Source organism: Arachis ipaensis, chromosome B2 (genome assembly GCF_059453495.1).
Source record: "Arachis ipaensis isolate K30076 ecotype BB chromosome B2, ASM5945349v1, whole genome shotgun sequence".
Taxonomy (NCBI): Eukaryota; Viridiplantae; Streptophyta; class Magnoliopsida; order Fabales; family Fabaceae; genus Arachis; species Arachis ipaensis.
In genome coordinates, this window is record NC_142437.1 from 29,560,164 (window position 1) to 29,632,252 (window position 72,089).

At 38.8% G+C, this 72,089-nt stretch overlaps 2 protein-coding genes and 1 non-coding gene across 3 annotated transcripts; 1 reads left to right on the forward strand and 2 right to left on the reverse strand.

The window, feature by feature from the left end:
* The first annotated feature begins 4,608 nt into the window (after nucleotides 1-4,608).
* On the forward strand, nucleotides 4,609-9,006 carry LOC107625177 (5-oxoprolinase 1). Its single transcript, XM_016327752.3, has 2 exons — nucleotides 4,609-4,782; nucleotides 5,115-9,006. Exon 2 carries the CDS (start codon nucleotides 5,130-5,132, stop codon nucleotides 8,928-8,930), a length of 3,801 nt encoding a protein of 1,266 aa, XP_016183238.1. The 5' UTR covers nucleotides 4,609-4,782; nucleotides 5,115-5,129; the 3' UTR covers nucleotides 8,931-9,006.
* Nucleotides 9,007-10,681: 1,675 nt separating this feature from the next.
* On the reverse strand, nucleotides 10,682-11,255 carry LOC107625178 (histone H4). The gene has a single exon (XM_016327753.3). The coding sequence runs from the start codon at nucleotides 11,161-11,163 to the stop codon at nucleotides 10,852-10,854; it is 312 nt and encodes a 103-aa protein (XP_016183239.1). The 5' UTR covers nucleotides 11,164-11,255; the 3' UTR covers nucleotides 10,682-10,851.
* Nucleotides 11,256-25,111: 13,856 nt separating this feature from the next.
* Nucleotides 25,112-25,219, reverse strand: LOC148573451 (small nucleolar RNA R71). The gene has a single exon (XR_015906651.1). It is a non-coding gene; the product is annotated as a small nucleolar RNA R71 (small nucleolar RNA).
* Nucleotides 25,220-72,089: the final 46,870 nt, after the last annotated feature.

Consider the following 72,089-nt stretch of genomic DNA (forward strand, 5'->3'; position numbering starts at 1 on the left):
GCTGGGACCATGATTGGTTGAGTCAGTGGTAAGTTTGATGAAATTACTTCTTTGGTACATGTAGTGAAAAGTTACGAGATATTGTGTTTAATTGGAATTTCTGTAAGTTTAAAATATGAATCTGGATTTTGGTAATTAACTTATGGTTTTTTTTTAAAAAGTTTGGTTTTTGGATGACTAATAGTTTGTTTTCAAAAAGATTCATAAGACGAGCGATGATCATTGCAATCGAAAAACAGTTTTGTTTTAAATATCCTCTTACGACAATTCTTAAAAATCCTCTACTGAGAACCAGCGAGGACGATGTTTGTACCCTCTACAGATTTTTCCTTTCAAGACGAACGAAGAATTTAAGGAGTTTTTTTCGAGCATCTGATTGTATTCTATGTTATTGTATGTACAGTTATAGGTTTTCTTCGCCTTTATTATTATATTTGTAAGAGGGATAGGAGTTGTAATGATATGTATATATATATATTGGTAAGTTACTTGTATAAGAAATTTTGTAGGTATATATATATCTTATGAAATTGTGATATGAAATGGATTATATATGCATGTTTAATTGAAATAAAAAGTATTTCTGGCAAAACTAACCATGAAAGATTCGAACACTGACAAAACTGACTATGAAAAATAGAAACTAAAGTTATACCCATATAAGATAAGTTTTGTTCGACAAAAATGACTAATTATTAAATTTTTGTTCATATTCCATAAATATCCCTTGCCTTTTATTTTTCTTTATCTCCAAACCCAATCCCTAACCCTAACAATTTAACTACCGCTCCCTCCTTCTTTGCCTCTATCCTCCATCCTTCTCTGCCATCACAATCGTCTTTCACCACCACCATCCCCTCCATCCCCCTCACCCTCCCTTCTCCTTCGATCATCACCAACTCCAACACCACCGCCGCTCCATTTTCCTCCCCACCCTTCCCTCAACCACCTCCTTCACCATTGAGGCCATGGAAACTGAACATCGCCACCACCGGCGATGGTTGGATCCCTACCTTAGTCCCTTCAAAATCTATCTTCACGGTTGGTTTAGCGTCAATAAAGAGATACTTCTTCATGGTGTTGCTGGCTTTCTCACTTGCCGCCGTTGTCAAAAGTAGGTGCGCGTCAACCACAAGCTCTTTACTGTTGGCAACAGTGTTAGCAAGCACCCCAATCCTCTCGCAGCCTTCACCACAGCACCTATTTTAACCCTAGCGCTAACTCCTCTTTCACACAATACGATTTTTTGACGACTTTCTCGAGCGATAGTGTTTCCATCATGCACAAGTTTCTATTTGTTGCGTTGCTTGCATTGTCAACGTAAACAAACAGTAATGGAGAATTAGGTAAAGCATTGCCTTGATACAAGGAAACACCTGAGAAGTTGAGCCTGATACCAAGGCTGACGTACGTTGGAAGATCACGATCAAGTATACTCACGCTAGCGTTTCCAGCAGAACAATAAAGGGAGGGTGAGAGGATGGAGGGGATGATGGTGGTGGAAGGGAGTTGCGATGGCGGAGAAGGGTGGAAGGTAGAGACAGAAGAGGAGGGAGCGGGGTTAAATTGTTAAGGTTAGGGATTAGGTTTGGAGATGAAAGGTTAGGGGTATTTACGAAATTATGAACAAAAATTTAGTAATTGGTCACTTTTGTCGAACAAAACTTATCTTATATAGGTATAACTTTAGTTTTAATTTTTCATGGTCAATTTTGTCAACATCCAAATCTTTCATGGTTAGAAATGACTATTTTCTCTTAGTTTTATTAAGAATAATGGATAGATCAATCTATTTAATGAAAATAATTGTCAACAACTTTTAAAGTTAAAAAAAAAAAACATTAATTGGGGAAGGAAATTCCTTTGAAATTAATTTGAGTATTTTATTCTTTTAAGAGTAACTACCCAAGTCAGTTCTTGAAATTTTTAAAATCGAATACTTTAGTCCCTCAAGTTTTAAGATACACAAAATAGTTCCTATTGTTTTTCCATCAGTTTCGTTAGTCACTAATGGTGACTACTAACGTAGAATGTTGACTCGTTCACTTGGCCGTCAATGTGTGTGATCTGAACAAATCAGTGTTTAGGGTGAAGTACATAGCAGTCACCAAAAAATTTAAAAAATCTCAAAATAGTCCCTAAAAAATTCAAAAATTTTTAAAATAGTCTATTTGAATTATTTATATATTTATCTCAAATTTAATTATTTATATATACAAAAATTTTTTATATATTTTAAAATCTTATATTATAAATAAATTTTAAAAAAGCACTATTTTTCAAAAATAATAAAATAAATGAACTTATATTTATTTTTGACCATACAAGATATTAATTTAATTAAATTTAATAATAAATAAACGTATATTTATTTTTTATCATGCAATATATTAATTTAATTTAATTTATAAATTCTATGATCATTATTTAATGATGAATAAGAGAGATGGAAGAACTTTTATTTAATATAAAATCTTTTACATAAACAATTGATAATATTTCTACGAACGTTTATAAAGGTAAGATTTTGAAACTTGCATGTAATGCAAATCAAGTTACCTATGAAGTTAAATTTATAAATTTTGGTCAATATCTTAAAAGTTTTAGTATATAAATAATGACTTTTAGAATTTAATGACTTCTTAAATTTAGTAATTATTATTATGCTTTCTAGTTTCTACATCACATCTATATAGGTACCAAAGATTAATAATTAAATAATATTATCTTTTATGATATTTTAAAATTAATAAATAAAATTATTTTTAGTATATATTTTTATTATTTTTTATATTCTTTATTTATTATATATTTTTAGTAATATTTTATTTTTTTGATTAATAAAAATATTATAATAGTTAATTTTTGAAAAAGATAAAAAAAATTATTCGAAATGAATGTTTCAAAATTTTTAATGATTGTTTTGAGATTTTTTAAATTTTTTAGAGACTGTTTTGGGATTGATTTGTTCAGTTTGTACACGTAAATACTTAATGGCTGCGTGTGCGAGTTAACGTACTAATTTTATTTTTTATTATTAAATTATCCCTCGGTAAAAAATTATAAAATAAAATAAATATAAAATAAATAAAAAAAGAAAGAAATGAATTCAGAAGGGAAGTGGGGAGAGAGAGAAGGGGGGCGTGAGAAAAAGGGGGAGGAGGGGGGAGAGAAGGGAGACCGCCGCACCACCGCACCTCTGCGCTGCCGCCTGTCGCCTGTCGCACCGCACCGCACCGCACCACCATCACCACCACCTTCTTCTTCTTCGTCGCCCTGTTGCACCGCACTGCACCACCACCAGCTTCTTCTTCTTCTTCTTCAAATTGGATTTTTTGTGAAATTTGTTGTGAAATATTGTTGTTGCTAAAATTTGAATTTGGAATATTGTTGTTGCTGAATTTGTTGATTATTGTGATGGTACAAATTTGTTGATTATTTTTTTTTTATAATGATGATGGTGAGGCCATGATGATAATGGTGGTGGTGGTAGGTTCTTGATTATTTTGGAGAAAGTTATAATGAAGATGATGATGACCATGATGATACTGATGGTGGTGGTGGTGGTTCTGGTTGGGCGTAGGCTTCTGTTCTGGTGGTGGTGGTGGTGGTGGTGGTGGTTGATTTTGGGGTGAAGGGAGAAGAGTATTTTTGTTCGAAGGACGATTTTAAAACAAATCAAAACTTTGGGGGACATTTTGTAGCAAAAAAAAAGTTGGGGACGATTCCGATTTTCGACCTCTACGTTGGGAACCAAAATCATACTTAACCCTAAAAAAAATAAACGGGTCACCCATTTAGTCCACGGGTTAGCCTGTTTAACCTAAAATTTAAACGGGCTTAATTTTAGAGGCAAAATCCATCCATTTAAATGGATAAATGGGTTAGTCTGATGGGTTTGGCCCATTTTAATGGCCCTAGACTTATAGAATTTAGAAAAAAAAAATCAGATAGATCTCCAAAAAAATTAATTCCGTGATATACTTTTAAATTTGTTAAAAATAATATTAAATAAATAGAAAAGTCTAGGAGGCCAGTAATTTTATTAAATTTTGGTCAGTATGTAACTAGTAAAAGTATGTAACTAGTAAAAGAAAAGTGAATAATCTTACACCGTTGGATTAAATCTCACACCATTAAAAACATCATTGATGACTACAAATCACAAAAGTTGCTGCCCCTAACACTCCTCTAAATAAATTTCGAAAAAACTAAAATTATAAATTTATAAATAGATAATGTCATTTTTAGTTAGCCTTCTACTCCAATTTGACAAAGTCCGCTAAGTCTACAGCAATCTTCAAAGACTTATGTTTTCCCCTTCAAAATTATAAATTAATTACAAAAGTTTCTAGGGTATTTACTTAATATATTTTTTGTTTAATTAAGAACGTACAATTATATCGTAAAATTGGAGAGTGATCCCCTCCAATGAAAAAAAATTGGATAATATTCAATGTTCAATCTAATTATTTATTATTTTTTTTTATTTATTTTTTATCCCACTCATAAAATCAAAAATAAAAAATAACACTGTATTCTATCCATTGTTAAAAAAATTGGAGAGGATGTTTTCCTTAAAATTGTTCAACTAGTTGTACTAATATTACTCAAAAACATGTATCGCAAGTTCGCAACTTTAGAAAGGGAATTCCTCACCAACCACCCGCAACGCATCCTTCTTGAATCTGAGTATCTGCCTTTATTTAAGTACTCTGAGACTGTACCTCACTCCGATTTCAGTATCACTCTCATCACTCCCCTTCCCATTTCAGTTTTCAGGTTTCTGTTCTTTCTATCTTATCCAATTTGTGATTATCAACCATATGCGGGGTTTTTATTTTTCATTGAGATTGAGAAATAGAAAATTATATTTAAGACTGGATTCTTTTCTTTATGCGGTGCAGCTAGCTAGTTCTTTTCTTTCTATCTTTTTCAATAGTTGAATACTGAATCCATTAGTGTAGTAGTAATTTTCTACTTGACTTTAATAAATGGAATATGATATGATTATCCTTTGCCTGTTCAGTGAAATGCATTTTCCTTATTATTGTTTCGTAGTTTACTTCATTTGATCACTGAATTGCGACTTTGCAATCGGTATGAATTTACAGGTGCTTTTTAAGAGGATGGGTAGTGCTTCTGAAGGGAAATTAAGGTTTTGTATAGACAGAGGGGGCACTTTCACTGATGTTTATGCAGAGATCCCCGGCGGGCTCGATGGTCGGGTTATGAAGCTTCTCTCTGTTGACCCTTCAAACTATGATGATGCCCCCGTGGAAGGGATTCGGAGGATCTTGGAAGAGTTCACTGGAGAGAAAATTCCACGCAGCTCAAAGATACCAACTGAGAAGATTGAGTGGATAAGGATGGGTACAACGGTGGCGACAAATGCACTTCTAGAGCGAAAGGGAGAGCGGATTGCTGTGTGTGTGACGCAAGGATTTCGAGATTTACTCCAGATTGGTAACCAGGCTCGCCCCAGCATATTTGACCTTACTGTATCGAAGCCGTCGAATCTCTATGAAGAGGTTGTAGAGGTGGAGGAGAGGGTTCAGCTTGTTCAGGGCAAGGAGGAAGAGGAAGAAAAACAGGGCGATACTTTATCGGTTGTTGAAGGAATTTCTGGGGAGCTTCTTAGGATTGTAAAGCCTCTTAATGAAGAAGCATTAAAGCCTGTACTTAAAAAGTTGTTGGCCAAAGGAATTAGTTGCTTGGCTGTTGTTTTGATGCACTCATACACTTATCCACAACATGAACAACGGGTTGAGAAGCTAGCTTTGAGTCTGGGGTTCAGACATGTCTCTATATCATCTGCTTTGACTCCCATGGTCCGTGCTGTTCCTCGTGGTTTAACAGCCAGTGTTGATGCTTATCTAACGCCTGTTATTAAAGAGTACCTGTCAGGCTTCATCTCAAGATTTGATGAGGGACTGGGGAAGTTGAATGTTTTATTTATGCAGTCGGATGGAGGACTTGCACCTGAGAGTAGTTTCTCAGGGCACAAAGCAATTTTGTCTGGCCCTGCTGGTGGAGTTGTCGGTTACTCGCAAACCCTTTTCGATCTTGAAACGGATAAGCCATTAATTGGCTTTGATATGGGAGGTACATCTACAGATGTTAGTCGATATGCAGGGAGCTATGAGCAAGTTCTGGAAACCCAGATTGCTGGTGCCATAATACAAGCACCTCAGCTTGACATAAACACAGTGGCTGCTGGTGGTGGTTCAAAGTTGAAGTTCCAATTTGGAGCTTTTAAAGTTGGACCAGAATCGGTTGGAGCACACCCAGGTCCTGTATGTTACCGGAAGGGTGGAGAGTTGGCAATTACAGATGCTAACCTTATTCTAGGATATGTTATTCCTGATTATTTCCCATCCATATTTGGGCCAAATGAAGACCAGCCTCTTGATGTCAAGTCTACAAGAAAAGAGTTTGAGAAACTTGCCGAGCAAATAAATGCTCACAGAAAGAACCAGGATCCAACGGCTAAAGACATGGCAGTGGAAGAGATTGCCCTTGGTTTTGTGGATGTTGCTAATGAGACAATGTGTCGACCAATAAGGCAGTTGACTGAAATGAAGGGCCATGAGACCAAGAATCATGCGCTTGCTTGCTTTGGAGGTGCTGGACCTCAGCATGCATGTGCCATAGCTAGGTCACTAGGTATGAAGGAAGTGCTCATTCACAAATTTTGTGGGATCTTAAGTGCTTATGGCATGGGATTGGCAAATGTTGTGGAAGAGGCACAAGAGCCTTATTCTGCAGTGTATGGAGCCGAATCTACACTTGAGGCTTCACAACGTGAAGCTGTATTAGTGGCACAGGTAAAGCAGAAGTTGCAAAAGCAAGGATTTAAAGAGGAAAGCATTTCAACAGAGACATATTTAAATCTGAGATATGAGGGTACAGACACTGCAATCATGGTCAAAAGACATACAACTGAGGATGGAAAATTGTGTGACTATGCTACCGAATTTGTAAGATTGTTTCAGCAGGAATATGGATTTAAACTCCAGAACAGAAAGATTGTAATTTGTGATGTTAGAGTTCGTGGTATAGGAGTTACTAATATATTGAGGCCACGGGCCATAGGATCTGCATCCACAAGTCCTATAGAAGGCAAATATAAGGTTTACTTTGGAAATGGTTGGCAGGAAACACCCCTCTATAAGCTTGAGAAGCTGGGTTCTGGGCATGTGATCTTAGGGCCTGCGATTATCATGAATGGAAATAGCACTGTGATTGTAGAACCCAACTGTAGAGCCACTATAACCAAATACGGAAACATCAAGATAGAAATTGATTCCCCGTTGAGCAGTGTTAAAATATCTGATAAAGTTGCGGATGTTGTGCAGCTCTCCATCTTCAATCACAGATTTATGGGTATAGCTGAGCAGATGGGAAGGACTTTACAAAGAACTTCTATTTCTACAAATATCAAAGAACGGCTAGATTTTTCTTGTGCACTGTTTGATCCTAGTGGGGGCCTGGTTGCAAATGCCCCTCATGTTCCAGTCCATCTAGGAGCTATGTCTACTACAGTTCGGTGGCAGCTCAATTACTGGGGTAACAATTTGAACGAAGGAGATGTATTGGTCACTAATCATCCTTCAGCTGGAGGTAGCCATCTTCCTGATATTACTGTCGTCACACCTGTATTCTTCAATGGAAAGTTGGTATTCTTTGTGGCAAACAGAGGGCATCATGCGGAAATTGGGGGTATTACTCCTGGAAGCATGCCTCCATTTTCAAAGTCCATATTGGAGGAAGGTTCTGCTATTAAAACATTTAAGCTTGTGGATAAAGGTGTCTTCCAAGAAGAAGGAATTATAAATCTTCTCCAGTGCCCAGGAACTGATAAGCAGGGAAATAAGGTACCAGGAACTCGTAGGATTCAGGATAACTTATCAGATCTTCATGCACAAGTAGCAGCAAATCAGAGAGGAATTTCTCTTGTCCAAGAGCTCATTGAGCAGTATGGTCTGGAAACAGTTCAGGCTTACATGAACTATGTACAGAAGAATGCAGAAGCAGCAGTAAGAGAGATGCTGAAGTCAGTTGGTCTTAGAATTTCCTCTGAATCAAATGAAAACGGAGCGACTATTGAAGAAGAGGACTACATGGACGATGGATCTGTTATCCATTTGAAATTGAGCATTGATTCAAACAAAGCAGAAGCAGTTTTTGATTTTGGTGGGACGAGCGCTGAGGTCTATGGTAACTGGAACGCACCCGAAGCTGTAACGGCTGCAGCTGTCATATACTGTGTCCGCTGTCTGGTGAATATCGATATTCCTCTGAATCAAGGCTGTTTGGATCCAGTCAAGATTCTTATTCCGGAAGGCTCGTTTCTGTCTCCTGGTGATACTGCTGCTGTAGTAGGAGGTAATGTCCTCACCTCTCAGAGGATAACCGACGTCATATTTACTGCATTTCAGGCCTGTGCTTGTTCACAGGGTTGTATGAATAATCTCACATTTGGAGACAACACATTTGGTTACTACGAAACAATTGGCGGCGGGAGTGGGGCTGGTCCTTCATGGGATGGGACCAGCGGTGTACAGTGCCACATGACGAACACACGCATGACTGATCCGGAAATATTTGAGCAAAGATATCCAGTTATTCTTCACAAGTTCGGACTTCGAGAAAACAGTGGGGGAGATGGAGTTCACAGAGGTGGTGATGGGCTTCTCAGAGAAATAGAGTTCAGGCGCCCTGTAATTGTTAGCATTCTCTCTGAGAGACGTGTTCATGCACCAAGAGGGCTCAAGGGTGGGAAAAATGGCGCCCGTGGTGCTAACTACCTGATAAAGAAAGATAAAAGAAAGATTTATCTCGGTGGTAAGAATTCAGTTGAGGTGCTTCCAGGAGAAATTCTTCAAATTTTGACTCCTGGTGGCGGGGGTTGGGGTTCTCCATTGTAGAATTATGAGCTTCATACTTCATGTTATGATACACACTTTGATGCACATCAATAAAATTTAAATAATTCTGTTTCTATTTTATGTCTTCAATGAGTTTGCAGAACCCCTTTTGTTTTAGTAGACAATTTTTTGTTTCAAGTTCTTTAATCTTCAATATAACTTTTATTTAGAAAAAAGTAGTGGATCTTTAGGTAATAAACTTACCCTTGAGGTAATAAACTAATAATATTTAGAAATCAGCATAGTAATAGTATTGATTATAATCTTATTCTTTGATCTCAGGTTTATTTCTTGATGAATGACATGCTTAAAATGTTTCCCACTTATATTGACAACTTAAGATACAGGTTAAATAACTAGTTTCTCATACAAAATATCAAAGAGTACAAGGAGAAAAAAAAGTCCCCTTTTACATCTCTTTTATCAGCAATAGCATTACTGAAAAGATTTGCAATATCAAAAAGCTACATCAGAGGCACATTCAGTTCTCCCTGCGAGTCTAAAGCCAAATCCACATTTGAGTAGTTTCTTTATCAAACACCTTGAAGAGTGTTTAGACTTTTGAGGGGATTGATCTCATCTGTTATTGTGGTAGACCAGAGCTCCCTCCTTGTTTAGCAACAGCACCAGGTGCAGGGAAGCATGATCCCTTTACGGATCGATCGTTACTGCAGAAGTCGCTTGAGTGCGATTTTGTCATTTTGATACTAACATCTTAGCTCCTCCTAAAGAACAAGGTTTCTTATCTGAAGAAAATCCTTTCGTTTCCCAATTAAGGACACCGGAATGGCCGAACTGCTAATTTGATACTTTTCATCATGTAATTCCTGCATAAAGCTTCCTGTCATGTTATTTTTCATGTCTTTGGCTACTGCACATTTATTGAATTCTTTTGATCAAGTTGTGACTTTATGTACTATCGTTACAGCTTTCTGCAGTGTACTTAATTTATCAAATATTCTTTACTATGTATGTCTATCATGTTATTTCATCGTCTTTGGGTGGTTATGTTGTATATTGTTTTTATAGGGAAATCAGCTTTGGGTCTGCATATGCAGATTCGTGTGGCAGAAAAATATTCTTGTGATATAAATGAGTCCTTTTCTTCCTTTCAAGAAGTGCGGCAGAAAAAGATGCTTGCTCCTGAAGATTGAGAAAAGGCATCTAAACAGAATCCAAGATCTATATCTGGTGATACCTTCTCTCTAAATGAAGAAAATATGATCAGAAGTTGTGGATTCTTTACATGCCAAAAGAGATGTTGAAGGAACAGTCTAAAGTTTGACATACCTTATATAATTGAAGCTCTCAAGAACATTGAAGAATTATATCCTTGGCTGAATAATTGCTCTAGATCTGATGCCATCCTAGTTATCAACCGCATTCGCAAAAGCAATCCAATCACACTTCATCGGTTGAGTAAATGCAGCTCCTGATTATATTCTATGTTATGCTTTTTACTGGTTACTTGCATTATTGTAGGAATTCTTAATCCTTCCAATATTTAATTTTGTTCTTGAAAGCTATGAAGCAAGTTTGAGATCAAAATTAAATTCATTCGACAAAATCACTCAATACTCAACAAAACTCTAAATTATTGAATTATCAACTCCACCGTTATCCAACTTCTAAACCCAGGTAACCCAGATAAACCAATTCTACTCATTGAACTTCAAATTCGAACTAATAACATAATGCGAACGAATTAACATTAAAAATAAAAAAATAAAAATTAAAGCACCAACACAGAATGAAATTGCTAACTTCTTCACGTTAATATTTCATATAGAATTATAACATCAACTTCCAAAACAAAAGAAGTAATCAGTTCCATTTCCTCTAGATCCAAACTACACCTCATCAAGCTCAATAATCCATGAAACATTTACAAACAGGAGCAAATACTAAACCCTAGAACGAATCAACCACCGAAACCGTAGAGAGTCCTTCCCTGCCTCTTGAGGGCATAAACTACATCCATGGCAGTAACGGTTTTGCGGCGAGCGTGCTCGGTGTAGGTAACAGCATCGCGAATGACGTTCTCCAAGAAGATCTTGAGGACGCCACGTGTCTCCTCATAGATGAGGCCACTGATTCTCTTGACGCCTCCCCTGCGAGCCAAACGGCGAATGGCGGGTTTCGTGATTCCCTGAATGTTATCACGAAGCACCTTTCTGTGCCTCTTCGCTCCTCCCTTTCCCAATCCCTTTCCTCCCTTTCCACGACCCGACATCTTCAAACACTAGATAAAAGATTTTTCTTTTTTAGAAAGAATTTATTTGAACGTTGTTGGAGTTTCGATGGCGCTGTTTCTTGAATTGTTGATGTTGTTACTTGTTATATATACAGAGGAGGTGAGTCACAAGTAGGATTTGTGTTTCGACTTTCGAGTCTCGAAATAGAAAGAGAGGTTTCTTGGCCGTTGGATGTGGGAAAAATGGACGCTTCGAGATTGTAATCCTTGTCCTGTGGTTGCGGAAATTACTGATTGTTGATTTGTTTTATCAACGGTGAATACACTTTCCGGGTAGATGTTATGGATAGTTTTTTTTTTGGGGATCAGTGACGTGGCGACGTACTTTAAGCTGGCTGCAGCCTGCAGCTAGGGTAGCAAGTACATCAGTTAATCTAATTCCTTGAATTTATTACAGAGATTAATTTAAGACGAAAAAAAATGGTGTTACTCAGTAATATTGTATTATGGCGTTACGTAGAAATGGGATTTTTTTTAAAATAAATAATTTATATGGTATTTATTAATTTACATTATATTTATTTATCTCGTCTAAAACGATTACATTGTAAAATTATCTCGTTTACAATGTAAACAATATATATATATATATAAATATAATTTTTGAAAATAATAAAAAATATTAATAATTTAAATTGGACCAAATTCTTAAAAATATAAATAATAGAGAAGATGATAATTTTAAATGACGTGGACTGTAAGTGACACGTGTCACTTCATGATTTGACCACGTGTAATGGTATGATGAGGTGGTGACCAGTGACACGTGGCATGCTTACGTGGATGGTTGTGCCACGTATCACAATAGAATAAATACTCAATCCGGTCCCTAACCATTTGAACGAAGGACAAAGCGCCCCTTGAAGATATAAAATTGACCAACCGGACCCCAACCACACATGAAACCACTCACAGCGGACCCTGCAACCGGATGGGAGAAGGTGGAACGATGACATGTCAGTTTCTCCGCCACGTAGATATTGTCTTCCTCTAAATTGAGACCCATTGACCCCTCCTAATTTCAGAAACGGCGTCGTGAAGGCTGGATTGTATCTTCTCCAAATTAGGGTTTGGATCTTTGTTGGAGCTACATTTGGGGATTAGTATATGCAAGTCATGACTGGAAAAAATGGTGGTTGCTACTCACGAAGTAAAACCGAGACGGGTGCCGATGCAGAAAGCGAGGGTTCAAGTGCGATGCTGGGCTCGACCAGTAGGTTTCGAAAAGGTGCGAATAGTAGGAAGAAAAAATTTACAGCACCTATATGTAACTGCGGAACATATGCCATACTGTTTGAATCAAGCACCATAGACAATCCAAACAGACTCTTCTTCGGGTGCGCCTATTTTAAGGTAAACACATATTGAAGTGGGACATTCTTTAGTTTCACATTCATTCGTTCTTTCTTTCTTTCTTTCTTTCTTTCTTTCTTTCTTTTTTTTTTCTTTCTTGTCTTAGCAAATTCATGTGTTGTTGCAGACCAGAACTCCTCACTGTAAATTCTTTGCTTGGCTGGATGAATATGTGACATCTTTCCATGCGAAAGATGTTAGTTCTAATGAATTGGTGGACCAAGTTAAGAGATTGGAAGAGAAATTGGAATCCATGAAGTTGTTGATGGCAAAGGATAGAACAGGAACAAAAGCTAAGAGTACTAAATGCAAGACTATTCCGACATTGTTGGTTGGAATTGCAATGGCACTGTTATTTTGGGTCTTATTCAGCGGACTATATGGTTGAAAAATTTGATTCTTAGTTTATAAGAACTAGGTTAGGATATCAAAACAGGGTTGTATGATGGATATTTTTTGTTGACAAATGTGTGAGTTTGAACTTAAATATGTATGTTTTGTAACCTTGAGAATGAAAGTAAGTTGTTATTTTTTTTTCTATATTCACTGCATAAATACTAGCAACTTCATTATGATAGGTAATCTAAGTTGACAAAAGGAATAAAAAGAATAGAGTATTTGTAACCAAATTAGTAATAGATAAGTGCATTTAAGGTACTCAAAATACATAAAATGAGTCAACCAAAATGCATAACCAGAATAATCACAACAGAGGCGATGTCTGAGCCAATTCAGTATTGTTGTACAATATAAGTAAACTAAATCAAAATACAAAAGAGCATTAAGTCTAATAGCAATTAAGCCAAAACAAAAGATGAGATCCCATGTACTATAAGTAAACCTTTCAAAAAGAGTATGTCATGGTGAAAAGGTTCATTAATCCTTCTTTGATAGATTTATGCCTGGGGTTGGAATGAACTTATACAGTCTTGATGAGGTTTGGTTGCCAGCTGCTGCTATTGTCTCCACTGAAATAGCTTCACCACTGATGTTAGGTTGTACATGAGGAGATCTTGGGCCTTGAGTAGGGTTTGCATTAGGTTGAGGTTGTGGGATGGTGGTATTTGCATGTTGTTGTGTTGCTGGTGGGACTGGGGGCCTAAATATCTTCTGCTTTGGTCTAAACCTTATGCCAGTATTTGCCATTGCAATGTTAGGAGTTTCAGGTTGAACCACAGTGGGCTGTTAACAATAAGACAACTAGTATAGATAAGTACACAATAGACTTCAAATACACAAAAATAAAAATAGCTGTTGTTACCTTTGATTGTGGGGCAGATTGTGAGACATTAATTTCATCTGCCTCACCTATGGGCCTCTTTGGCATCTTTTTTTTGTTCTTCCTAGCCTTTTCCTATATTAATGCAAAAGTGAAATTCAATACTAATCTCGATAACATACACAACACGTTATGTACTTGCAAACTAAAAGGATCCATTACCACTGAGCTGACCAAAGGTTCATTAGTGACGTCTGCAGTGCCTATGTTAGTTTGACCTAAGCCTCCAACCTGAGTACAATTAAAAGACCATGAATGTCTATCCCTTATCTTTCAAGATAGAAAACACCCTAACCAATTTAAGTTCAGTACAGATAAATACCTAACCATTATAAGTATAGTACAATTTGGTCCCTGAAATCACAAATATGTACCTGTTCTGTTTGTTCATTTGCATTCTGCATCCCTGTAACTTGCTGGTCTGCCTCATCTCCATTATGTACGGCCAATTGTAGATTAGAAACCTTTGATTTTTTTTCTCTTTGGTTGCCAGTCAGGTCTTGAAGGTGCTCCCTTGCAAGTCTTGTAATAATGCCCCTTTTCTCCGCACTTGCTGCACGTGACTTGAAAAGTCCTCCTAACCTTATCACCATTAGGTTGTGGTAGTGGGGGAGCTGCATCCGACCTTCGCTTTTTCGGACGTCCAGTCGGTCTTGTTATTCTAGGTGGGCCAGGCTTTGGTTGACTTGCTTCTTCCTAAAACTCTTCACTGTTCACTGGTTTCACACACACATTATAAGTGGCTCTAACAGCATCCATTGTTAGCAGTGGACTAACAAAATCCTCAGCAGCTCTGACCCTAAGTTTAGATATGGCAGCAACAGCATGCACACATGGTATACCTGGACAGAACAATAACAATACATTAATTTCTCTTACTCCAAATACATTCAATTATTCTAAGTGTCCACTAATAAATTTTGTATTATTAAAACATATACAACTCTTACCTGAAAGTTGCCATATGTTGCAGGTGCAAGTATGTTGTTGTAGATTCACTCCTAATTTGTGTTTTCCTCTTGTGATTTCAAATAAGACTCTATCATTATCTCCAGACTACTGAGCCGTCCATTTGTGACTTCCAGGCTTGATAAACTTGTCTAGCCTCTTCTGCTGAGCTGGTGCCAATTTTCTAGTATATGAACTTAAGATCCGTTTATGGTTAGCCATCTTTTTCATGATTGTGCATCTAATCTCCTCTAACATTGTTAATATTGGCTTCTCTCTGGTAGCAACTACCATTGCATTCCATACTTCACACATGTTATTTGTGTTGCTATCATTTTTTGAAAAGTGACTAAAAAAAGCCCTGCACCATGCACCAGGATCAATGCCATTCATATATTCCCATGTACCAAGGTTTACACTCTTTAATTTCTCCATGGCATCCTTGAACTGACTATGTGTTGTGCACCTTGAGGCCTGCCACACAAGTCCCTCCGTCTGCTTATCCTTAAATCTTTGTCTGAAATTCTTCCAAATATGCAGCACACAATGTCGATGGTGTGCATTTGGCATCACCTCTTTCATAGCACGAACAAGACCCTACCAGTAATACATAAATTTACAATTAATCACATTTAACATATTGGTTCACAATATGTTCTATTTAATTTATAAGTTTTTATATAGCCTAACAAATATACCAACAGTATTTATAGATCAAATCACATTCAACATGTTGGTTAATAATATTTTTTATTAAATGAAAACACCATATGTACTCTATATGTATTCTTTATGTACTCCCATTATATTTAATTACAAAAATGAAACTTACATGTACTATTAATAAATAATAATCTCAATAACAGAAAGCAACTTAAAAAAAATTGCAAAAAGCAGCTTAACAATTCAATTTAAGAATATTCAACTTAAGAAAATATACTAATATTTTCTAACCTTTTGTTGATCGGACATAAAGTTCCATCCATATGTCTTGTGATCACCTAAATCTTCTTCCAAGAGAGTGAGAAATCACATCCAATTTTCTGTATTTTCAGCTCTGGCCACTGCGTATGCAATCACAAAAGAGTGATTATTGGCGTCTTGTGCAACTGCACACAGGAGCTGAACACCATAATAACCTTTCAAGAAACAACCATCTAGTCCTATCAGTGGCCTACAACCAGCTTTGAACCCAGTCTTACATGCCTCTAGACATATATAAATCCTCTCAAATAAGGGTGGAGAATGTGAAAGGGGAACAACTTCCATATTGGTAGTGCTCCCAGGATTACTCCGATGCAGCTCTAGCATATAATCCCTCAACTTTCCATACTGGGCCTTCTCATTAACAAGTACAGTCTCCCTGGCAGCCTTAAGAGCCCTAGTTATCATCTTAGGATGCACCTAAACATTCAAATCTTGCTTCAGATGTTCCATGGCCTCTCTTGGAGTCAAACTGGGTTGAGTTGCTAGGCGTTTAACCAACTTGTCAGTCACCCACACCCTATCAGCCAAATTACTCCCATAATCCCTCCCACAAGTATGCTCGTCATGGAATGTCTTAACCTCAAACGACAATGTAGCAGAATTTTTAGCTACATATATCAACCAAGGACATGTTTCTTCCGCACATCTAGCTCTGACCCTCTCTTTTTCATTCTTGATGTACATGCAGTCCCTGCCTTTCCACACAAAAACATCCTTCAAAGCTACTTTAAACCTCTCCATTGTTGCGAATTGCATTCCCAGCTCAAACCTGACATTGCCATATTCATTGTCCTCATTGAAATCAGGACCTGCAACAACCTTTTCGTCCTCTGATGAGACAGGGGTATGAAACTCTTCAGAAGCATAATCATAAATAATTTCCTCTTCAGATTCACTTCCAACGTTTGGATCTCTGACACCTGCTCCAACTTGACCATTATTTAAGCCCATATCCTCACCAGCCACCACTGGTTCATGAGGCCCAAATCTTGCATTGGGTCCTGAACCATTATTTCCTGAATTCTTTGCAACTGACCCACTTGTCCCTGCTCTACTCTCCATACCCTTCCTTAAAACATGTCCCTTTCTCCTCTTTCCAGCATATTTCTTTGAAGATTTTTGAGATGGCTTCTTTGGTGTAATAACTTTTTTTCCTTTTTCTAGTCTCTCTTGATAATTCTGAATCACTGCTCTCACTCTCATAACCAGGTGGAGGTGGCTTGTATACTTCATCTTCTGCACTTTCATAACTATCGTGTGAAGAAGAAGAAGACTCTGTCTCTACAATCACATGTTCTACAATCACAGGTTCTTCACTAACAGAATGCTCAAAAAACACATAAAACTCCTTTGGGTGATCATTGTTAAGGATGCAGTCACACATGTCGTTAATCTCTTTGTCACCCTTCAGAATGTGCAATCCAAGTTCTATGTTAGAGCAATTACAGTCCAACCAATACATTGTTTTGTACTCCAAATACCCTAAACTCTTAAGCAGTTCTTCCAAGTCTTTCTTATTCACAAGATCTACATCCATGGGAGGAAATCTTGTTACCTTCCCATCTCTGTAACGTAAAATTCCACTTCCATCTCTAATAAATTTGCCACCATGATAAAACACAGGCACAACAAAAATAGACATCTGCATCACATTAAAAAATGACATTATATATACTTCAAAACATCGACTAACATAAATTTTGGAACTTCAACCCACAAAATTTAAACACAATAAGGATAAAAAATTGTGATTTTTCTAATCAAATATACTTTACTAAAACAATTTTAAACTTTGAACATGCCCTACTTTGCCCTAATTTGCAGATAAATAATTACAGAAAATTTAACCCTAACGAAATCAATTTTTCAACTAGTACAAATTTTTCATCATAGCTTCCTATTACAGAGTACGACCTATCTGATGTTCTTCACTCACGCTAAGTAAAACATGAAGAAAAAGGAAGAAGAACAGAAATGCCACTCACCGTGCCTGACTACTCTTGCAATGCAGTACCGTCGTCGCAAACTCGTTGTCCCTGAAAGCTTATGAGTACATGCCTTAACTCGCAGGTCGTCTACGTCTGGTATAGTTTTTGGAGGGAATGAAGATGAAGGGTTTGTCTGGGTTAGAGTAAAGCGTAAATGACAAAGGAGAATGAGGGGTTTTATGGAAATTCAAAACAGCCTTCACGATGCCGTTTCTGAAATTAGGAGGGGTCAATGGGTCTCAATTTAGAGGAAGACAATATCTACGTGGCGGAGAAACTGATATGTCATCGTTCCACCTTCTCCCATCCGGTTGCAGGGTCCGCTGTGAGTGGTTTCATGTGTGGTTGGGGTCCGGTTGGTCAATTTTATATTTTCAAGGGGCGCTTTGTCCTTCGTTCAAATGGTTAGGGACCGGATTGAGCATTTACTCATCACAATATTATTTGGCCACGTGTCGCAACAGTATTCGTCCACGTGTCATCCACTATGTCATCGTTGTATATGCACCAAATTAGTCCCTCACTTTGCATTAAGTGACTCATTTTAGTCCCTAAAATTGAATGTCGTGCACCAAACTAGTCCCTTCACCAGTCTTTTCTCATTTTTTCTATAAATTCAAAATTCTCAATATTTTTGAATGCATTAATTTCAATTCTATTTTTTCACATGTTCTTCAAATAAAGGCTTTTTATAAAATATTTTTTCTCTTGCGAATACCCTAACCGCCAACTTGGAGTTGACGTGAAGGCTTTTCAAGCACCTTCACTACCATTTCCGACTTTTTTTAGTACTTTTATAAAATATTTTTTTCTTGCGGATACCCCTAATAACTGCCGTCTTGGAGTTGACATGAAAGCATTTCAAGCTTCCCTCATTACCATCTCCGACCTCTTTTGTCTAGACTGCAGAGGTCAAAGATGGTAGTGAGGGTGCTTGAAGTGCCTTCAATCTAGCTCATTTACACATAACGAATACGTGTATTTCATAAGAAAAAAAATATTTATTTTAATTATTAATTTCTTGTTAAAAATATTTTTTTTTATGAAAAAAATATGTTTAATCAATTATATCATTATTTTTTTATAATAACATACTTATATATTACAAATTTTACCAATGTTAAATTATATGATTAAAACACTTGTATTTAAACGATATATGAAAAAAATAGAATTGAAATTAGTGTATCCAAGATATTAAAATTTTAAATTTAAAAAAATGAGAAAAAATTGGTGATGGGCTAGTTTGGTGCACGACATTCAATTTTAGGGACTAAAATGAGTCACTTAATGCAAAGTGAAGGACTAATTTGGTGCATATACAACGATGACATAATGGATGACACGTGGACGAATACTGTTGCGACGCGTGGCACAAACGGACACGTGCCAATAACATTGTGACACGTGGCACAACCATCCACGTCAGCATGCCACGTGTCACTAGTCACTACATCATCATACCATTACACGTGGCCAAATCATGAAATGACACGTGTCACTTACAGTCTACGTCATCATGCCATGTCATCACGTCGTTAATGGAAAATGGGTCTGGGACTAATATGGTGCACTTTTTTCAATCTCAGGGACGTAATTGGTGCAATTAGAATCTCAGAGACGATTTTAGTGCACGACGCCAATCTCAGGGACCATTTTAGGGTTTAACTCTCTTCCACTCACTCATTTCCATCGACAGATGGTTTTTTATTAGGATTTATATTAAATCAATTCAAATAATATTTCAAATTTTTAATTGACAAAATTTTTAAATTTTTTATATACTCTCTTGAGTATTAATTTTTAAATTAAATTATATATATTTTAAATTTTGTTTGTTGCATAGGAGTACATAAAAATTTAAAATATAATTTAAATATACGTGATCTATTTGATGACTCAGTTAATGGATGTCACGACTCTATTGGCATAGAATATAGAATCTTTTCTACTTAAGTTAGTTATACAAAGTTTGTTGCAATGTGATTCGGGTATATAAGGTACTGTTTGTTTGCAGAGATTGGAAATGAGACGGGGAGACAGAGACTCAATATTATGTTTGTTGAGCCAAAGACTGGTACTTAAATGTATGTCTCTGTCTTCAAAATTTCAGTATTTCAGTATCTCCAAAAAGTAGGGACACTAAAGACTGAAAATTTTAAAGACGGAGATTGAAACTTTAACAACATTTTGTACCTAAAATACCCACAATTAAAACTTAAAAATCCAACTCTACCCATTTGGCTTCTCCTTTCTCTACTCACTCAACCAACTCTCTCCTCCCACCACTCGTCCCTGCGTTGCCGCCGCTCGTCCTTATGCCGTCACCGCCGATCATCCCTGTGCATTAGCCACGCCCGTCCCTGCGCATTCGCCACACGCCCGTCACTGCTTGTGGACCAATGACCAATATGGTGGCTTCAAAAAATTTCCAGGAGAATAGCGGAGGTAAACGCTAATGAAAGGAAGAAGATTCTTAGCTAATAAAATGACCAATCTGCTTTAGGGAGTGTTGCAGATGAAAGTTGGATTATATTGGTCCTTGCTGTGATAATATTTTTTATCATGTATGTTTGGAATTATGGAAGCAAGCACAAGTATAAAACTGAAGTCAAACAAAATCTATCAATGGTTTTGATGCGAGAATTAGGTAGCAATCTAGGCACAATATGAACTCCTGGAATTGGTCTTCTCTATAGTGAATTAGTTAAAGGAAGTGGGGATTAGGGATTTCAGGTTTTATGATTTGGGGATTTTGTGTTGCTTTAATTTTAAAATAGGGGTAATTTGGTCATTAGTCTCATTTGTCTTTGTATTTATTTCAAATCAAATAGGATATTGAGACATAATTCAGTCATGTACCCTTTTACATCAAATACAATACTGAGATTTATTTTCGTCTCTGAGACTGAGAGACAGAGACGAAAATAAATCTCAGTATTGTATTTGGTATAAAAAGGTTCAGGACTGAATTATGTCTCAGTATCCTGTTTGATTTGAAATAAATACAGAGACTAAAATGAGGCTAATGACCAAATTACCCCTATTTTAAAATTAAAGTATCACAAAATTCCCATATCATAAAACCTGAAATCCCTAATCCCCATTTCCTTTTATTAATTCATTATAGAGAAGACCAATTCTAGGAGTTCATATTGTGCGTAGATTGCTACCTAATTCTCGCATCAAAACCATTGATAGCTTTTGTTTGACTTCAGTTTCATACTTGCGCTTGCTTCCATAATTCCAAACATACATTATAAAAAATATTATCACAGTGATGAGCGGATAATTTATACATTTTTTGGCATTGTTTTTACATAGTTTTCAGTATTATTTAGTTAGTTTTCAGTATATTTTTATTAGTTTTTAAATAAAATCACATTTCTGGACTTTACTATGAGTTTGTGTATTTTTCTGTAATTTCAGGTAATTTCTGACTGAAATTGAGGGACTTGAGCAAAAATCAGATTCAGAGGTTGAAGAAGGACTGCAGATGCTGTTGGATTCTGACCTCCCTGCACTCAAAGTAAATTTTCTAGAGCTACAGAACTCCAAATGATGCGCTCTCAATTGCTTTGGAAAGTAGACATCCAGGGCTTTCCAGCAATATATAATAGTTCATACTTTGCCCGAGTTTAGACGACGCAAACTGGCGTTTAACGCCAGTTCTATGTTGCATTCTGGAGTTAAACGCCAGAAACAGGTTACAAAGTGGAGTTAAACGCCAGAAACAGGTTACAAACTGGCGTTCAACTCCAAGAGAAGCCTCTACACGTGTAAAGCTCAATGCTCAGCCCAAGCACATACCAAGTGGGCCCCGGAAGTGGATTTCTGCATCATTTACTCATTTCTGTAACCCTAGTAACTAGTTTAGTATAAATAGAACTTTTTATCATTGTATTCGAAGTTTTGGTTACTCCGGTTCCCTTCTGGGGCCGAAACCAATGAACTCCATTATCACTTATGTATTTTCAACGGTAGAGTTTCTACACACCATAGATTAAGGTGTGGAGCTCTACTGTTCCTCATGAATTAATACAAAGTACTATCGTTTTTCTATTCAATTCAATCTTATTCCGATTCTAAGATATTCATTCGCACCTAAATATGAATGTGATGATCGTGACAGTCATCATCATTCCCAACCTATGAACGCGTGCCTGACAACCACTTCCGTTCTACCTTAGATTGAATGAGTATCTCTGGGATTCCTTAATCAGAATCTTTGTGGTATAAGTTAGAATCCATGGACGGCCATTCTTGAGATCCAGAAAGTCTAAACCTTGTCTGTGGTATTCCGAGTAGGATCTGTAAAGGGATGGCTGCGACAAGCTTCAAACTCGCGAGTGCTGAGCGTAGTGACAGACGCAAAAGGATCAATGGATCCTATTCAAGTATGATCGAGAACCGACAGATGATTAGCCATGCAGTGACAGCGCATTGGACCATTTTTACTGAGAGGACAGGATGTAGCCATTGACAACGGTGATGCCTAACATACAGCTTGCCATAGAAAGGAGTATGAATGATTGGATGAAGACAATAGGAAAGCAGAGGTTCAGGAGGAACGAACGCATCTCTATACGCTTATCTGAAATTCTCACCAATGAATTACATAAGTATCACTATCTTTATTTTATATTTTATTTATCTTTTAATTACTAAATCTCCATAATCAATTGAATCCGCCTGACTGAGATTTACAAGGTGACCATAGCTTGCTTCAAGCCGACAATCTCTGGGATCGACCCTTACTCACGTAAGGTTTATTACTTGGACGACCCAGTGCACTTGCTGGTTAGTTGTGCGAAGTTGTGACAAAGAACTAAGATCATGAACGTGCGAATTGAGTTTTTTAGTGCCGTTACCAAGGAATGGAACCGTCACGATTTCTGTGCACCAAGTTTTTGGCGCCGTTGCCGGGAATTGTTCGAGTTTGGACAACTGACGGTTCATCTGGTTGCTCAGATTAGGTAATTTTATTTTAATTTTAACCTTTTTGTTTTTATTATTCTTATTTTCGAAAAAAAAATTATTTTCAAAAATATATTTTTATTCAGAATTTTTAAGAATGAATTCTAGTGTTTCATGATGATCTGTTGAATCCTGGCTGGCTGTAAGCCATGTCTAATCTTTTGGACCGGGGTTTCAACTTATCATCACAAGAGCTTGTTGATCTTCACCCATTTGGCAGTTGCACACATAGTTGTTGTATACATGGGAGGTATCAATATCTGCTGAAGCTTGGCTGGCCATTGGCCATGTCTAGTGTTTTGGACCGGAGCTTTCACTGAAAGCTTGGCTGGCTAGTAAGCCATGTCTAATTTCTGGACTGGAGCTTTAGACTAACATTGCAAGATTCCTGGAATTCTCATTAAAATTTTTGAAATCCTTATTTTCTTTTTCCAAATAATTTTCGAAAAATCCAAAAAAAAAATTTAATAAAATCATAAAACCAAAAATAATTTGATGTTTCTTGTTTGAGTCTTGTGTCAGTTTTTAAGTTTGGTGTCAATTGCATGTTTATCTCTTTCTTGCATTTTTCGAAAATTCATGCATTGCATTCTTCATGATCTTCAAGTTGTTCTTGGTAAGTCTTCTTGTTTGAGCTTCATATTTTCTTGTTTTGTGTCTTTTCTTGTTTTTCATATGCATTTTTAATTTGTTAGTGTCTAAAGTTTGAAAATTTCTAAGTTTGGTGTCTTGCATGTTTTTCTTTTCTTGAAAATTTTCAAAAATAAGTTCTTGGTGTTCATCTTGACATTCAAAGTGTTCTTGGTATTCATCTTTGCATTCAAAGTGTTCTTGCATGTTTCCTTTGTTTTGATCCAAAACTTTTATGTCTTGAGTCTTTTTTATGTTTTTCTCTTTCCTTATTAAAATTAAAAAAAAATCAAAAAAATATCTTTTCCTTATTCTCTCATAAATTTTCGAAAATTTGAGTTGACTTTTTTAAAACTTTTTAAAATTTAGTTGTTTCTTATGAGTCAAATCAAATTTTCAATTTAAAAATTCTATCTTTTTCAAATCTTTTTTAAAAATCAAATCTTTTTCAATCTTTTTTTATGATTTTCGAAAAATTTCAAAAATTATTTTCAAAATATTTTTCTTATTTTTATGTCATATTTTCGAAATTAATGCTAACAATTAATGTGATTGATTCAAAATTTTTAAGTTTGTAACTTGCCTAGTAAGAAGGTTCAATCTTTAAACTCTAGACTCATATCTTTTTAGTTTCTTGTTAGTCAAGTAATCAACTTTAATTTCAAAATCAAATCTTTTTAAATTTCTTTTTCAAATCTTTTTCAAAATAAGTTTCAATCACATCTTTTCAAAATCAATTTCAAAATCTTTTCTAACCTCTTATCTTTTCAAAAATTAAGATTCAAATCTTTTTCAATCAATCTTATCTTTTTGTTTGATTCTTATCTTTTTTCAAAACTACCTAACTAATTCTATCTCTAATTTTCGAAAATCACCTTCATCTTTTTCAAAATTTCTTTTTAAATTAACTAATTGTTTTAAATTTAATTTAATTTGATTTATTTTCCTTGCTTAATTTTCGAATTTTTTATTTTAATTTTTAATTTTTAATTTAAAAACAAAAATGCTTTTATTTTATTTTATCTAATTTTCGAAAATTCTTCTCCCTCACCTCCTTCTATTTATTTATTCATCTACTAACATCCCTTTTTCACCCAAGAATTCGAACCTACTCCTCACCCTTGTGTTTGGATTCTCCTTCTTCTATTCATATCTTCTAATACTCACATAAATGAATCTCTATACTATGACATAGAGGATTTCATATTTTCTTTTCTGTTTTCTTCTTTTTCATATGAGCAGGAACAAGGATAAGAACATTCTTGTTGAAGCTGATCCTGAACCTGAAAGGACTCTGAAGAGGAAGCTAAGGAAAGCTAAAGCACAACTCTCTGGAGAAAATCTGATTGAAAATTTCGAAAAAGAAGGAGACATGGCCGAAAATAATAACAATGCAAGGAAGATGCTTGGTGACTTTACTGCACCTAATTCCAATTTACATGGAAGAAGCATCTCAATCCCTACCATTGGAGCAAACAACTTTGAGCTGAAACCTCAATTAGTTTCTCTGATGCAACAGAACTGCAAGTTTTATGGACTTCCATCAGAAGATCCTTTTCAGTTCTTAACTGAATTCTTGCAGATCTGTGATACTGTTAAGACCAATGGGGTTGATCCCGAGGTCTACAGGCTCATGCTTTTCCCGTTTGCTGTAAAAGACAGAGCTAGAATATGGTTGGACTCTCAACCTAAGGATAGCCTGAACTCTTGGGATAAGCTGGTCACGGCTTTCTTAGCCAAGTTCTTTCCTCCTCAAAAGCTTAGTAAGCTTAGAGTGGATGTTCAAACCTTCAGACAAAAGGAAGGTGAATCCCTCTATGAAGCTTGGGAGAGATACAAGGAACTGACCAAAAAGTGTCCTTCTGACATGCTTTCAGAATGGACCATCCTAGATATATTCTATGATGGTCTATCTGAGTTATCAAAGATGTCATTGGATCATTCTGCAGGTGGATCCATTCACCTAAAGAAAACGCCTGCAGAAGCTCAAGAACTCATTGACATGGTTGCAAATAACCAGTTCATGTACACTTCTGAAAGGAATCCTGTGAGTAATGGGATGCCTTAGAGAAAAGGAGTTCTTGAAATTGATACTCTGAATGCGATATTGGCTCAGAATAAAATATTGACTCAGCAAGTCAATATGATCTCTCAGAGTTTGAATGGATTGAAGGAATCATCCAACAGTACTAAAGAGGCATCTTCTGAAGAAGAAGCTTATGATCCTGAGAACCCTGCAATAGCAGAGGTGAATTACATGGGTGAACCCTATGGAAACACCTATAATCCCTCATGGAGAAATCATCCAAATTTCTCATGGAAGGATCAACAAAAGCCTCAACAAGGCTTTAATAATGGTGGAAGAAACATGTTTAGCAATAGCAAGCCTTTTTCATCATCCACTCAGCAACAGACAGAGAATTTTGAGCAGAATCCATCTAGCTTAACAAATATAGTCTCTGATCTATCTAAGGCCACTGTAAATTTCATGAATGAAACAAGGTCCTCCATTAGAAATTTGGAGGCACAAGTGGGCCAGCTGAATAAAAGAGTCACTGAAACTCCTCCTAGTACTCTCCCAAGCAATACAGAAGAAAATCCAAAGAGAGAGTGCAATGCCATTGATTTAACCATCATGGCCGAACCCAAAGAGAAGGAGGAGAACGTAAATCCTAGTGAGGAAGACCTCCTGAGACGTTCAGTGACCAATAAGGAGTATCCCTTTGAGGAACCAAAGGAATCTGAGGCTCATCTAGAGACCATAGAGATTCCATTGAACCCCCTTCTGCCCTTCATAAGCTCTGATGAGTATTCTTCCTCTGAAGAGGATGAAGACATTACTAAAGAGCAAGTTGCTAAGTACCTTGGTGCAATCATGAAGCTGAATGCCAAATTATTTGGTAATGAGACTTGGGAAGATGAACCTCCCTTGCTCACCAATGAACTAAATACATTGGATAGGCAGAAATTACCTCAAAAAAATAAGATCCTGGTAAATTCCTAATTCCCTGTAACATAGGCACCATGACCTTTGAGAAGGCTCTGTGTGACCTAGGTTCAGGAATAAACTTAATGCTACTCTCTGTAATGGAGAAACTTGAGATCTTTGAGGTGCAAGCTGCCAGAATCTCATTAGAGATGGCAGACAACTCAAGAAAATAGGCTTATGGACAAGTAGAGGACGTGTTAGTAAAGGTTGAAGGCCTTTACATCCCTGCTGATTTCATAATTCTAGACACTGGGAAGGAAGAGGATGAATCCATCATCCTTGGAAGACCCTTCCTAGCTACAGCAAGAGCTGTGATTGATGTGGATAGAGAAGAGTTGGTCCTCCAACTGAATGAGGACAACCTTGTATCTAAAACTCAAGGATCTCCTTCTGTAATCATGGAGAGGAAGCATGAAAAGCTTCTCTCACTGCAGAGTCAACCAAAGCCCCTACAATCAAACTCTAAGTTTGGTGTTGGGAGGCCACAACCAAACTCTAAGTTTAGTGTTGAACCCCCACATTCAAACTCTAAGTTTGGTGTTGGGAGGTCCCAACAATGCTATGAACATCTGTGAGGCTCCATGAGAGCTCACTGTCAAGCTATTGACGTTAAAGAAGCGCTTATTGGGAGGCAACCCAATGTTATTTAATCATATCTATTTTATTTTCTTTTTGTTATTTCGTGTTTTATTAGGTTGATGATCATGTGAAGTCACAAAAACTACTGAAAAATCAAAAACAGAATGAAAAATAGCATTGAAAACAGCACACCCTGGAGGAAGAGCAGTCTGGCATTTAACGCCAGAAACAAGCATCTGCCTGGCGTTAAACGCCAGAAACAGGCTACATTTGGGCATTTAACGCCAGAAACAAGCAGCAATCTGGCATTAAACACCAGGATTGCACAGCAAGGGCATTTTACACGCCTAATTGGAGTAGGGATGTTAAGTCCTTGACCCCACTTGATCTGTGGATCCCACAGGATCCCCTTAGGATCTGTGGTCCACACAGGATCCCCACATCTTCTTCTCTCCTCTTCACACCTTTTCATAACTCTCTTCCCCAAATACCCTTCACCATTCACCTCAATCACTCTTTCCCATCACTTCTTCACCACTCACATCCATCCTCTCTTCCCCATAAACCCCACCTACCTTCAAAATTCAAACTAATTTCCCTCCCAAACCCAACCCTAATGGCCGAACCCTACACCCCCCTCACTCCTATATAAACCCCTCACTCCTTCTTCATTTTCACACAACACAACCCTCTCTTCTTCTCCTTGGTCGAATACATCTTCTTCCCCCATCTCCTCTATTTTCTTCTTCTTCCACTACTTTCTTTCTTCTCTTGCTCAGAGACGAGCAAACATTTTAAGTTTGGTGTGGTAAAAGCATAGCTTTTTGTTTTTCCATAACCATTTATGGCACCTAAGGCCAGAGAAACCTCTAGAAAGAGGAAAGGAAAGGCAATTGCTTCCACCTCTGAGTCATGGAAGATGGAGAGATTCATCTCAAAGGTCCATCAAGACCACTTCTATGAAGTTGTGGCCAAGAAGAAAGTGATCCCTGAGGTTCCTTTCAAGCTCAAAAAGAATGAGTATCCGGAGATCCGACTTGAGATCCAAAGAAGAGGTTGGGAAGTTCTCACCAACCCCATTCAACAAGTCGGGATCCTAATGGTTCAAGAGTTCTATGCAAATGCATGGATCACTAGGAACCATGATCAAAGTGTGAACCCGAATCCAAAGCATTGGCTTACTATGGTTTGGGGGAAATACTTAGATTTCATTCCGAAAAATGTAAGGCTGACGTTCAACTTGCCAATGATGGAAGAGAACGCACGCCCCTACACAAGAAGGGTCAACTTTGATCAAAGATTGGACCAAGTCCTCATAGACATATGTGAGGAAGGAGCTCAATGGAAAATTGACTCAAGAGGCAAGCCGGTCCAACTAAGAAGGCATGACCTCAAACCAGTGGCTAGGGGATGGTTAGAGTTTATTCAACGCTCAATCATTCCTACTAGTAACCAGTCTGAAGTTACTATAGACCGGGCCATCATGATCCATAGTATCATGATTGGAGAGGAGGTGGAAGTTCATGAGATTATACCTCAAGAACTTTACAAGGTGGCTGACAAGTCCTCCACTTGGGCAAGGTTAGCCTTTCCTCACCTCATATGCCACCTCTGCAATTCGGCTGGAATTGACATAGAGAGAGACATCCTCATTGAAGAGGACAAGCCCATCACTAAGAAAAGGATGGAGCAAACAAGAGATCATGGACCTCAACAAGAGCATGAGGAAATTTTCCACCATGAAATCCCTGAGATGCCTCAAGGGATGCTCCTTCCTCCACAAAACTATTGGGAGTAAATCAACACCTCCCTAGGAGAATTAAGTTCCAATATGGGACAACTAAGGGTGGAGCATCAAGAGCACTCCATCATCCTTCATGAGATTAGAGAAGATCAAAGAGCTATGAGGGAGGAGCAACAAAGACAAGGAAGAGACATAGAGGAGCTCAAAAGCACCATTGGTTCTTCAAGAAGAGGAAGACGCCACCCTCACTAAGGTGGACTCATTCCTTAATCTCTTTGTCTATTTATTTTCTGTTTTCGGTTTCCATGCTTCATGTTTAATTATGTTTGTGTCTTTACTAGATGATCATTAGTGTTTAAGTGTCTATGTCTTAAAGCTATGAATGTCCTATGACTCTATCACCTCTCTTAAATGAAAACTGTTTTGAAAACAAAAGAACAAGAAGTACATGGTTTCGAATTCATCCTTGAAATTAGTTTAATTATTTTGATGTGGTGACAATACTTTTTGTTTTTTGAATGAATACTTGAACAGTGCATATGTCTTTTGAAGTTGATGTTTATGAATGTTAAATATGTTGGCTCTTGAAAGAATGATGAAAAGGAAAAATATTATTTGATAATCTGAAAAATCATAAAAATGATTCTTGAAGCAAGAAAAAGCAGTGAATACAAAAGCTTGCAAAAAAAAATTAGAAAATAAAAAAATAGCGAAAAAAAGAAGAAAATAGAAAAAGAAAAAGCAAGCAGAAAAAGCCAAAAGCTCTTTAAACCAAAAGGCAAGAGCAAAAAGCCAATAGCCCTTAAAACCAAAAGGCAAGGGTAATAAAAAGGATCCAAGGCTTTGAGCATCAGTGGATAGGAGGGCATAAAGGAATAAAATCCTGGCCTAAGCGGCTAAACCAAGCTGTCCCTAACCATGTGCTTGTGGCGTGAAGGTGTCAAGTGAAAACTTGAGACTGAGCGGTTAAAGTCAAGGTCCAAAGCAAAAATAGAGTGTGCTTAAGAACCCTGGACACCTCTAATTGGGGACTTTAGCAAAGCTGAGTCACAATCTGAAAAGGTTCACCCAGTTATGTGTCTGTGAAATTTATGTATCTGGTGGTAATACTGGAAAACAAAGTGCTTAGGGCCACGGCCAAGACTCATAAAGTAGCTGTGTTCAAGAATCAACATACTGAACTAGAATAATCAATAACACTATCTGAATTCTAAGTTCCTATAGATGCCAATCATTCTGAACTTCAATGGATAAAGTGAGATGTCAAAACTATTCAAGAGGCAAAAAGCTACAAGTCCCACTCATCTGATTGGAGCTAAGTTTCATTGATATTTTGGAATTTATAGTATATTCTCTTCTTTTTATCCTATTTGATTTTCAGTTGCTTGGGGACAAGCAACAATTTAAGTTTGGTGTTGTGATGAGCGGATAATTTATACGCTTTTTGGCATTGTTTTTACATAGTTTTTAGTATGATTTAGTTAGTTTTTAGAATATTTTTATTAGTTTTTAAATAAAAATCACATTTCTGGACTTTACTATGAGTTTGTGTGTTTTTCTGTGATTTCAGGTAATTTCTGGCTGAAATTGAGGGACTTGAGCAAAAATCAGATTCAGAGGTTGAAGAAGGACTGCAAATGTTGTTGGATTCTGACCTCCCTGCACTCAAAGTGGATTTTCTGGAGTTACAGAACTCCAAATGGCGCGCTCTCAATTGCGTTAGAAAGTAGACATCCAGGGCTTTCCAGAAATATATAATAGTCTATACTTTGCCCGAGTTTAGATGACGCAAACTGGTGTTCAACGCCAGTTCCATGTTGCATTCTAGAGTTAAACGCCAGAAACAGGTTGCAAAGTGGAGTTAAACGCCAGAAACATGTTATAAACTGGCGTTCAACTCCAAGAGAAGCCTCTACACGTGTAAAGCTCAATGCTCAGCCCAAGCACATACCAAGTGGGCCCCGGAAGTGAATTTCTGCATCATTTACTCATTTCTGTAACCCTAGTAACTAGTTTAGTATAAATAGAACTTTTTATCATTGTATTCGAAGTCTTGGTTACTCCGGTTCCCCTCTGGGGCCGAAACCAATGAAATCCATTATCACTTATGTATTTTCAACGGTAGAGTTTCTACACACCATAGATTAAGGTGTGGAGCTCTGCTGTTCCTCATGAATTAATAGAAAGTACTATCGTTTTTCTATTCAATTCAATCTTATTCCGATTCTAAGATATTCATTCGCACCTCAATATGAATGTGATGATCATGACAATCATCATCATTCCCAACCTATGAACACGTGCCTGACAACCACTTCTGTTCTACCTTAGATTGAATGAGTATCTCTGGGATTCCTTAATCAGAATCTTCGTGGTATAAGTTAGAATCCATGGACGGCCATTCTTGAGATCTGAAAAGTCTAAACCTTGTCTGTGGTATTCCGAGTAGGATCTGGGAAGGGATGGCTACGACGAGCTTCAAACTCGCGAGTGCTGGGCGTAGTGACAGACGCAAAAGGATCAATGGATCCTATTCAAGTATGATCGAGAACCGACAGATGATTAGCCATGCAGTGACAGCGCATTGGACCATTTTCACTGAGAGGACAGGATGTAGCCATTGACAACGGTGATGCCTAACATACAGCTTGCCATAGAAAGGAGTATGAATGATTGGATGAAGACAATAGGAAAGCAGAGGTTCAGGAGGAACGAACGCATCTCTATACGCTTATCTGAAATTCTCACCAATGAATTACATAAGTATCACTATCTTTATTTTATATTTTATTTATCTTTTAATTACTAAATCTCCATAATCAATTGAATCCGCCTGACTGAGATTTACAAGGTGAACATAGCTTGCTTCAAGCCAACAATCTCCGTGGGATCGACCCTTACTCACGTAAGATTTATTACTTGGACGATCCAGTGCACTTGCTGGTTAGTTGTGCAAAGTTGTGACAAAGAACTAAGATCATGAACGTGTGAATTGAGTTTTTTAGCGCCGTTATCAAGGAATGGAACCGTCACGATTTCTGCGCACCACACAGCAAGGACCAATATAATCCAACTTTCATCTGCAACACTCCCTAAAATAGATTGGTCATTTCATTAGCTAAGAACCTTCTTTATTTCATTAGTGTTTACCTCCGCTATTCTCCTGGAAATTTTTTGAAGCCACGATATTGGTCATTGGTCTACCAGATTGGTCATTTCATTAGCTAAGAACCTTCTTTCTTTCATTAGTGTTTACGTCCGCTATTCTCCTAGAAATTTTTTGAAGCCACCATATTGGTCATTGGTCCACAAGCAATGACGGGCGTGCGGTGAATGCGCAGGGATGGGCATGGCTAATGCACAGGGATGATCGGCGGCGATGGTGCAAGGACGAGCAACGACGGCAATGCAGGGACGAGCGATGGGAGGAGAGAGTTGGTTGAGTGTGCAGAGAAAGGAGAAGCCAAATGGGTAGAGTTGGATTTTTAAGTTTTAATTGGGGGTATTTTAGGTACAAAATGTTATTAGAGTTTCAGTCCCCGTCTTTAAAATTTTCTGTCTTCAGTGTCCCTACTTTTTGGAAATACTAAAATACTGAAATTTTGAAGACAGAGATAGAAATTTAAGTACCAGTCTCTGGCTCAACAAACATAATACTGAGTCTTTGTCTCCTAGTCTTAGTTCTGGTCTCTGTAAACAAACATTACCAGTGTGCTCTGCAAGGTAGAGAAAGCCAACTAGGTTCTTTCGATCGAATAGGGATGGACTCTTATTCATTAATGAGAATCATCCAACCGATCAATCCATCTCCATCGAGTTCTTTTTGGGATAAGGTTATTTAAATTATATTTCAAATTTTTATGTACTCCCATGCAACAAATGAAATTTCAATGTACTCCCATACAACAAACAAAATTTCAAATTTTTATAAAAATCCTACAAAACAACCATCAATCGATGGAAGTAAGTGAATGGAAGAAGCAATCGTATTAATAATTGGTGGTTAGAAAAAAAATAATCGTGTTAATAGTGGGCAGCTTAACAATACACTTATCTGCTTTCACTTATTTCAACCGTTAGAAAAAGTAAACATGTTAATGTGTTTATTTTAAATGAACAGTCCATCTTCCCTATTATTTATAATGGACTGTATATCTTCCCTATTATTTAAAATCGTTCATTGTAAAACCCGTAAAATTAGTAGATAATTAGCTAATAAATTAGTTGTTTATAAAAGAAATTAGAACAATTAAATTTTATAGTTTAATGAGATAAAGTTAATTAAAATAAAAATTTTGACACTAATTTTAAAGAATTTGGACCAATATTGAGCCAAACGGGCCAAATCAGACGAACCGGGTCCGTATTGGGCCCAAGACCCAACCCAATTAATTAAACAAAAGAGCTTCAGCTCTCTCTCTCTCTCTCTCTCTCTCTCTCTCTCTCTCTCTCTCTCTCTCTCTCTCTCTCTCTCTCTCTCTCTCTCTCTCATTTCATACACACATGCTGGAAACTTGTGGAGGAGGAGAGGAAGAACATGCAAATCCTTGGCTTGATTTCAATCTCAAATAACTTTTGATCCAAAACTCCGATTACCGCACCGTTTGTGGCCACGCATTTACCGCGACGAGCTCTACAAGATCCATCCAAAAATTTTATAGGTAAGCCTCATTCTCACTCCATACAGATCAGTCCTTAATTTAAAAAATTAATTGGGTTTAGTGTTGAGAAATTGTGTAATTTCGGTGTTTAGGACCGAATCAGTTTCGTGGACTTGCTTAGTCTTTTTCCAATTTTACGTTGGTAAGGTGAGACAACTATAACCCTTGTCAAATTAATGAATTTGTGAATCCTAAGGTAATTCTAGTGTTGCTATATGAAAATTTAGATTGAATTGTGTACTTGGAAACAATTTGGTGATATTGGAGGCAAATTGGCAAAGTTGGGAGCTTGAACTTGAGCTTGAACTTGGGGGGTATGGATATTTGTTAACGGTGGATACTTGAGATGTTTCGAGCTTAGGGAGGAATCGGCCAAGGTATGGTTTCAGTTTCTCGTAACTAAAATGTAATATGTCGTGAAAACTTAGGTTAGCTAACCGTAGGGCAGGATTGAACTATTTATATTATTGACGATTAGATTTGGTGGACATGTATGCAGGTTGGAAATGTTAAAATTGTGATTGAGACTTTTATGTTATGATATGTGATATTGTATGTGAATATTTGGAATGGAAATGTTGATGTTGTTTACGATGTTGGCATAAAGTTGTTTGAGAATTTGGATTATTGATTGAAATGGTAATATAATGGTAAGTTGGTGTGTATGAGGAAGTTGTGAGATGAACAGGGAAGATTGAAATATGAATTGGAAGGGTTCATTGCTATGTTGGTAAGCTTTGGTTTTGATTTTAAAAAGTTTGACATTTATTGCTTTGAAAGTTGAGTTTTGGAAGTTTTGAGAAAAATCTTGATTTTTGGCCAAGTTTGGTGGAGCATAACTTGGCTTTCAGACCTCCGAACTTTATCAAACTGGTCTTGGAAGAAAATTTGGTCCGAGAGATTTTCACCATTTGAATAATGGAGGAAAAATATTTTAAAACGAGAAAGTTATGCGCGATCAAAGATTGGTGTAAAAAACAGAAATTCTGGACTTAGCAGCTTTTTGCGATTTCTGCTAAGCATGCGTATGCGAGGAACACACGCGACGCAAATAGTCCATTCAGGTTGGAATACTCACGTATGCGAGCAAGGGGGTTGCGTACGCGACCACCCATTTTTAGTCGTGTGCGTACGCACAGTAGGGGTGTGCATACGCACATCCCCTATTTTTCTAAAATATGAATTTTTGTGGTTTTAAACCATTCCTCTAGCTTTCAAAGCCTTTATAACTCTCATTTAAAGCCTGGTAGATAGATTTTTGGGTAGCGAAGTATGGTTAGGACTGTTGGGGAAGATATCTTGTTGGTGAAGAAAGAGGTAAAAGTGAATGATGAGGGTGGCGGAAGTACTATTTATGTAATAGGCCTGAGGGCTACGTTAAATTATGATTTATGGCTGATAATGATTATGTTTGAGATATACGTGACTGAGTAAGACGTAGTGGTGTTATCCACTTACTCCGGGTATGAATTAAGAATGAATAGATGAATGAGAATGAATTTTTATGATAATGAAATGTGTTTCTGAATGTAACTCCGGGTAAGATACAGTGGTGTTATCCACTTGCTCCGGGTAAGAGTCAATAAGTCGGGTAAGATGCAGTGGTGTTATCCAGTTGTTTCGGGAGAGTTCAAGACTTCGGGTAAGATGCAAGGGCTGTGTTCTATCGCCGCTTGCTCCAGGTCGAGAACTGTAACACCGCCTGAGTAAGAGGCAGAGTGAAGTTGTCCCCTGCTCCGGGTACGCGGGTAAGATGCAAGGGTTGCGGCGTTGTCCCACTTGTTCTGTGTTTGGTGTTATGTCTATGGTTAGCTACCAGGACATGTCGGGCTGGCTATGTAACCGACAGTTGATATCAACAGCCAGTAGAAAAGGCATGCATCATATGCATCTGTTTGTCTTGTTTGAGTTTGCATTATTTGGGATTGCCTTTGTGAAATTACTATGCTTACTTGCTACATGATTTTCTTGTTGTACCTGTATACTACTTGTGTTTGCCTCGTCTGTTTTGTTTGTCTGTGTGGTTCTACTGGTGTTCGGAGAATTGGAGGAAAGGAGATAATTTTAGGGATTAAGTTAGAATTGAGATAGAATCAAGAATCTTTAGATAATCTACCCTATTTATGGTCTTAAATTTACAAACTTTAAGACTTGAATCTGAGTGTCGGAGTTCTAAGATCGCCTTTGGCTTTTCCGGGATATTATATGTTAGAGATGTAGGCAAAGTTACTATACTGAGAACCTTTGGTTCTCATCCCATACATATTTTGTGGTTTTCATATACAGGATGTGAGGCACCTCGCTGAGGCATGCTAAAAGCTTTTGATAGCGAAGATCTTTGTGTTCTTGGGGCTTTACTTTTGGCTATATATATATATGTATATATGTAGATACTTATTATCTCTACTACTTATGTATATGATGTATTATTCCTCTTAAAGGTTATTTTGGAGAAACAGGTTCTGTAATTGTATTTTTGGTGTCTTTTGGGTTCTCCTATATATATATGTATATATACTTATGTGCTCTGGCCGATTTATCTTTCCAAGTCGAGTCATGAGCTTTGTTATTCGTATATTGGAACTCTTTTGTTTATAACCATGTTTAGCTTACTCTTATCTTGCTTCATTTGCGTTATAGCTTCGTGAGTATTGCGCTTCTCGTTTTAACACTTTTGTTTTAACTTTTCTTCAAAAGCTCCTAGTTATAAATATTTCTTTCAACTATATTATGTGTATAAATCTTACTTTTAGAGGTCATAATAACTCACCACCTCTATCTTATGACTTAAGCATAAGGCTTTGTGTGGTAGGGTGTTACATTCATCTTCCTTATTATTTGAAACGTTCTATTTTTAAGAGTTTGGTCCAATTTAAATTATTAATATTTTTTATTATTTTCAAAAATTATATTTAATTATTTATAAATACATATATCTCGTTTACTCGTTTACACTGTAAACGAGACACATTAAAAATTATCTCATTTACAGTGTAAACGAGATAAATAAATGTAATGTAAATTAGTAAATATGTTACAAATTATTTATTTTAGTAATTAAAATAATTAAATTATTTATTTAAAAAATCCGTAGAAATGGAACTGCAATGCAAATAAACAGGAATGCAAAACGCAACATAAGTTTGATCATGAAAAAAAAATTTGCAAAACACAACCTATACTTGACATTTAAAAAAAGAAAAAGAAAAAAATAGATGCAAAATACAAACTGTGTTTGGCATATGGGTGGTTTTTTTCCTAGAAAAAAGCAAGTTACAAGCTACGTTTAGTAGGTGCGAAAAATAAGATGTAACCTATGTTTTACAGGTGCATTACTCCATAAGTAAATGTATATGTGATACGTGTTTTTGGATTGAATGATTTTTTTTTTCTTGATTTGGCCTTTATATTATTGATGAAGCTGCGTTTTGAAGTTAAACAAAAAAGAGAATGAAGTTTCATGAGTAAGAGGTTGAAGAACCGTGTTCATCAACTTCAACTACATTCAATTTTATTTATTTTTTTTGAGTGAATACTCTATCTGATCCCTGACAATTATCTCGAAAGGATAACGAGATCCCTAAAAAAAACACACACAATCCGGTCTCTGATATTTTTTTTGGGACTGATTAGCCCCTGTGCCAAAAAAATAACATTGATTTTTTTTTGCACAGGAGCCTCGTTGTCCTTTCGAGGTAATTGTCAGGGGCTATTTTAGGTTTTTCTCTATTTTTTTTAGTTTAGTTAAAATAGTTTGTAATTTTATATTAGTTGTAGAGTATGTTATTGAACATTTGAAAAAATCTAAATATATAAATTTTTTATTTTTTAATTTTTTATTAATATATTAAGCTATTTTTTGTTAATGTTATTATTATTACGGTTATTATTATTATAATTGTTGTTAATATTCTTACTGGTGTTATTATTACTGTTATTATTATTAGTGTTATTAGTATTATTATTACCATTCTGCTAGGGAGACAATGAAAAATCTAAACAATGTGAACAATGGACTCCGAATTTGACCCAATACAAGAGAAAAAAAAGTAAGAAAAAACTCTCCAAATTATCTAAGCCAAAAAACCCAAACAGTTATTCCAAAAAATTAATCATCCCAACCCAAATACTAAAGGAATTCACCCAAACACTCTCTTCCCCCTAAACCGTCTGCCACCCCTCACCCTCATCAATCACCCCACCTCTCCGACATTAGAATCTCCCTCATCGGCCATCATCGTCCACCCTTGTAGTCCCTCCTCCATCACCGTCGCGGGATCGTCATCAAACAATCATCCACGTAGTTATTAAAATAATCATCTAGCTACCTAGTGAAATGACCATCCAACATTTGTTAATTGTATATACTTAAACTGAATCAAACAAAATACCATCCAATTAAGAATTAAAATAACCATCTACATACCTAGTGCATGAACATGAGACATTACAAAACGGTTTAACCAAATCGGACTCCATTTAAGTGCATGTGAAGGGTGATGCACGTATGAAATTAAAATGTAGCCACGTCTGTCCCTGTATATTGATCGGATCTGTCGCGGATGGTGACGCTGGGACGGTGAACGCAGTAGGCTGCGAGAGAGGCTGCACGGCCGGTGGCGAGTAGGCAACACAAAGGAGGTTGTCTGGGGCTGGTGCGGTGCAATCGGATGTTCATGGAGAAGCTAGGCGGCATTGGCTGAAGGCTGGGCGGCGACGGGTGGGCAGCGTGAAGAAGACTGTCCGGGCCTAGTGCGGTGCAATCGGACGTTCACAGGTTTGTCCCTGTATGTTGATCGGATCTGTCGCGGATGGTGATGCTGGGACGGTGAACGCAGTGGACTGTGAGGGAGGTTGCACGGCCGACAGCAGGTGGGCAACACGAAGCAGGCTGTCTGGGGCTGGTGCGGCGCATTGGACGTTCGAGGAGAGGCCGAGTGGCGTTGGCTAAAGGTTAGGCGGCGGCGGGTGGCAGCGCGAAGAAGGCTGTCTGGGGCTGGTGCGGCCCGATCGGACGTTCACGAAGAGGCTGGGCGGCGTCAACTGAAGGTTGGGCGGCGGCGGCTGGAGTCTGGGCAGCGTCGGATCGGAGAGCGGGGAAGTAAAGCGGCAGCTAGGTTACTCTGCAGGCCAGAATTTGCGATTGAAGAAGAGAGGTTAGCGTGATATTAATGTAATTGCACTGTTTGTGATTTGGTTTAATTTGATATCTTTATTTTTTAAATCTCAAAATCTAAAATTATTAATAATTAATTAATCATTTGATTTATGATTTTAATTTTTTTTACGCTATTGTTCACTTATTTACTATTCTCATTGTCTTTCTATACTTTTTTTTATTCTTAATATTGTTAGCACTGTTTATTATTATTATTATTATTATTATTATTATTATTGTTATTATTACGTGTAGTACACGGCTGCTATATTATTATTACTGTTAATATTATTAGTACTACTAGTATTATTATTATTATTATATTATTATTATTACTACAATTAATGTCGCTATTAATATTAGTAGTCCTAAAAGATTTCATTCTCTTCGATATTCACTGCATTTGTTATAAGTTTTTGTTGGGCAACAACCGCTGCTATTATCAACCAAAGTTACTCAATAAAGTAAAAAATTAAATTAGGATTATTCCTTAAATCCTAACAGAGCAAAGCAAAAAGAAATCCTAGTAACAGAGTAGTTTTTTCTTTCAATTTGCTGATGAGGATATACAAAAAAATTTGAAAAAATGCTCCAAAAGTCTTGTTGAAAGACTTTTGGCATATCGAAAATTTAGTGCGAGAACGCTAAAAGCTACACTATTTTCAATTTGGAGACAACCATATACTTTTAGAGTTATGGATTATGGGAGAAACCTATTTCAGTTCTTTTTCAACAATGATGTTGATTTGTTGAGGGTGGAAAAGGGTGGTCTTTAAATTTTCAAAAATTACATCTTATATGTGAAGCAGTAGAACCACAATAATCCTATAATGAGTTTTAATTTACTCATGTTCCAATGTGAATACAATTGTAGGGACTTCTAGAACACTGTAAAACAAAAGTTTGGGCAGGAGAATTGGAGGGATGATGGGAGAGGTGATGGACGTTGATATGTTCATAATGAGAAAAAAGGAGGAACGTATCATCAAAGTTCAGGTGCCGCTTGATATCACCAAACCGCTAAGGAGAATTATGAAGATTTCTGGTAGTAATAACAAAATTATTGAAGTTCAATTAAAATATGAAAGAATTGGCAATTTTTGCCATTACTGTGGTGTAATTGGTTATGAGATTAGAGCCTGTAACAACTTTCTAGAGGACGTGGCGGCTGTGAATAAAAGAGAAGAGGGGCGGGATGCTTGGTTACGAGCAGATTAGTTGGGGAGAAGAGTGGAAGAGAGACAACAAGAAAATCACAACCCTAATCATGCTTCGAGACCTGAGGTGGGAGATTACCGATCAAAAATACCAACACCGGTGAATCTAATCCAATGTTTTGCGAGGTGATCCGTTCAAGACCGTAATTCACAGGTTAGAGAGGAGGAGGATGAAATTCAGAGCGTAAATAGGAAATTAATAATGGAAGGCAGTAAGAAGAATATAGACAAAGGTAAGGATGTGATAGAGGCAATAAGGGGGGAGAGGAATAATAATTTAGAACAACCTCACACTAATATTCATGCAGGTGAGGGGGACTGAGGTATTGAGGAGAAGAGAAGACAGAATCTGAAAAAATTAGCATGAAAAGGGAACTCTACTAACACAGTAGTAGGGCTGAAAAGGAGAACAGGTATGGCTGGAGATAATACAGCAGCGAAAAAATAGTGTATTGAAGAGCACGAGATAGCTAACAAGGGGAAGGATGCCACCCAACAATTGGCACCCAAGGAGGTATGAAGATGCTATCGTGAAACTGCCGAAATTTGAAAAAACCCCTGACAGTTCACAACATACAAAGGATTAATTAATCCCATTTTCCCGTAGTATTATTTCTTAGTGAGACTAAAAATAATACTTTGAATGTGAAAGGTATTCTGAAGAGGGTTGGTTTTAATTCAGTCTTTACAGTGGAACCAAACGGCTAGTCAAGAGGATTGGCAGTAGCGTGAAAAGAGGGGGTGAAGGTGCATATCCTACATCATGAGAGTTTTGTAGTTTATTTTATAGTGAAAATACAACAACAACAACTAAGATAGGATGTATTAGCTAGTGGAGTGGCAGAAGAATTCGACCTCTAATTCTAAAATAAAAATTCTAGAAATTAAGAGCCGAATTACAGAGGAGATAGTGAAAGGTGAACAAGCTAATAGGCCTTTTATTTGAGTATGGGAAGCTGAACTAGAGGAGGCACTGGAGCAAGAAGAAAGGTATTAGCGAGAAAAGTCATGGGTCCAATGGTTGCATTAGGGAGACTGAAATACGAAGTTCTTTCATTCCAAGTTTCAATCTCGGAATAGGAAGAATAATATCCGGGAGTTGGAGGATGGGGAAGGTAACATTGTTACAGAACCTAAGGGTATTGCTGCTGCTGCCAATGCTACTTTGAAACACTTTTCACTAGCAGCAACCCTAGAGACACAAATTTGGAGCTAGAAGGAATCCCCACAAAGGTTAATGCTTTCACAAACAGATCTTTAATAAGACCGGTGTTAGAAAGAGAGGTAAAAGCTGCAGTTTTCTCAATCAACCCCTTCTCTGCCTCGGGAGATGATGATTTTACTACAAAATTCTATCAGTTTTTCTGGCAAACAATCAAAGGAGGCATCACTCAAGCAGTCAGGAGTTTTTTTCTGGAGCTAAAATTTTAAAAGTATTTAGGGCCCATTTGGAAAGTTTCAAAAGCTATTTTTTTTTTTACTTTTGACTTATGAAAAGTCATATTAATAGTATTTAGTACAATTTTTTAGATATGCTTTTAAATTCCCGAAAAGTAAAATAATTTGACTTTTCTTCTTCTCAAAAGCTATTTTATCACTCCTATTTATTACATAACTTTAAAACAAGTATTTCTATGATAACTTTCTAAACACAAAATAACTTATTTATAAGCTGCTTTTAATATAAGTGCTTATGTTTTAAGCTCTTTTTTCAAAAGAACTTAATTGCAGGGGTGTGGGTGGCAGATTATTTCCGTCCTTAATTCGCGACATCAGAAGAGAATATGATTCAAATTTTATCATTATTATGGAAACTCACATTAGTGGAACAAGGAGTGAATATGTAAGAAGCAAATTCGGGTTGGACAGCTCCTTTGTGGTCGAAGCGGCTGGTCACTCGGGTGGAATTTGGTGCTTATGGGACTCCTCTACTTGGAAGGTTGATGTTCTTGAACATACGAATCAGATTGCACACCTCAAGATGTCTAGTATTAACTCTTATCCCTGGTTAATTTTGGCAGTGTATTAGCCCCCAGCGCTTAACTAGGAGGCATCTTTGGAATAGTATTCACAGTCTTTTTGATAATATCAATATCCCTTGGTGTATTCTCAGAGACTTTAATGCTATGTTACATGATTATGAAAGGAGTGGCGATTCTAACAGGGTTGAGAGAGGAGCCTGCTCTGAGTTTCAAAGTTGTGTGTCTGATTGCGGGCTTGTTGACATTGGCTATACGGGTTGGCCCTTTACATGGAGAAGAGGAAATCTTGTTGAAAGATTAGATAGAGGTTTGACCAATTTGAATTGGCAGATTGCTTTTCCAGAAGCTGTTATTAAACATCTGCCCATGTTTAAATCAGACCATGGTCCTCTCTGTCTTCAACTTACTAACTCTGTTCTGAATAATAGGTAAAGAAGACCGTTTCGCTTTACTGCTGCTTGGCTCTCTCATCCAGTCTTTAAAAATTTGGTAAATAGTTCCTGGGATATACAAAACTCTTGGTCTGAAGGCATCAACAACTTCAATGATTCTTTGAAGGAATGGAACACAAATATTTTTTTAGGGATATACTTAAAAGGAAAAAGACCCTTCTCAAAAGACTTCAGGGCATTGCCTCTAGCCTCTCTCAGGATAGGAATGATTTTTTGGAGAAACTTCGCACTGATCTCTGGAAAGAATATGAGAATATTCTTGCTCAGGAAGAATTATTGTGGTACCAAAAGTCAAAATGCAAATGGATCGAGTTTGGTGACTCCAACACTAAATACTTCCATGGTTCCACCATGATCAAAAGAAGAAAAAATAAGGTGACCTCGCTCCTTGACTCTAATGGGACTCCGGTAACTGATATTAACACTTTAAGTAATATGGCCTTTTCCTTTTTGCTGATTTATATCATGATTCTATGCCTGATGTTCCCTTTGTCCTTAATAATTCTTTTCCTCATCTTAGTACAATCGAGTTAAATTTAATTGGCAAGGAATTTTAGGTTCCTTAGATTGAAGAAGCTGTGTTTCGTATGGGCAGCCTCAAATACTCGGGTAGGGGATGGGCTTCAAGCTATCTTTTTTCAAACCCAATGGGATAAAGTGGGGATTGATCTATGTTCTCTTGTCCATCAAATTTTTTTATCATCCTGAAAGAGTTGAAGAGATTAACGAGACCTTATTAACTCTTATCCCGAAGACTGAGGTGGTAACTAGCCTTCGACAATTGCATTCGATAAGCCTGTGCAATGTTACATACAAAGTGGTCACGAAGATCTTAGCCAATCGCCTAAGAAGGCTTATGGACAAGCTAGTGGTGCCAACACAATGTAGTTTTGTACCTGGAAGGCAGAGCACAGATAACATTTCTATTTTTCAAGAAATCATACACTCCATGCGGAATAAGAAGGGCCCGAAAGGTTGGATGGCTATCAAGATCGATCTTGAGAAAGCATACGATAGGATTAAATGGAGTTTCATTAAGGATACTCTTATGGATATCGGCCTTCCGACTCATATTATTAACCTTATTCTATCATGCATTTCTACTGCAAAAATGAAAATTTTATAGAATGGTTAGGAGCTTGACGAGTTCTCTCCTACTTGAGGGATTCGGCAGGGTGATCCCATATCACCATACATTTTTGTTGTGTATTGAATGCTTGTCTCAACTTATTAATGTGGCTGTTCACCATGGCTTTTTGGAATCCCATTCGCATCAAGCGAGAATTTCCCGATATCTCTCACCTCTACTTTGCTGACGATCTTATTCTGTTTGTAGAGACCAACCTTGATCAAGGGATATGATTAATAAATAACTCAATACTTTCTGTGAAAGTTCCAATAAAAAAGTTAGCTATGACAAGACTAGAGTTTTCTTCTCTAAGAATGTTGGCCATAATGTGAGAAGCGGTATAAGCAAGTCCTTAGAATTCTCCAGAATCGAGGATCTTGGTAAATATCTGGGTGTTCCTACTCTTGATTCCAGAGTCTCTAAACATATATACCAAGAGATCATTAACAAGATTAATACCAGACTTAACTCTTGGAAGGCTTCCTTTTTTTTCCTTGCAGGGAGATGTAGTCTGGTGAAATCTGTTCTCTCTACTATTCCTTATTATACTATGCAATCCGCTCTTTTACCTTCCTCTACTTGTAATACTATTGATCGTAAATGCAGGGGCTTCCTTTGGGGCAATACTGAGCGGTCAAAGAAAATCTATCTTCTAAGCTGGAATAAATTTTGTGCACCTAAGAACACAGGAGGATTGGGTATTCGTCATATGAGTACTGTGAACCATGCCTTTATGATAAAGGCGGGTTGGGGCCTTATTGAAAGAAAAGACTCTTTGTGGGCCAAAGTTCTCCGATCCAAGTACGGGGGTGGAAATGATATTATCCCTAAGGTTGAGAGGAGGAGGAACGAGTCCAACCTTTGGAAAGGAATATGCAAAGTGTGGCTTGACGTCTAAAAAACTACATTTGGCAGATAGGAGACGAGTCTAAGATTAACTTCTGGAACCATAATTGGGTCCCAGACGTTGGCTGTCTTAGTCAATATGCGAACCAGGTTAGTGTTCAAATTAACACGAATAATACTCTGATGGACTTTCTTACTGTTTAAGGAAACTGGGATGAAGGGAAGTTGGCTACCTGGCTGCCGGAGGAGCTGATAAAAAAAATTGTTGCTGTTTTTCCCCCTTCACCTTGGAAGAATGTGGATATTATAGCGTGGAGCCTTTCCTCGAACGGGACCTTCGAGATGAAGTTGGCTTACCAGAAACTGAGCAGTGAACTAACAAATTCGGACAGACTGCCCAACCTTATATGGAAGTGGAAGGGTTCGAATGCATTCGAACTTTCCTTTGGTTGGTCTCGCACCATGCCATTCTCACTAACGTCAAAAGAAGAAGATGCTCTCTGCAAGAGGAAACTATTCTACATGTTCTTAGGGATTGTGGGTACGCTGCTAGTATCTGGCTCTCCCTCATGAGAGATGATAGTCCAAAGAACTTCTTTGATCTTAATCTGAATGATTAGCTGATCCATAACCCTACTGCCAAAGGGAATTGGCCCTGTCTATTCGGGGTTACGGTCTCTTCTATTTGGTACTTCAGGAACAGACTTATCTTTGAAAGAGATATCACTACTTTCCGCCCTAGAGTAGAGCAGGTAAATGCATGATTTGCTGAGATCCTCAAAGTTATCAAAGCCCCTATTTTTCCTCGGCAAGACCAAAGGGATCAAGAGCAAGCTATTAAATGGAGTACCCCAGTGGAGGGGCCTATCAAGCTTAACATTGATGGTTCCTTTCTGTCCCAAGCTAATAGTGTTGCATGCGAATGGGTGTTCTGTAATCACCTTGGCCACTTTGTTAAAGGTTTCACCTGTAACTTGGGTAGTTGCTCTATTACGCATGTGAAACTTTGGGGGATAATCTGTGGGCTTCAAATTGCCTTAGCAAACAACTTCACTAATTTAATGGTTGAGTCTGACTCTTCAGCAGCTATCAATTTTATTAAGAAAGGCTGCCTTACTACACACCCATGAGCCCCGTTGTTGCTGACAATGGCATCCTTGCTATTCATAATGTCAAATGATCGCATACCATACGTGAAGCTAACTCTGTGGCTGACAATCTCGCAAAAAAGGGCATAACCTCCCCTTTGGACTTCATGTTCTTGAAGCTACACCTCCTGATGTAGTTAATCTTCTTATGTTAGATGCTGCAAGTGTTCCCCTCCCAAGATGGTTCTTTTAATTTTTATTTTTGGGGTCTTTGACCCTCCTCTCTCACAAAAAAAAAGTTGTTTATCCAAACTGATCCTTAATCACACCCATATTTGTCTTATTCCTAAAGTTTCAAATGCTAGAACCATGAAAGATATTCAACCTATAAGCTTGAACAGTGTTTTCTACAAAATTTTATCTAAAATTCTGGTTCACAGAGCTCAGTTTGTAATGAACAAAATAATCAGTGACAACCAGAGCACTTTCATAAAAGGTCACTTGATTAGTGATAATGTACTGATCGCCCATGAATTTATGCACTTCTTAAAGAATAAAAAATATGGTGATTTTGATTTGGCTCTGAAATTAGATATGAGCAAGGCGTATGACATGGTGAAGTGGAAGTTTGTTTGGGCTATTATGCGAAAGTGGAGCTTTTGTAACAAATGGATGAACTGGATTCAGGAACTCGTGACAACAGTCTCTTACTCTGTTACTGTGGATAGTTAACCTCATGATTTTTTGAAACCATGTGGAGGATTATGCCAAGATGATCCTCTTTCACCCTACCTTTTCTATTTTGTGTAGAAGGGCTTTCTCACTTGTTCCACAGAAGAGAACAGAGCTTGGAAATTTCAGGATTGAGACTTAACCACAGATGTCTGAAAGTCAATCACCAATTTTTTGCTGATGACTTAACCACAAGGTTTTGTAGTATTATATATATAATTATTAATACACATATCCTATATGTATTTAATCTATACTTTTAATATTATATATATATATATATATTAATATCTTAATTATTTAAATTTTATATTTATTTTTTATATATAATTTTGATGTAAGATATAAATAAAAATTTATAATTTATTGATAGATAGACAATATATAAAATTGATCTTTTTAAATATTTTGTAAAATATATAAGTTATAATTTATTGATATAAAATCATAGATTATGTTCCTATTATTTGAGCCAGCTCGTGAGCTTTTGGTGAGCCGAGGTTGTGCTTAAGAAATAGGCTCGATTGTTAATGAGTCGAATCGTGAGCCAAGCTCAATTTTTGTGAGCCGAGCTTGAGTTTGAGCTTGGTCTAACTCGGCTCAGCTCGCTCACTTCCAGCCCTAATGAGCACTATATACCAAGAGAAAAGAACAATTAAAATTATTCTTTAGTAAGACCCCTTTTACAGATACCTCTCTCCTTTATAGCAATTACTCATTTTAAACATCATATCATCCTATATTAACAGCAACCCACCAGATGTGCCATCAGAACCTACATATTCCCACCCTGCACAATCGCTCTCCCAATTTTTGCTAGTCAAATTTCATCACTACTTGCCTTTTAGTCTCAATCAAACCTAACATGCTCAATCTATGCTTTTTCTTAAGGTCCTTCACCATTCTTAACTTTCCATCACCCCTTAACCCCCTAACATTCTAAGAACTAAAAATCATTTTAAATTATTCTTACATACCTTTTGTGGTTTTTGGGTTGGCATTATCTTACTTTCGCCTTCTGTTTTGCCAATCTCCTTTTCTGAGTAATGTCTTTAGTCTGTCCTTGGAGATTAGTCATTATGTCATCTTCTTCATTGTATAGCATTGCTCCTAACTCCATCGCAAAATTTCCGGTCCTTTTGTTTTCTATCCTTTGCTCATCAAATCTTGAACACTCATTGCCACTGGCCTCAGCATCATTGTCATACCCTTCTTCACCCATAGCGTCTTTTCTATCTCCATCATGCACTGAGCCCTTTCTACCTCCATTCGATCCAATTCTTATATCTCCATCAACAACATCTTCATTATCCCAGCCTCTGTTTTCATATTCAATATCATTATCATCACTATTTTCGTCATCATCCCCATCATCCTCATCATCATCTCATGAAACTCATCCTCCAAGTCTTTAGTATTGTCGGCCCTCTCATTATGAGCACCTCTGATCACGGAATCCTCCACCACCAATGGTTGGCCGCTGCTTCCATCATCCCCAGCTGTCACAACAGCAACCGCATTCTTTGTAGCAACAATGGACTATGACTCGGCTTAAATGTGGTGCAACAGGTACCCCAATTCTCCTCCCACATCATGGGCGTCTCAGACTCCTCCACTACGATAGTCTCCTGCACCCTGAGTTGAGCCAATGCCACCCCCTCCACTTTGACTCCCTAGAAACGGTGCACTATTGTCGAGCCCTCTCTTTCTCTCAACAGGATGTTGTCGACCCGATCCATTAGTAGCAGACGCTCGTGGCCTATTTTCCCTCCTTTATTATTTTTTTTCTTGCTAGCCCATTTATTGGTCAACCATGGTTTTTTGCAATTATGCCTTATAGCATCCCTCTTTAGCCCACTATGTCTACCACTATAGTCTTATGTAACTGTATTTTCAGAATCTAATTCATTTCTCATAATATCATATCCCACTAATTCAGCTCTTCCATCAATAGCTCCATAACCTGAGTGATACATTATCCTTTTTTTATTGAGTTTTGAATGATCATTACTCCACTCATTCAAAATTGTTTTAGAAATTACCAATCTACCCTCATCTTCAACCTCCTCCCGTGGCACCTCCATTATCACTTCTGTCGCCTGATCTAAACTGGCGATCTTTAAGCCTTGCCGACCTTATAGCTATATCTCCATAACTTTTCATTGTACCATTCTTACATTGTTCGCATCCTGCCTCACCATTACCATTGTTTTTCAAGTTACAATGCAATCCATATGTCTCTCATCCCACCTTTTTTACCAATAAAGTGAAACCATTAGTACCTATTATGATATGAATCCATTATACAGGTATCAATTTGCACACGTTTGACACTGAAGGAGATGCACAATTCTGTCTCTTTATCACACCCAACTACCTCACCCATTGACCTCCTAACATCCTGAAAGTATCCACTGATCAGGCATGTAACAAAACCCCAAAATATTCTAAGCATACTCTTCGAATTTCACTTCGCTCCAACTCTTCTCACCTCCATACACTGTGAAATAATTATAAAAAGCTATTCATTTTAAAAGTGTATGCTTTTTCAGCATTCTGCACACTATCAAAAGTAAAAATCAAAATTGTCCTTAACGATTTTTTAATTCAAAATCATCCTTAATGTTGAATTCAGTATTAAAATAATCATTTTTTTTTAATTTTAGACAAAATTACCTTTTTATTTTTTTAATGAATTTTGGGTTCGGCCCCAAAGTGTGCCATTGGTTAAAGTAGTTCTTAGGGTTCTTGGGATTCATTGTTGCTGCAACAACTATTGCTCTTGAAAAAAAAACTCTCTCTAATTTCATCATCAGCCTCAATTGCACACATCTCATCCCCAATTCCTTCTCTAACTCAATAGCCCCTTCCATTTTGACTTTTAGTCTCTCTCACGGCACCACTTCAATAGCGGTGGCGGAAAGCTCCTAGAGGTGGCAACCATGTCCATTGACGGCTTTGTGGATCATTTCAACCTAGCTACATTTCAAGAACTTCACGAGGATGAACCATAGAAGTTTAGTAGGTAACAGTACGTGCTTGGTTTCCACTACATACTATTTGAAAAATCATGCTAATTATGATGCATCATTTTTGAAACTTGGTTGAACTTTAGCGTTAAATTGGTTGTTGTGAGTTCACTAATTGATTGATAAAAGGATGAGTGAAAGAAAAAGCATGTTTCATTTCGGCATTTCCATTCCAATATTGGATTTGACAGGGGCAAAGAGGTCGCCAACGGTATGACAAGAGAGAAGAGGAAGAGCCGAATCGTGTGGAGAGAGGGGCAAAAATGGGGAGATGATGTTGATGGAGGTGGAGATGATGAAAGGATGATGGTAGGGCATATGATGGAAGATGTTGTAAGAGGAAGATGTTTTTTTAATGTAATTATCAATTTATAAAGGATAAAATTGTCCAAAAATTATTTTTTTTTAAGAAAGGACGATTTTAAAAATAAATTTAACGTTAAGGACAATTTTAAATGAAAAAAACATTAAAAAAGATTTTGATTTTGACTCCAAATTTTAAAAACTAAAATAATATTTATCTTTTAAAAATAAACTAAACAACACATTTTAATGTTCATGTATACATGTATCTCACTCATTGACACACACAAAAACATATTAAAAAGAAAATTAAAGAAGCGTGACTATATATTATATTAAGCCTTTTGAAGCTTTTAATTTTATATATAAGTCCACTTCTAATTTTATTATATTCCTGCTAGTCTGATCTTGAGATCGAGTAGAACAATTTGTTCAAAATATTATCCAAAACCAAAGTCAAACTAGAAAAAAAAGAGCAAATGATACGCTAAGTTTGTTTATATAGCTTCTCTATATATCTGTTTGGGATAATTAGAATAGGGTACATTTCTAGCATATTAAACACTATAAGCGTGAGCAAAAGCGCATTAAAATTAATGTAGAGTATCACTATTAAATAATATTCTTACAGTGAATAGTAAAATACGTAGTATGTCAGCAACAAAATAGCACTCTCAATTTAACGTAAAAAAAAAATCCCAAATTATCATGGAAAAAACCACGAGCCAAACTAAAAAATGTCTATTATATTTAATCGTAATTATAATATAGTATGATCATAATGGAAGACTCTTTTATACAATTTATAGTAACTAATGAGTACTAAAAAGTTGAGAGTTTACGGAGAATCCAGTATTTATTCCTCACACATTCGTTATAATATTATACTCATCAAACAAAGATAAATTCAAAGAAAGTTAGGCACCGTACTTAGAAGAAATTTGGCACTTCCAAGAGGTGATAGCGGGCATCAGGGTTATTCAAATCCAAATAGAAAAAAAAAACTACAAATTTAAACCGATTCAAATCAAAAACGGAAATAAACTGCTTAATTTTGGATTTTTTAGATTTTGGTTCAATTTTATGTGGTTTGATTTAGTTTATGGTTCGGATTTTTAAAATTGAACCGAACCAAACTGAACCACAGTACATGTTATATATAAACAACATTGACATAGCATCATAGTTTTGAAAATCGGACCGGACTGACTAGTCGAGCCGATCCAACCGTGAATTGGGAGACTCCGCGATTCGGTTCATCATGAGAAATCGCCATTTTAAAAACTGTATGGAAACTGCTGAACCGGCCAGAAACCAGCCGGTTTATATGAAACGGCACTGTTTGCTTCGTTTCTTCCTTGACCATTGTCGCGGAGCTACCCCTTTCTCCTTCATTCAAAAATCAGAACCTTGCACTGCTGACTACTCAGAGCGAAAACAACACCCTAGCCATCTAGCCTCCACCACTGCTGCGAGGAGTGGGTCACTGCCGCCGTCCGTCGCGCTCAACCGCTTCCCTCTTCGTCCTGTCCGCGTGCTCCAAGTCTCCTACTTGTGTTCACTCTCACCGATCGCAGCTTCTTCCTCGAGCTCAGCATCCGCTGCACAGCCGCTGTTCCTCCGTCGCAGGTCATCTCGGGTGGTTCCTCCGTCCAGCCTTCCTCTGCTCCAGTTCCACCGTGCTCCACCCTCTGCTCTAGTTCGGCCGTGCTCCACCCTCCTCGGCTCTAGTTCCGCCATGCTCCACCCTCCTCGGCTTTAATTCCCCCGCGCTCCAGCCCTTCTCTTTTCCAGTTCGGCGGCACTCCGGGACACCTCTTCTCCAATTTTGCCAAGTCCACCTATTCTTCTCCGTCCCTCACCACTGTGCTAAGGTATTGTTTTTGTTTTAATCGTTTTAGGATTTTTATGCTGTTATTACTTGATTTTTCTCCTTCAATTATTGTTGTTAACTTGTTATTACCGTGATTCTATTGATTCTGTTATGTTGATTCACATTCTTTTTATTTTTCTTGTTCAATTTTTTTGTTTGTTTTTTCTGTGATTTTATATTAAGGTTGTTACTGTGATTTTTCTATTTTTGTTATTGGGTTGCTGGATTTTTTATTCATGTCTTGTTAATTTGCTAAATTGTCAAGTTGTTGTTTTGCTAGATTGTTGTGTTGCATTGTTTTAATTTGCTGGATTGAGAATTTGAGATTGAGATTTGTTCATACCATGGCCCAACACTAAGGCCCAGGACTGTTCCGAGGGTTACCTGAAACTGTAGGTCGATCTCGGTCGAGATCTTTTGTGCTGGTCGGAGATGACGTGTCCGACTTTGTAGGTGGTGGCCGGAGATATCGCGTCCGACTTGTTGGACTGGTAATGCTGCCGATCCTTTGTCACCGGAGGGTGGTGGTACCTGCAAGGGACTCCGATGCTTAAGTTAGCATGGGTATTAAGCAGGTATTTTGTGTAGAATCAGAGTATGAGTTATACCTGGGTGCTCCAGTGTATTTATAATGATGTGGAGTGACCTTTCTGGAGATAAGATAGTTATCTTATCTTATCTTATCTTTTAGTGAAGTCATCTTATCTTCAAGGGAACCGCCCTTATCTCTATAGGCTTGGGCTGCCTTTGGATTTGGGTCGTGTTCCTCTATTTGGGCCCTTTTTGGGCTTTTCCGGTGATTTGGTTGAGCTCTTTGGAGAAGAGGTCGGATGATCCTGACCTGAAGAGGTTGGTCGGCTTGTCGTCGATCATCCCGGGTCGGACATCTCGACCCAGGGTGTTCATACCTTGGGTCGAGCTATCCGACCCGGGATGTTTAGCGACAAGGCGACCGACCTCTTCAGGTCCGACTATTCGACCTCTTCTCAAAGAGATCGGCCAAACTGCCAGGAAAGCTCAGTAAAGGGCCCAAATAGAGGAACACGACCCATATCCAAAGGCAGTCCAAGCCTATAGAGATAAAGGCGGTTCCCTTAAAGATAAGCTGACCTCACCCAAAGATAAGATAAGATAAGATAAGATAACTAACTTATCTTATCTAAGAAGGTCAGCCCACGACCATTATAAATACACTGGAGCACCCACGTATAACTCATACTCTGATTCTACTAAAAACCTGCTTAATACCCTTGCTAACTTAAGCATCGGAGTCCCTTGCAGGTACCCCCCACCCTCCGGTGGCGAAGGATCAGCAGTGCAGCCAAGCTCAACAAGTCGGATACGATAGCTCCGGCCTCCACTCACAGCCGGACCCATCATCTCCAATCAGCATAGAAGATGTCGACCGAAATCGACCTACAGTTTCAGGTAACCCTCGGAACATTGGCGCCGTTGCCGGGGAACCTGGAAGTCATCCCATCACCATGGCGGACGACCATGACAACGACCACGATTCGGATTTGGAAGATAGAACGCCGCACAAGAACGCGGACACTACACCAAAAGATACTCCTCAACCTAACAAAAACAACGATTCATCAACTGTGGGAGCCATGGAGGCACTTCAAGATCGCTTAAAGCAACTCGAAAAAGAGGCGGAACATCAACGAGAAGTTGAGAAAAACCTACAAAGGGAAATAAGACGACGTCGGGAATTGGAGGAGAAACTCCTAAAAATCGAAGCCGATCTCAAGGCCAAAGCCAATCGATCCTCTCATGAGGATAACTCCCGCAAGGACCAAGATCCATTCACCAAGGAGATCATGAAGACTAAAATCCCAAAGGATTTCAAACTTCCGGACATGACTTTGTACGATGGCACTACAGATCCCGGCCATCATCTCAGCAATTTCAGGAGTAGAATGAATCTCACCAACGCCTCAGATGCAGTTCGCTGCAAAGCCTTTCCAACTACTTTAACAAAGACGGCAATCAGGTGGTTCGACAATCTACCTCCTAGGTCCATCCCAAGCTTCGACAACTTAGCCAAAAAGTTTCTGACCAGATTCTCCATCCAAAAAGATAAGGCTAAACACGCCCCAAGTCTATTAGAAATTAAGCAAGGAAATCGAAAAAGTCTTCGCAGTTACATGGAAAGATTCAACAAAACATGCCTGGACATACAGAGCCTACCAACAGAGGCTGCCATTATGGGCCTCATCAATGGCTTGCGAGAGGGACCCTTTAGTCAATCTATATCAGAAAAACACCCCACATCTCTGAATGAAGTGCAAGAACGAGCAGAAAAGTACATCAACATGAAGGAAAACTCTCGACTAGGAGAGACCTCAAAATCTGGATTCACCTATCCCTCTCGGGATAAGGATAAAGAGTCCAAAAAGAAGGAAGATCGACATGGGAAAAAAATAAAAAATACCACAATTACACCCCTCTTCGGGTGTCCCTTGTGGATGTCTACAGGAAAGTTTGCCACACTGAAAAAATATCCCCAGCTCTGCCACTCAAAGGCAAAAAGGAGGAGGAAATCGGACCGAATATTGCAAATATCATCGAATCCGCGGGCATTCCACCAACGAATGTTTTGACTTAAAAAATGTCATAGAAAAATTAGTGAGAGAGGGAAAACTAGATTGGTACCTGGTCACCCGGGACGATGAACAAAGAAAAAGAAGAAGAGACGAAGATGTCGGACAAACCGAACGATCACCTTGTACACCAGAAAGACACGTCCACATGATACATGGCGGATTTGTGGGAGGAGGAATCTCCAAGTCATCTCACAAAAGATATCTCAAAGAAGTATATCATTTTGAGGGGAAAGAGGAAGCACTCGACATCCCCGCAATCACTTTCACCAAAGAAGACGCATCCGGTATCATCTTAGGACATGATGATCCCATGGTCATCACTATTATACTGGCAAACGCAAATCTCCACCGCACATTGATAGACCAGGGGAGCTCCGCCGACATCTTGTTCAAAACTGCCTTCGATAAGTTCAGTCTGGAAGAAAAAGAACTTAGAGCATATCTAAACAGTCTGTTCGGACTGGGAGACACCCCAGTTCAACCACTTGGATACATCTCACTACACACTACCTTCGGAAAAGGAAACCAATCCGGAACACTCAAGATAGACTACATCGTGGTCGACGTAAGTTCAGCCTACAATGCCTTAATAGGTCGGACAACATTGAATCAACTCGGCGCAATAGTCTCAACTCCACATTTATGCATAAAATTCCCAACTGCAGAAGGGATAGCTACAATAAAAGCAGATCAGAAGATGGCGCGCCGCTGTTACAATAAAAATCTAAACCTCAGAGGCAGAGGAGAGGAATTCCACACAATCGAACTAGGGGAAGTTCAAAGGCGGGAAGAACTCCGCCCACAACCTGAAGGTGAAGTAGAGAGAATCCAGATCGGAGACACCCCAGACAAAACAACCAATATTGGTACGATTCCAAGAGAAGATATAAAAGAATTACTCGTATAGTTCTTACGAGATAACGTCGACCTCTTTGCATGGAAAGCTGCAGACATGCCAGGCATAAACCCTAAACTAATGTGCCACAAATTGGCGGTCTATCCAGGATCTCGGCTAATACAACAGAGACGGAGAAAGCTCAGACCAGAACGATCCCAAGCTGTGAAAGAGCAGGTACAAGCTTTATTAGAGGCAGGATTCATAAGAGAAGTCAAGTACCCACTATGGCTAGCTAACGTCGTCTTGGTAAAAAAATCAAATGGGAAGTGGCGAATGTGCACCGACTACACTGATCTCAATAAAGCCTGCCCAAAAGATCCTTATCCACTCCCAAGTATCGACGCCCTGGTGGATGCCTCCTCCAGATATAAATACCTCTCATTCATGGACGCATATTCGGGATACAATCAAATCCCAATGCATCCACCCGACCAAGAAAAAACCTCATTCCTAACCCCAAAAGCAAACTACTGCTACATCGTAATGCTTTTTGGTCTTAAAAATGCGGGAGCTACTTATCAAAGGTTAATGAATAAAGTCTTTTCGGATCATATCAGAAAAATCATGGAGGACTATGTGGACAACATGTTAATAAAGACACAAAGTGAAGAGACGCTATTGTCTGACCTAACCCAAGTGTTCAACACTATAAGAAGGCATGACATGCGACTCAGTCTTGCAAAATGCACATTCGCAGTAGAAGCTAGCAAATTCCTGGGTTTTATGCTCACACAAAGAGGAATCGAAGTAAATCCGGATAAATGCCGGGCCATACTGGACATGAAAAGCCCGACTCACGTCAAAGAGTTGCAACAACTCAACGAAAGATTGGCAGCCTTGTCTAGATTTCTAGCCGGATCGGCAATAAGTTCTCTCCCCTTCTACGCCACTCTAAGGAAAGGAAAAAAGTTTGAATGGACAACAGAGTGCGAGTAAGCCTTCCAAGAGTTCAAGAGATTCCTGGGACAACCACCTATCCTAACTCGGCCACGGAAAGGAGAACCACTCATATTGTACCTCGCGGTAGGAAGTCAAGCAGTAGCCTCAGCACTAGTTCGAGAAGATGACAGTGGGCAACAACCCGTATACTTCATCAGTAAAGCATTACAAGGATCCGAGCTGAACTACCAAAAAATAGAAAAATTTGCCTACGCCCTCATACTAACATCTCGGTGACTTCGTCCATACTTCCAAGCTCATACCATTAGGATTCGGACCAACCAGCCCATAAAGGGGATTTTACAGAAAACGGACTTAGCAGGTAGAACCTTGCAGTGGGCCGTCGAGTTGTCCAAATTTGATCTTCAATACAAAGCTCATACAGCCATTAAATCACAATACCTGGCCGACTTCATTGCAGAATTTACAGACACCCTGGAAACCCCCAAAGAATGGAACCTCTACGTGGACGGTTCCTCAAATAAAAATGGAAGTGGCGCGGGTGTGATAATTGAAAGCAACCAAGGGACTCAAATTGAACTCTCCCTCAAATTCGGGTTCCCTGCCTCAAACAATCAAGCGGAATATGAGGCACTACTAGCTGGTTTGAAGCTGGCCAGGGAGATTGGAGCTCAAAAGCTTACCATCTTCAGCGACTCACAAGTAGTCACTTCACAAATAGCAGGGAGCTACCAAACCAAAGACCCCACCATGAAAAAGTACTTGGACAAAACCAGGGAACAGCTCAGACAACTCAGAGAATATGAGGTCCGTCACATACCCCGAGAACAGAATGCCCGAGCTGATGCACTCTCAAAGCTAGCCAACACCAAACCAGGGGGCAACAATAGAAGCCTCATCCAAGAAATACTACAGAGTCCGTCAATCTCGGAAGAAGAAAAAGTCCTAGCCATAACAGGTCAGGATCAAGGATGGATGTCTCCCATAATTAACTACCTCAAAACAGAAACACTCCCTACAGATAAAAAGGAGGCAAAGAGGTTAAAATGAGAGGCACAACATTACACTATCATAAACAATACTCTATACAAGAGAGGGATCTCAATCCCATTATTAAAATGTGTGCCGACTTCCAACACAAAGGAAGTTCTAGAAGAAGTACACAGTGGCATTTGTGGCAATCATCTTGGAGCACAAGCTCTCGCCAAAAAAGTACTCCGAGCAGAATTTTATTGGCCAACTCTATAAAAGGAAGCTACAAAGTTTGTAAAGACACATCTACCATGCTAGAAACATGCCAACTTTCACATCGCCCCACCAGAGGAACTCATCAGCGTGACCTCACCATGGCCATTTGCAAAATGGGGACTCGACCTTCTCAGACCCTTCTCTCAGGGATCGGAACAAGTTAAATTCCTTATAGTAGGGGTAGACTACTTTACAAAGTGGATCGAGGCAGAACCCCTAGCTAATGCCACTGCTCAAAGAAGTCGAAAATTCCTATATAGGAACATTGTCACGAGGTTCGGGGTTCCATACTCCATCATCACAGACAATGGCACCCAATTCACAGATGCAGGCTTCAGAAAGTTAGTGGCCGACTTGAACATAAAACAACAATTCACTTCCGTAGAACATCCCCAAGCCAATGGACAAGCCGAAGCTGCCAACAAAGTCATATTGGCTGGGATAAAACGGAGATTACAGGACGCAAAGGGAGCTTAGGCTGAGGAGCTCCCACAAGTCCTATGGGCATACCAAACAACGCCACATTCCATCACAAAGGAATCACCCTTCCGATTAACATACGGAATGGAGGCAATGATCCCAGTAGAGATTGAAGAAGGGTCGCCTAGAGTGATCTACTATAATGAAGAAGCCAACTTCCAACTTCAAAGGGAAGAACTCGACCTACTTCTGGAAGTTCAAGAAAGAGCTCGGATCAGGGAAGAAGTACTAAAGCGTTGAATGGCTTCGAGATATAATCAAAAGGTAGTGCCACGAGGTTTCACTGAGAATGATCTCATTCTAATCCGAAATGATATCGGAACAACTCGACCTGGAGAAGGAAAGCTGGCAGCAAACTGGAAAGGACCCTACCGAGTCGTAGAAGTACTGGTAAAGGACTACTACAGACTGTCCGAACTCGATGGACGAGAGCTTCCTAGGTCGTGGCACGCCTGCAACCTAAGAAGGTACTATAGTTAGGGATGAAAAAGGATCTTAGGACAAGGCGCACTCTTTTTCCTGAAAAGGTTTTTTAATGAGGCGCCAAGCCAAGACCTATAAATCGCCCAACTTAGAGGGATAAAGATTTCACATGTATATTTGCATTTTTTTTGAATAAAATATGTTTAGATATTCTACAAATTCTCAAACCGCATTAATCTGAAACATTCATCGTCCGATTATAAAGCGACAGATCGGCAGAAAGTGAAAATCGAATTCACTACATGATCGCGATAAAGACCAACAGAGATGAAAACCAAATTCATCAAAAGGTAGACCAAGCGAGGATTAAACCTAATTTCTACAAATCGGCAAAGATGAAAACAGAATAATACAAGAAGTTATTGAAAGTGATCCATAGAAAGGACATGACGAGGTCTTAATAAAATGGATTGCTAAAAAATAACTTAAAGACTGGCCGACGCTAAGAAGTCGGACCAGTCACAATAACCCAAGTTATAAGTAAATCCCTGAAAAGAGGTTTGGCCAGCCCTATAAAAGAGGATTACTGTAACTTAGAAGGGCCCGACATGACGAAGTCGGCCCAAAACGTAAAAGTTATAGAAGTAATCACTGAAAGAGACCTGAACACGGTCCAAGAAAGAGGATTACAAAAATAGCTTAGAAAGGCCCGACATGACGAAGTCGGCCCAAAACATAAAAGTTATAGAAGCAATCCCTGAAAGAGACTTGAACAAGGTCCAAGAAAGAGGATTACAAAAATAACTTAGAAAGACCTGACACGATGAAGTCGGCCCAAAACGTAAAATTTATAGAAGTAATCCCTGAAAGAGACCTGAACAAGGTCCAAGAAAGAGGATTACAAAAATAACTTAGAAGGGCCCGACATGACGCAGTCGGCCCAAAACGTAAAAGTTATAGAAGTAATCCCTGAAAGAGACCTGAACAAAGTCCAAGAAAGAGGATTACAAAAATAACTCAGAAGGGCTCGACATGACGAAGTCGGCCCCAAAACGTAAAAGTTAAAGAAGTAATCCCTGAAAGAGACCTGAACAAGGTCCAAGAAAGAGGATTACAAAAATAGCTTAGAAAGGCCAGACATGACGAAGTCGGCCCAAAACGTAAAAGTTATAGAAGTAATCCCTGAAAGAGACCTGAACAAGGTCCAAGAAAGAGGATTACAAAAATAACTTAGAAGGGCCCGACATGACGAAGTTGGCCCAAAACGTAAAAGTTATAGAAGTAATCCCTGAAAGAGACCTGAACAAGGTCCAAGAAAGAGGATTACAAAAATAACTCAGAAGGGCCCGACATGACGAAGTCGGCCCCAAAACGTAAAAGTTATAGAAGTAATCCCTGAAAGAGACCTAAACAAGGTCCAAGAAAGAGGATTACAAAAATAGCTTAGAAAGCTCCGACATGACGAAGTCGGCCCAAAACGTAAAAGTTATAGAAGTAATCCCTGAAAGAGACCTGAACAAGGTCCAAGAAAGAGGATTACAAAAATAACTTAGAAGGGCCCGACATGACGAAGTCAGCCCAAAACGTAAAAGTTATAGAAGTAATCCCTAAAAGAGACCTGAACAAGGTCCAAGAAAGAGGATTACAAAAATAACTCAGAAGGGCCCGACATGACGAAGTCGGCCCCAAAACGTAAAAGTTATAGAAGTAATCCCTGAAAGAGACCTGAACAAGGTCCAAGAAAGAGGATTACAAAAATAGCTTAGAAAGGCCCGACATGACGAAGTCGGCCCAAAACATAAAAGTTATAGAAGCAATCCCTGAAAGAGACCTGAACAAGGTCCAAGAAAGAGGATTACAAAAATAACTTAGAAAGACCTGACACGACGAAGTCGGCCTCCATAAAATGATAAAGTTATAAAAAGTAATACCTAGAAAGAGACCTCATAGAAGGCCCAAACAAGGAAGGATTACTAGAAATAACTTCCGAAGCCTCAAAGGAATCAAAGCCACAAGCAGGAGGTACAAAGGCAATCCAAAGAGGTCGAGCAACAAGACTCCAACACTATCGAAAACCTAAGAAAGGGTACCAAGATAGATAATGACCGACATGATATTAAAAGCTTGAAGTTGTAATAAGAACAAGCTCAAAGAGGCTACCCAAATCAGCCCCAAGAACTTGGAAGCTATTTTTGTTTTTCAAAATAAAGTTGCTAAACAAGCAACTGAAAAAGTGTCAACAGTCAGCAACATTACAAAAAGAAAGTTTTAAAAGCCCACAGGCCAGGCAATCTACACAAAACATTTACATAATCAGGGGAGATCCGAAGGCTTCTCGGCGGCACAAGGTGAAGGAGGACGAGTCTGAAGGGGCACTGCATCCACCGTCCCGTCATCCCGATTTAATATCTGACAATCAGGCTCTGGTTCGGGATGACTAATCCTAGCGGGAGGAGCTGAAGAAGTCGGCACAACAGTGGCTTTGGCGATCGGCACAGGAAGGGGTTCGACATCATCGTCATCAGGATCGTTAGGGACAATCTTGCCATCCTTTACAACATTATCCAGACTGAAGAGAGTAAGGTTGGCCTCAGGTGCAAGAACTTGAACCTGCTCTTTCAGGTTCTCATAAGCAGCAGTTACGCTGCCTACAAGATGACCCTGGAGCTCGGCATAATCAACCCGGGCAGACTCCAACTCCTCCCTAAGACGCATCACCTCCCTGTAGGCCGTAACATAGCTATCCTTGTGCCTCAAAGCTATGTCTTCAGCCAACTTTACAGAAGCCGCCAAAGCAATAGAACTAGCCTTCTTGCCCTCTAACTCTTTTTCCAGCTTGGACACCTTCACCTCGAGCTCCTCCTTCAAACCTTTCATCCGATCGAACTCTAATTTGGCCTCCTCCATAAAGGCCTTCGTAGCATGAAGAGGAAGATCTTGAGCAGTCCGATATAAGGCCGCCCCATATGTGCCATCTTGACACTACTCCGAGTTATAAAGTCTAAATGGTGAAGGAGTGACACATCATCCATAGGGAGGGCACCATAAGGACCGATCTGCTAGTCGACAAACCCAACATCATCGAAGTCAGGGGCATCCAGATTGAAGGGTTCAACAGTTTGAGGTCTTTTGGAAGGTGGAACAACCGGAGGAGAAGATGCAGCAGTAGCAGAAGACTGCGGATGATCCACCACACGGACTCGAGGAGTAGGGATCATTCTCCTCGGGCCAGGAGAGCTCAGCACAGACGGTTTCGACGTCACCTTTGAAGACCCTTCCCCATCCGTTTTGGCCGAGATGTTTTGAGCGGCAGCAGCCTTTCTCGCCTTCTTGAAAGCTTTCATCGAGTCATTATTCTTGGCCATCTCTGTAAAATAGAAACCAGTAGTTTTACAGACCAAGAAAAAAGAGGAAAGCAAAGTAAAAACAAGAAGCAATATATATCAAGTAATACCCAATGCGGTTCGAACAAGGGAGGGGTCCCCCAAGGATATTTTAGTATCCAGATGAGGAGGTTCCCCCCAAAGGTCCTCCAAAACAGTTACAAAAGCCTGCTCAATCTTGTCAAGCATTTTCCATGTATATCGAGATACTACTACATTCTGCTACCAACACAGAGGGAAGGATGGTTCATCATTCGCTTCCAGAAAAAAGGGGCGAGCTCCCTCAACAGCTCGAATCTTGAAGAAATAATTCTTGAAGTCCCTAAAGGACTCGTCATACATGGTAAAAACCTTATGTCCTTGTGCAGATCTAAAAAAAACCCACGAGGCTTTCTTTTTCGAAGAAATCCCGGGCTTAGTTAAAACAAACAAATAAAGGAAAAGAGTTTGAGAAGGGGTAACATCCAATTATTTGCAAAAAAGCTGAAAAATCTTAATAAAACCCCAGGAGTTCGGGTGAAGTTGGAACGGAGCTACATTACACGACCATAACAAATCGGCCTCAAAGAAAGTAAAGGGAAAAGTAATGTCCAACTGGCTGAAAAAATAGTCGTAAGCATAAAAGAAAGGGCGCTCCCCTTAGGTCGGGACAGGGAAGCAAACCCTCTCCTCGGAGTCAGGTGCCACCAATTCATAATTCCTCTCTTGACCTCTATTCTTGCAGAGACGGTGATATTTTCTAAGCTCTACACAAAATTCAGGATTGGCTAAAGAAACACACAGCAACACCAGGGAGTCCAACCAATCAAACATCCCCTCAGGAACCTTAGAAGACGCCTCGACAATATTTTTGTAAGAAGACATGGCCAACTAGTTCTACAAACAAGAAAAGAAGAGCAGATTACTAAAAAACATCTCGGACAAAAGACAAAACAACTCGGCTAGTATAATTCAGACAACACAAACAACAAAAGGAAAACCCCAGGACCCACACAGAAGGTCCATGGGCATCCTTTGGAGGCAGGCATAGAACAAGGACTCAGGAAAACCTACAAGCTCACATCTTGATACACCCTAACAGGAAAATGATAAACCCCTCTCTATTCTGCAACTAAAGCGACGCTATTGAGAAGAGGACTACGAACCACAAAGCCATCAAAATAAACGAAACTATCAAACGGCAAAGCGTATCAAAGAAAAAATCATCAAAGACGACCCCCTTTTTTTTGGAGTTTTCAGAGAAATAAAGTCCTCCAAAAAAACAAAGAAAAAATCGTTATCTTCTACAAAAAGTTCAGTGGCAAGGAGAGCCATCGACAAGACAAAAAGTCAAGGAGCAATCTTTACAAAAGATAACAAGTGCAGTTCACAAAACTCAAGAACTAACCAGAAACAACAGCAAAACATGCAAAGACAAAAGCCAGAAAAAATACATCACAGTAGCAAACAAACACAAAGACCACAAAAGGTTCAAGCTTTCCAAACATACAGTCAGAATCAAAGCTTCACCGGAAAAAATGGCAAGAATAATGAAAAGAAAAACCAACCTGAACAAAGGAGGAAGCTTCGAAAGGAGATTGAAGATGGAGAGACAGAATCGCCTTTCAAAGAAACACCCAGAAATTGCCAAATGACGCCGCAACACAAAATGCAAAATTCAGGCGAGAACAGAAAGCGAGAGAGTAAAGGGGGAAGTTACAAAGAAAAACGAAGAAGAGAAACCGTTTTTGTGTAAATTTCAAAATAAAAGAGCCAAGAGAAACGGAGCATTAAAAAGCAATTAATAAAGGTATTAAACCCTCGCACGTTCCCAAGAACAGAGCGCTAATACAAAAGCGCGCACTTTCAGAAGAAAACGTTCCACATTTAAAAAGGAAGATTCTACAAAGAAAGAAGTCGACAAATGCTCGAGTTCGGCTTCACCAGAGAAGGATCGAAGTCCTAAAACTAAGACTCGACCTCAAAAAGAAAGACCGAGCTCGAGCAGGGGCACTATTCATATCTTGGGTCGAGCTTTCCGACCCGGGATGTTTAGCGACAAGGCGACCGACCTCTTCAGGTCCGACTATCCGACCTCTTCTCAAAGAGATCGGCCAAATTGCCAGGAAAGCCCAGTAAAGGGCCCAAATAGAGGAACACGACCCATATCCAAAGGCAGTCCAAGCCTATAGAGATAAAGGCGGTTCCCTTAAAGATAAGCTGACCTCACCCAAAGATAAGATAAGATAAGATAAGATAACTAACTTATCTTATCTAAGAAGGTCAGCCCACGACCATTATAAATACACTGGAGCACCCAGGTATAACTCATACTCTGATTCTACTAAAAACCTGCTTAATACCCTTGATAACTTAAGCATCGGAGTCCCTTGCAGGTACCCCCACTCTCCGGTGGCGAAGGATCAGCAGTGCAGCCAAGCTCAACAAGTCGGACACGATAGCTCCGGCCTCCACTCACAGCCGGACCCATCATCTCCGATCAGCACAGAAGATCTCGACCGAGATCGACCTACAGTTTCAGATAACCCTCGGAACACAGGGTATGAACAATGCCCCTACTCGAGTTTGGTCTTTCTTTTGAGGTTGAGTCCTTAGTTTTAGGACTTCAATCCTTCTCTGGAGAAGCCGAGCTCGATTATTGTCGATTTCTTCTTTGTAGAGTTTTCCTTTGAATACGGAGCGTTTTTTTTCCTTTTTTAATTTTGAAAACAGGCGTTCCTTGCTTTGGGAACGTGCGAGGGTTTTTAATGCCCCATTAACTCCTTAACGTTCCGTTTCTTTTACCTCCCACTTTCTTATTTCATTTTGAATTACACCAAAGCTTTCTCTTTTCTGTTTCTCTTTCTCTTGCTTGCTGTAACTTCCCCTTTTCTCTTTATTTTTCTGTTTCGTTTGGCTCGCCTGGGACTTTTGTTTTTGCGTTTTCACGCTCCTCTCTGTGGCGCCATTGGTGATTGTTGGTGCTTTACTTATTCGAAAAGTGAGTCCTGGTTTCGCTTCCCGTCTTCAACCTTTTCAGTGTTCCTTGTCTTCCTTTTGCAGGTTGGTTTTCTTTCTTCTTTATTCTTTCCATAAAAAAGTGAAAGCTTGTATCTGGTTAAATGTGTGCTCTGAGAATTCCTTTGCTGCGCATAACTTTTTTCGTGCTTTCCTGCTAGTTAGGGTTTTGACTGCTGATATTATCTTCTGCTTGTATCTTCTTGGTTTGCGCCTTTGATGATTTCCATTTTAAAATGCTGAACCGTCTGATTTTGAGGGAAGGTAGTGCCCTTGATGATTACTTCTTTGCATGTTTAGATGTTTGATATTTTCTGATGATTTTACTATTTTCTTCTCGGAGTGTTACTTGTTGGAAGAGGGTTCTTTGCTGAGAGTTTTGTTGGGATGTAGCCTTGTAGATTTTTCTGAGTCCTTATTCTGTCACTGCCTCCAAAGGATGCCCCTTGACCTTGGGTTGTGTCCTGGGGTTTCCTTTTGCTATTGTGTCTATTTTCGTCTGAGCTGTTTTCTTTGTTATGCCCGAGTTGTTTATTTTAGTAATCCTTCTCTCTTTTTCTTTGCTGTAGGACTAGTTGATCATGTCTTCTCGCAAAAATATTATTGAGACGTCTTCCAAGGTCCCTGAGGGTATGTCCGACTGGTTGGACTCTCTCGTCCTGATGTGTGTTTCCATAGTTAATTCTAAGTATATCGTGGAGCTTAGAAAATATCATCGGGTCTGTAGTAGTAGGGATCAGGAGAAAAACTATGAATTGGTGGCACCTGACTCTAACGAAAGGGTTTGCTTTCCTTCTATGACCCAGGGGGAACGCCCCTTCTTTTATGCGTACGACTTCTTTTTCAGCCAAATGAACATCACCCTTTCTTTCACCTCCTTTGAGACCTACTTGTTGTGGTCGTGTAATGTAGCTCCATCCCAACTCCATCCGAACTCGTGGGGCTTTATCAAGATCTTTCAGTTGCTTTGCCAAGAATTTGATGTCAAACCTTCTCAAACTCTCTTCCTTTACCTCTTTGTGTTGACCAAACTTGGGACTACTGATAAACCACTATTTTATGGTTTATCTTATGCTCAATTGAGTGGATTTTATCAATCTTTTATACACTTGTTCATACAAAATGCATGTTTTACATTCTCCTTCCTGATTTTGTGCTATGATTGAAAGCATGCTTCTTTGGCCTTATATTTATTAATATTAATCCTCTCTTATTACCATTAGATGCCTTGATATGTGTGTTAAGTGATTTCAGAGATTACAGGGCAGGAATGACTTAGAGGATAGAAAGGAAGCATGCAAAAGTGGAAGGAATACAAGAAGTTGAAGAAGTTGCTAAGCTGTCCAGCCTGACCTTTTCGCACTCAAACGGTCATAACTTGAGCTACAGAGATCAAAACAACGCGGTTCCAGTTGCGTTGGAAAGCTAACATCTGGGGCTTTGCATTGATATATAATTTGCCATAGTTGCTCTGAAGACAGGCAACGCAAACGCGTGGATTACGCGGATGTATGACCTGGCAGAAACGCAATCCACGCAAACGCGTGGACGACGCTTCCGCGTCACTTTCCCGCAACCTGTACGTACCAGAATACACTGAGGGCGATTTCTGGGCTGTTTTTGACCCAATTTTTGGCCCAGAAAACACAGATTAGAAGCTATAAAGTGGGGGAATGCATCCATTCATAACAAGTCTTCCATTATTCAACTTTCATAGTTTGGATGTAGTTTTTAGAGAGAGAGGTTCTCTCTTCTCTCTTAGGATTTAGGATTAGGATTCTTCTTAAAGGAATTAGGATTTCTTATTATTTCAACTTAATTGTTTCAACTTCTTCTCAGGTTCAATATTCCTTTTACTCTATATTTCCCTTTTACTTTCAGATATTTCAATGCTTTTCTTTAATTACTTATGTTGCCAAATTGGCTTATGAACTCTTTGTGTTTAGATTGATTTTCTCTTATTAATGCAATTGAGGTACTTCAGATTTATGATTCTTATTTAGCCTTCTTATATTCTTGGCTTTAATTGATTAATTGGAGGCTCTTGAGTTATCAAACTTATCGTGATTGATTGTTATGTTTGCTAATTGAATTGAATTCCACTAACTCTAGTCTTTCCTTAGGAGTTGGCTAGGACTTGGGAATTCTAACTAATTAGTCCACTTGACTTTCCTTTGCTTTCATAAAGGTTAACTAAGTGGGATTAACTTCAATTCTCATAAGAATAACTAGGATAGGACTTCCGAATTTTCATACCTTGCCGAGAGTTTATTTTATAGTTATTTATTTATTTTACTTGTCATTTAAATTACTTTTTCCTTACTTTTAAAATCCCGATTTACAAAACTCATAACCAATAATAAGAACATACCTCCCTGCAATTCCTTGAGAAGACGACCCGAGGTTTGAATACTTCAGTTATCAATTTTTAAGGGGTTTGTTACTTGTGACAACCACCGCCGCCCAGAACATCTCGGCAAAAGCTGCAGGGGAGGGATCTTATCAAATTCCTCCTAAGAAGCCAATCTTGAGCTCTACTAGGCCGAAGAAGAAGATTCTAACTCCTCAGGTCCATTTAGTTGATCCTCCCCCGACTTCTATTGCTACTTCTTCTACTGTTGGCCCTTCTCCAAAAAGGCAGAGGACTGTTGAGCCCTTCAATTTGGATGCTCCTGACTTTGATGCCGTTAGGTTTGTTGATCAGCAGATTGCTCCTTATGGTGTTATTCCTACTGACGATGTCTTTCTTCTTCGTCATTTGGACTTTATTACTCGGAGCAGCATTAAGATGGCACATATGGGAGCAGCTTTATACCGGACTGCCCAGGATCTTCCTATTCATGCAACGAAGGCTTTTATGGAGGAGGCCAAATCGGAGTTCGATCGTATCAAGGGTTTGAAGGAGGAGCTTGAGGTGAAGGTAGCAAGGCTAGAAAAAGAGTTGAAGGGTGAGAAGACTCGGGCTACTACTGCTGTGGCTTCTGCGAAGTTGGCTGAGGATATGGCGCTGAAGCATAAGGAGAGCTATGTCTTGACTTATGGGGAGATGATGGATCTTAGGGAGAGTTTGGAATCTGTTCGAGCTGACTATGCTGAACTCCAGGGTCATCTTGTAGGCAGTGTGAATGCTACTTATGAGAATTTGAAGGATCAGGTTTGAGTTCTCGCGCCCGAGCTCGACCTTACCCTATTTAGCTTGGACAACATTGTAAAAGATGGTAAGATTGTCCCTGACGACCCTGATGATGATGATGTAGATGTAAATCCCCTCATGTGCCATCTTCCAAAGCTTCTGTTGCCCCGCCTTCCTCTGTTGCCCCTTCAGACTCGTCCTCCTTCACCCCGAGATATTGCTATTGGGAAGTCTTTGGATCTTTTGTAATTTTTCTCTGATGTATTGTGTATAGCCCGGTCTGTGGGCTCTTGAACTCTTTATTTTGTAGCTGGTGGTCTATTTGACTTTGGATTTCTTAGTTGCTTTTCTTTTAGCAACTTTATTTTGGAAAAACAAAGTAGTTTTTCAAGCTTCTTGTGGTCGACTTCAGGCGGCCTCTTGATTCTGTTATTATAGAAACTTTGTTTCTTTTGTGATATGCTTGTCTGCATCTTTTTGACGCTTTTATGGAGTCTTGAGAGTGTTGGAATCTTGCTTTCCGACCTCTTTTGATTGTTTTTGTGCTTTATTTCCTGCTTTAGTTGAAGCTAGCTTTGTTCAACTAGTCTTCTTCGCATTCATACAATACTTGTAGATTGTTTTTATTGAGGTCATGGCTTTTTGGGTCCGACTTGAGTCCCTCATGGTGCATGCCTTCTGTCGGCCGACTTCTTCATCTCAGTTCGTTCTAAGTTATTTCTAGTAATTTATTTGGACCTTTTTCAGGTCTCTTTGATTACTTTCTATAACTTTCTTGTAGTTTTTCGGGCCGACTTCATCATGTTGGTCCCTTCTAAGTTATTTCTAGTAATCCATTTTATTTGGACCTTTGTCAGGTCTATTTTATGGATTACTTTTTATAACTTTTTTTTGTCGGGCCGACTTCATCATGTCGGTCCCTTCTAAGTTATTTCTAGTAATCCATTTTATTTGGACCTTTGTCAGGTCTCTTTTATGGATTACTTTTTATAATTTTTTTTTGTCGGGCCGACTTCATCATGTCGGTCATTTCTAAGTTATTTCTAGTAATCCATTTTATTTGGACCTTTGTCAGGTCTCTTTTATGGATTACTTTTTATAACTTTTTTGTCGGGCCGACTTCATCATGTCGGTCCCTTCTAAGTTATTTCTAGTAATCCATTTTATTTGGACCTTTGTCAGGTCTCTTTTTATTACCTTTTCTAGGGAACCCAAATCGAGCTAAATAAACCAAGCTGAATACGAGGCACTACTGGCTGGTTTAAGGCTGGCTAAGAAGGTAGGAGCTTACCGCGTCCAGTGATTCACAAGTAGTCACCTCACAAATAGAAGAGAGCAACCAAGCTAAGGATCCCACCATGAAAAAATACCTTGGTTAATTCAGGGGACCCTAGACAAAACCAGAGAACAGCTCGGGTAATTCGGGGGACCCTGGACAAAACCAGAGAATAGCTCAGATAATTCAGGGAATATGAGGTCCGACATATACCTTGGGAACAGAATGCCCGAGCTGATGCACTTTCAAAACTAACCAGCACCAACAGCTCGGACAATTTGGGGGATATGAGATCCGACATATACTTCGGGAACAAAATGCCAGAGCTGATGCACTTTCAAAGCTAGCCAGCACCAAACCAGGGGTAATAATAGAAGCCTCATCCAAGAAAACACTGCAAAATCCATCAATCACGGAGGAAAAAAAGGTCCTAACCATATCAGGTCAGGGTCGTTCCCCCGGAGTCAAGGAAGGAAAACAAACCCTCTCCTCAGGGTTCGGCGACACCAATTCATGATTCTTCTCTTCATCCCTATCCCTACAAATTCTGTGGAACCTTCTAAGTCACACACAGTACTCAGGAACACACATTAAAATTACGGAATCCAGCCAGTCAGACATGCTGTCCGGGATCTTAGTAGACATCTCAGCAATGTTTTTGCGTGAAGACATAGGTCAAATATTCCTAGAGTAAGAAAAAGAAAAATGGGGTTACTACCAAACAACTCGGGCAAATAAGGAAACAACTCAGACAATAACAGTAAAACATTAGGTGTCAGATACAGAAGTAAAAAGGAAATCCCAGGACTCACACGAAAGTCCAGGGGCACCCTTTGGGGGCAACAACAGAGCAAAAACCCAAATACAAAGTCAAAGCTTTACATCAAAAGCATGCTAACTTCCACATTGCCCATCAGAGGAGCTCATCAGTGTAACATCACCTTGGCCGTTCGCAAAGTGGGGACTCGACCTCCTCGGACTATTTCTCCAAGGATCGGGACAAGTCAAGTTCCTCATTGTAGGGGTGGATTACTTCACAAAATGGATTGAGGCAAAGCCCCTAGGTAATGCCACTGCTCAAAGAAGTCAGAAATTCTTGTACAGAAACATTGTTACAAGGTTTGGGGTTCCTTACTCCATCACCACAGACAATGGCACTCAATTTACGGACACAGGTTTTAAGAAGTTGGTGGCTGACTTGAAAATAAAGCACCAATTCACATTCATAGAATACCCATAAGCCAATGGATAAGCAGAAGCTGCCAACAAAGTCATATTAGCTGGGTTAAAACGGAGACTACAGGACGCAAAGGGAGCTTGGGCTGAAGAGCTCCCACAAGTCCTATGGGCATATCGGATAACTCCACACTTCACCACGAAGGAATCACCTTTCCGATTAGCTTACAGAATGAAGGCAATGATCCCAGTAGAGATCGAAGAAGGATCCCCCAGAATGATCCTCTACAATGAAGAGGTCAACTCCCAAATCCAAAGGGAAGAATTCGACCTACTTCCAGAAGTTCGAGAAAGAGCTCGGATTAGGGAGGAAGCGTTAAAGCGTCAAATGGCCTCAAGATACAATCAGAAGGTAATCCAGCAGAGTTTTGCCAACAACGATCTCATCCTAATCCGAAATGACATCGGAACAGGTCGGTCAGGAGAAAGGAAGCTAGGAACCAACTGGAAAAAACCATACCAAGTGTTCAGAGGTACTGGGGAAAGGTCACCACAAAGTATCCGACCTCGAGGGGCGAGAGCTACCAAGGTCATGGCTTGCCTACAATCTAAAAAGGGCGCCAGGCCGAGATCTAAAAAGATTGCCCGACCTAGAAGGGTAAGCACTAACATGTACACACTCTTATCTTCATTTTATTGTTTAAAAGATTGCAGATTCTCTACCAAGTCTCTCTACCAAGACGCATTAATCTGAACGCAAAAAATTCATCGCCCGATTACAAAGTTACAGGTCGGCAAGGTGAAAACCAAATCCACCACCCGATCACGATGAAAATCGAATTCATCGTCTAATTTCGACAAAGGTCGGTAAGGTGAAAACTGAATTCACCATCCGACTTCGACAAGGTCGGCCAAGTGAGAACCAAACTCACCGCCCGATTTGTACAAAATCGGCAAGATGAAAAAGCGATCAAAACAGATTAATGCAAGAAGTTATAAAAAGCGATCTATGAATAGAGACCTGACAAGTTCTGAAACAAAAAATGGATTGCTAGAAATAACTTAAAGACGGACCGACATAACGAAGTCAGACCAGTTGACCATAACAACAAAAGTTATAAAAAGTAATCCCTAGAAAGAGGCCTGGCCAGCCCTAAAAAAAGAGGATTACTAGAGATAACTTAGAAGGGACTGACATGATGAAGTCGGCCCAACAAAACTACAAAAACTTATAAAAAGTAATCCATAAAAGAGATCTGACAAGGTCCAAATAAAATGGATTACTAGAAATAACTTAGAAGGGACCGACATGATGAAGTCGGCCCAACAAAACTACAAAAAGTTATAAAAAGTAATCCATAAAAAGAGACCTGACAAGGTCCAAATAAAATGGATTACTAGAAATAACTTAGAAGAGGCTGACATGAAGAAATCGGCCCAAGCCAACTAAAGCTACAAGGTTATAAAAAGTAATCCATAAAAAGAGATCCACCAAGGTCCAACTAAAAATGGATTACTAGAAATAACTTAGAAGCGACCGACATGAAGAAGTTGGCCCAAGACGATTAAAGCCACAGCTCAGATCGACACAAGAAGTCGAACCAACGAAAAGTGTGTGCTAAAAGGGACATAGCTCCGCCTAAAAAGCCACGGCTTCACGACAAGGCTAACAAAATTGTTCAGACTAACTAAAAAGGTTCTACCAAGAACACTAAAAAGTTGTCGGACAAGTTAGCCCCAAAGGTCATCCCGCCTAAACAGTAGACGGACTACACCAAAAGTGATCAAAAAGAGGTCCGACAACAAAGTACCAACACTCTACAAAGATCCACAAAAGAGACAAAGACATCTCGCAATAGCCAGAGGAAGGCTAGGAATGCTTTTCTGAAAGGTACAAAGTCTTGAAAACAGACACTACTTAAAAGGCAAAAGCACAAATCAAAACGGTGCTAAAAAATCATCCAAACAAACTATAAAAAGGTTCCCCATCAAAAACACTACCTAAAAAAGTTGTTGGATTATGACTAAAAAGCCCGAGCAGTGAAGACAAACAAGTCGGAAGAAGGCTGAAAAGACCTCTCAACAAACTAAAAAGGGCAATACCAGACTCGCACAAGGAGAAACTACTCAAGATCGACCAAAGTCAGGATGCTTGAGCACGACTTCCCTAAAAAGATCGAAGCTCTGAAAGCACGATCTCACAGAAAGGTCTGAACTCAAGCAGGGGCAAAATCGTACAGGTCGACGTCAACTAAGAAGAGGCGCAAGTACGATCTCAAAAAAGAGAACAAGCCAAAAGGTTGGGAAACAACTTAAAGCTCAAATGTGCTTAGCTAAAAAGGATACAACTCTGCTCAAAGAAGGCACAATCTCAAACAGGGCTACGAACGTCATCCGAAACTAAAAAAGGTTCTATATAAAGAACACTAAAAAGTCAT

Excerpts from the sequence above, each read along its gene's own strand:
- LOC107625177 (XM_016327752.3), top strand. The coding sequence starts at position 5,130 with ATGGGTAGTGCTTCTGAAGGGAAATTAAGGTTTTGTATAGACAGAGGG.
- LOC107625178 (XM_016327753.3), bottom strand. The coding sequence starts at position 11,163 with ATGTCGGGTCGTGGAAAGGGAGGAAAGGGATTGGGAAAGGGAGGAGCG.